This window comes from Hevea brasiliensis, unplaced genomic scaffold (genome assembly GCF_030052815.1).
Source record: "Hevea brasiliensis isolate MT/VB/25A 57/8 unplaced genomic scaffold, ASM3005281v1 Scaf1, whole genome shotgun sequence".
Taxonomy (NCBI): domain Eukaryota; kingdom Viridiplantae; phylum Streptophyta; class Magnoliopsida; order Malpighiales; family Euphorbiaceae; genus Hevea; species Hevea brasiliensis.
The window spans coordinates 5860383-5932471 of record NW_026614585.1 but is presented as its reverse complement, the minus strand read 5'-3'; the positions used below and the strand labels follow the sequence as shown (position 1 = coordinate 5932471).

At 32.0% G+C, this 72089-nt stretch overlaps 4 protein-coding genes across 7 annotated transcripts; 3 read left to right on the top strand and 1 right to left on the bottom strand.

Annotated features, from left to right (window-relative positions):
- Positions 1-12913: 12913 nt before the first annotated feature.
- LOC110673417 (uncharacterized) lies at positions 12914-33096 on the bottom strand. Of its 4 annotated transcripts, none has more exons than XM_058141413.1 (10): positions 32910-33096; positions 31743-31813; positions 19286-19622; positions 18627-18829; positions 18089-18527; positions 17785-17992; positions 16826-16933; positions 16599-16745; positions 14472-14541; positions 12914-13235 (listed from the first exon to the last, which is right to left on the bottom strand). In XM_058141413.1, the coding sequence occupies exons 3-10, from the start codon at positions 19516-19518 to the stop codon at positions 13156-13158; spliced, it is 1488 nt and encodes a 495-aa protein (XP_057997396.1). In that variant the 5' UTR covers positions 19519-19622; positions 31743-31813; positions 32910-33096; the 3' UTR covers positions 12914-13155. The 4 variants fall into 4 exon arrangements, with proteins under 4 accessions (XP_057997396.1, XP_057997395.1, XP_021692244.1 ...); XM_058141412.1 differs by having other exon boundaries at positions 19286-19755; positions 31743-31800; XM_021836552.2 differs by having other exon boundaries at positions 31743-31800.
- An 11519-nt stretch (positions 33097-44615) lies between these two features.
- On the top strand, positions 44616-45331 carry LOC110661434 (chaperone protein dnaJ 11, chloroplastic-like). The gene has a single exon (XM_021820066.2). It carries the CDS (start codon positions 44819-44821, stop codon positions 45146-45148), a length of 330 nt encoding a protein of 109 aa, XP_021675758.2. The 5' UTR covers positions 44616-44818; the 3' UTR covers positions 45149-45331.
- A 120-nt stretch (positions 45332-45451) lies between these two features.
- LOC110673404 (uncharacterized) lies at positions 45452-48261 on the top strand. The gene has a single exon (XM_021836539.2). The coding sequence runs from the start codon at positions 46077-46079 to the stop codon at positions 48042-48044; it is 1968 nt and encodes a 655-aa protein (XP_021692231.2). The 5' UTR covers positions 45452-46076; the 3' UTR covers positions 48045-48261.
- Positions 48262-62880: 14619 nt separating this feature from the next.
- On the top strand, positions 62881-64043 carry LOC110673433 (glycine-rich protein 2). The gene has a single exon (XM_021836578.2). It carries the CDS (start codon positions 63038-63040, stop codon positions 63623-63625), a length of 588 nt encoding a protein of 195 aa, XP_021692270.2. The 5' UTR covers positions 62881-63037; the 3' UTR covers positions 63626-64043.
- The last annotated feature ends 8046 nt before the right edge of the window (positions 64044-72089 follow it).

Genomic DNA, 72089 nt, shown 5'->3' with positions numbered 1-72089 from the left:
GCAAAACGAAGGGCATTTTGGTCATTTCGCCTTCAGAGACGATTTTTGACCAACTTGTCCAATTAGGTAAATAAATTATATGACATGAAATATAAATAAAAATTGATGAAAATTAAATTAAAAATGAGTAAAAAATAAAAGAAAAAGAAAATGAAAGAAAACTCAAATTTTGACATTATAATGATGTCATTAAAATGCCCTCCATCAATCACAACTCAACAAGTCATTATAAATCAAATAAAAAGGAAAAAATTGAGACAAAAATAAAGACACAAATCTGTCTTCTTCTCCCTCAAACCAGCCGAACTCCATGGGAGAATTGCTTCCACCATTTTCTTGCAATTTAGCTTCAATACCTCATGCTTCTTACCCTAAAAGCCTTAACCACCTTCACTAAAAATTACACCTACACCAAGGAGAAGTGTTTGGCAGCCAAGAAAGAGTAAGAAAGTGCAAAAAAATTGAAGTTTTGGTTAGCTTGGATTTGAGCTACAAGAGGTTAGTGCTTACTTTCCCTTCTTTCTTTTATTAGACCTTGAATTGAAGTTAGGGGGAGTTGATATTGCATGAAAAAGTAAGAAAAAAAGGGGTATGGGAATGACCTAGATTTCGGCAGCCATGGGGAAATGTTAGGATTTGATAAATTGTTTGAATTAAATTGCTTAGAAGTGGGTTATGATGAGTATATTTGAGTTGGATGTTAGTTAGCATGTATTACATGAGATCACCAAATTAATAAGCTAGGTTTTGATATAAAAATTAGGGATTTAATGATATGTTGATAAATTGTTTATGTTAAGACCAATTATGGACTAATTGAAGTGCATGGAATGTGAATTGTGGATGGTAGTAGTGTGGGAAGGTGGTATTGGTAGTATTGTTCTTGTGCAGGGAATTCTGGACCTATGAGTCCAGTGTGTTTAAATGAACATACGTAGAGCTAGACAGCTCAAATTGGTGTGACGCCAATTGGAGATGAAATTTAAGACCTTAAGCCACATTTTTCATGAGGAAACCATGCTCAAATTCTATTCAAATCTTGACCTAATTACTGTCCCAATCCGGCTTACCAAATCCTGAGTCCAGAAAATTGGCCAAATGAACAGTACATATTCATTTGGCCATAACTCTCTCTAGACAGGTTCAAATGACTTGAATTTTATACCATTGGAAAGGTTAGATATAGGACTACAACTTTTATTGAGAACACCAAGCCCAGAAATGCCTCTAACCAAATGAAATTACTAACCAAAATTAGGTCACCAAACTGATCAGAATTAATTATGCCCAGAATTTCCTGGACATAGACCACCCGACTAGTTTTGGCAAAAATAAAAATCCAAAAGTAATGAAACTAATGGTAAAATTTTTATAAGACATAGATCTACAATATTGGTATTTTGACCAAAACCCAAAACCCAAAGAAACTAGGTCAAATGGTTAGAAAAAGTTAGCACATCAAAACCTAGAGTTTGACCAAACTACACTTAACCCCAGAACAGACTTTAAGTCATATCTCCTCCTAGGAAACTCTAATTGGGAAGAGCCTAACTGTTCTAGAAACCTAAGGAACAGGACTCCAACTTTGATCAGAGACTTGCCTCAAATTTTGAATGTAAGAACTCTGAAATGAAAGTCAAAACTACTGACCTGAACATGGACCCTGAAGACACAGGGCACATGAGTCCAGGCTAGTGATTTGGCTATAATTAATTCTATAAACCTTGAAAAATTGTAATCAAAATTTCTGAGTGACTATAAGACATAGAGTAATAACTTCTATGAAGAACCTTAAGCCCAAAAATGACTGTAACAGGTCCAATTAATTATACCAAGACAGACTCCAGAATCTGCCTAATTCTGGACCCAGAAAAAGACAGTGAATCAGTTATGGTTATTTGACCATAACTTGAGTTATAAAACTTCAAATAATATGATTCAAAAGGGAAAACAAAGATAAGACATAAAGGAACAACTTCCATGAAGGAAGTGTAGCCAAACAAGGGCCACATCTAAGCCAACTTGCTAGGTGAATCTAAGATACTAAACCTGGACCTTGAGAAAGGTTTCTAATATGATTTGGCATATGATATGAAATAAATTACAATAACTTGCTAAGCATGAAAATGACATGAATCAATGAAACTATGAATATTAAATAACATTATTTTACCCAGAGTACACCTAGACTCATTTATATAGCTTGGATCGATTGGTATACCAATTAGGGACTACATATTGCAGTACTGCCCACATGGATAATCATTGACAGACAAAATATATCTAAGATTGTTTTACTGGCTTTATGCCTGCCCGATGGCCATAGTGCCAATTTTTATTATTGCACTGGCTTATTCCTACCCGTTGGCCTTGTGCCTGATATGACCATTGTATACTGGATGGACATACGGATGTCTAACTAGTGTACTCTCTTGTATCCAGTCTTTATAGTCTGTCATAGGTTACTTGGGCACAGTTATGAGAAATAAAATTTTAGATTCAAACAAGTACATGAAAAAACCATTAATATAAATTATATAAGACCAAATATAATCTACATGACTAAAAAGATCTTGATTACTTAATTGCTTTCAAAAGACTATAAATTCATATAATTGTATATTTCTTTATAATGTTATACGTATGATAATTATTTTAATTTATGCACCACTAAACAATATGCTTAGCGCGTTGGTTCTTACCACGCGTAGGTACTGGAGAGTAGTAGCAGCAGTAGTGCTTAGACCGGACTTGGACCAGATCTGCTATAGTGAGGATTGTCACCTTATCAGTTGTTTTGGTAGGACTCATGTACATATTAGATTTTGCATTTTGGTATTATATGTAATTAAATGATGTAAATAATTTTGAATTGTATATGAATTGTAAATATTGTACTTGACTTTATATGAATGAAATAAAGTATTTTATTTTCTTGAAAATTGATATGAGCATAAGGAATAATATGATGAATGAATGGATGTAAAGGATATGAATTGTTTTAGCAGGTAACATGAAACCCACCATACACTAATAGAACAAATGAGACTCTATCTGAGTCTCCATAGAAATGAAATAAAATAATAAAAAAAAATTTTCTACACGTAAGATAATGTAATTGAATTAATATTATACACGACAAGACAAGATGGGGTACTCCGACACTGAATGTAGCACACCTTGCTCGGTTACACTGTAGACGAGTGAGGAATGTTACAAAAACCAAAAAAAAGAGAGAGCTTAAACCTTAAAAGAGATAAGGTCCTAAGCATAGATAAAATTTGATTAGTATCTCCTTCTCTTTTGATTTTGAAGGTTCTTTTTTTTTTTTTTATCATCTTTTGCTCTTTTTGATGGTTATTGTAACACCCCAAAATTTTAAATTTTATTATTTTATGAGCATTTTTGGTATTTTAATTTTATTTAAATTTTAGGAAAATTTTTGAGATTTTTCAGATTTTAAAAATCAGGTTCGATTTTCTGAAAAATATAAACTTTGATGATGTTTAAAAATTAATTTAAAGATCACGTGGCAAAACTAAAAATATATTTGGAATCTATGAATTTTTCTGAATTTTCTGGAATTTTTGCGGAATTTTTGGACCTCGTTTTCGGTCCCGAGGCAGAGTAAAAATTCAAAATTTTGTATCCTGAATCGGACCGGCCTTTTCTTTTTCTTCCTTCTTCCTCCCGCGCGCGTCCGACCTCCTCCCCTTCTCTCTCTCTTTTCTCTCTCCTCCCTCCTCCCCTTGCCGCGCTGCCACCTCCTCATTGGCCCCACCGTCCCCACGGCCAGGAAAATTCGCGAACGCCTCCTCGCGCGACTTTTCGACTTTCCAGCCAAAATGCGGTAGATCCGGCCACCAATCGGACCGAGTCTTGTGTCTAAACTCATCGACTCATCGAGAGCTTTCCATAGACACCAAGAACACCGAAATCCATCGAGCGGTTTGTCCAATTTTTGCCCGGGAAATTTTAGCCCATTTTGACTTTCGGGCTAGATTTCTCGCAAACCGTGAACCCCACGAGAAACCGAGTACGGAGCGCTCCACGAGCTTTGCGGGATATAAATTTCAAAATTTTCCGACACCGTTTTTGGTGGGTCCGAACCGCGGTGTTTTTCCGAGCATTAAATGAGCTTAGAAAATTCTGAAAAATTTATGTACTAACCCCGTATTGTGGGCTTCGTAGGTATCCTCAATTCGGAAATTCGATAGTTGGTAAATTTCGTGAGATTATCGAAAAAGTCTCCGAATTGGACCGAGGTTTTGGCTACCCCCCCCATTGTCAGACGTCTCGAGCGCATCCCCGAAGTTGGAATCGGCAAAGGTAAACCCGAACCTTGCTTTTTCGTAATTTTCTAGTGCTTAAATAGGATTAAAAATTTATAAAATATTCGTGGTAGCTCAGAAAATTATGATTCTTTTTGCAATAGTCTAGTAATATTGCTAAGGACCTCGGGGCAAAAGTTTAGAATTTTTAGAGCTTGTTTGGGCAGTTTTTGCAAAAATGATCAATTATAAGGACTAAATTGAAATTTTACATATTGTGATAGATGACTGATTTGATGGGCCCAGGAGGGACTGTGTGATGTGATTGAGTTGTGGATATATGGATTGTGAATATAGAAGTGTGTTTTGAGCCATTTTGCAGGTTGGGTAGGTCCTAGGTATAGGGGAGACTCTGCCGGATTTTCGGCACGATTTTGGACGTATTTGGTATTTTCTTGATTGTATTGAGTCATTTGTATTAAATAATTGTAATGTAATTGTCGACCTTCTTCCTCCGCCACAAATGACCGTTGTCAAGTCTGTGAGTAAAATATTAATTTTAATTGTAATTTCACTATTATTATATGTTCAAGCATGCCCATGCATCACTTATATGCATATATCTATGTAGATAAACTTTAGGCACGATTTATGTTGCATTCATAACTGTGAAAGTGCCATGTATATTGCTGTGGTAATTTAGAGCAGTATGCGTGCGTTGGCGTACGTGTGATGTGGTGTGGACTATGGATAGGACGGGTAGTCACGGCTTGAGATCTTCGCTGGAACCCGATCCTTGGGCGCCACGCTTGAGTTCTTCACGAGACCCCGATTTGGTTTATTAAGCGAAAGTCGAGTTCTTGGCAGTTGGATTTAAGAGAGCTGTATAGGAGATCAGCTCTCATATATTATGATTGATATCACTGGGTGTGTGAGTGCTCCAAATTACCTTTTTCATGTTATGATGTGAAAATGTTGTTGATGTTGCATTTCACTCTACAGGGTGCATTAGTTTAGATAGTTATAGAGATTATGGTTAAAATTGATATTTTACTCTCTGAGTCGAACGCTCACTCCTGTTCAATATTTTTTTCAGGCTACAGGAGGATTTTTTTGTGTGGTTAACCTACTTTTCTCCTTCGCAGGTTGTTTATCAATATTTGTGTAATTTTATTTACTCCTAGGATTTCCACATGTGTTAGAAATGTTTAAATGATTCGGGTCTGTAATATAAATTGTTATGTGGACTTGTAAAATTAATATGCTATGCATGTTTGATGGATTGGATGAGGGAGCTGAGCTCCCATTTATTTTTATACTGATGAGCATGTGGAGGGTGAGTTGAGCTCCCCAATTTAGTATTTATTGTGTTTACAAGTCGGGTGAGTCAAATACTCCCCGTTGAAAGGTCCATTTTATGGCCGGACTCTGTCCGGTTGTTTTCTTGATATTGGGCCCAAATGGGCCTTAGAGTTGGGTTAAGTGAATAGTTAGGCTTACTACGAGCCTCGGGGGCTTTAGGCTGGCCCAGGTCCTAGTGCCGGTCCGGCCCATAGGTTGGGTTGTGATAAATGTGGTATCAGAGCTTAGGCTCCAGATTCATAGGAAAAAATTGTCTAAGTGTTGGGAAGAGTCTACTAGGAGTCACATGCGAAAAAAATAGGGTCCACATTCGTCTTGCATTGTCATCTTTGCTTCTAGTCTCTGCTTCATATTTTGTGTGTAAATATGAGTCTATAGAGCTGTGGAATGTGTAGTTTTGAATTTTGTGGGCTAATGCTGCTGAATTTCAAGAAAATGCGTAGAAGGGGAGGCGCCATCGCACGGATGTGCCGACGAGGTGTCAAGACAGATGAGGCGCTGCCAGGGAGGCGGGGTAGGAGGCCTAGAGCTGCTCAAGTAGAAGAGCAGCTGCCAACAGTTCAGGATCAGTCTTTCATGGCACAGGGTCCCATGGACCCCATGGCAGCTACTCTAGCTAGTTTGCAGAGGACCATCGATATGATGGCGCAGTATATGGTCCACCCTCCACAACAGCAACAGTCCACCGCACCAAGAGGGAAACCTTACAAACAGATAATCAATTTTAAGAAGTTGGTGCCTGGTACTTATAATGTGTCAGATGATGCATACCGGTTTTTGGATTCTGATAGAAGACTTATAGAGTGTATGCAGCATGTCATGGGGCCTATGCCTAGACAGTGGATGAATGACTACATATTACCTCGGATGGAGGGTTTGTCGTGGACTCAGTTTGTGGAACTGTTCATCAATTGGTTTGTGCCAGAAAGCTTCAGGGATCAAAAGAAGTGGGCCTTTGAGGCCTTAAGACAGAATGGCAGGTTTGTAGATGAATATGCGAATTGAGCATATGCCCCTAGCTACGAAACCATGAAGGTGAAGAGATTCCTAAAGGGGCTTGACAGGAGGTATGCGAACCTGGCCATGATGTCTGATCAGTCTTTTGATGTGGTGGTTGATCGAGCTAGACAGATTGAGATTAGCTATGCTGTGGATGACAACGGAAGAGCAAAGAAAAATAGAGTAGAGGGTTCTACCGGTGTTCCCCAAATGGGTACTCCGGATAGTGGTGGCCAGAGTAATTACAGAGGAAAAAGTAGGAATAAGAAGAGTGGTTTTAGACACAAACCTCGAGGGTTCAGACCATGATACGGATCGGTCAGTACAATTCAGATCCTCCTTGGCACCTTGTGCAGTGTGGAAGAGGACATTCAGACCTTGTTTGATGGGTTCAGAGTATGCTGTGTGGCCAACCAGTCACTTTGCTAGCAAATGCCCCGTTCATTTGCGAATCTTCCTCGTCGATTATATCCGGTGCTTCGGCATGGCGCAATCGCCAGGCGAGGACAAGGGGGACGTGGATGTGGAGGCCGATCAGGAGGTAGAAGTCGACGTGGTTACGCCACTGCTCGGATTTTCACGACCCACTAGGATGCTCAGGCTTCAAATGCAGTTGTGGCAAGTATTCTTCCTATGAGGCTCGTGTTTTGATAGATCCGGGTGCTACGCACTCATTTGTCTCCCCTGTGTTTGCCATGAGGTTGGGTAGAAACCCTACAACTTTAGAATGCCCTTTGTCTGTAGCTACCCCACTTAGTGACAACATAGATGTAGATATAGTTTTTCCGGGTAGCCTAGTGGTAATGGATGGAAAGATCCTCCCAGCAGACTTGGTTCCTCTACCAGTAATGGATTTTGATGTAATTTTGAGGATGGATTGGTTGGCAACTCACTATGCCACTTTATACTGCAGGAACAAAAAGGTGTATTTCCACATACCCGGTGTGGAAGAGTTTAGCTTTGATGGTGACAGGAGCGTGGCTCCATATAATTTGGTGTCAGCAATTAGTGCTAGAAAAATGTTGAGGCGTGGATGCCAAGGGTATTTGGCATTGGTGAGAGATACATCTGTAGAAGGTGTCAACATGGAAAATGTTCTTGTTGTCAGAGAATTCATGGATGTCTTCCCTGAAGAGCTTCCAGGGTTGCCACTAGAAAGGGGAATAGAGTTCTGCATTGATGTTGATCCGGGTACAAACCCCATATCCATGCCACCTTACAGGATGGCACCAGCAGAATTAAAAGAGTTAAAGGAGCAAGTTGGACAAAGGTTTCATACGTCCGAGCACTTCACCCTGGGGTGCTCCTGTTCTATTTGTGAGAAAGAAGGATGGGTCATTGAGGTTGTGCATTGACTATAGACAGCTGAACAAGGTGACTGTGAAGAACAAGTATCCACTTTCTCGGATCGACGATTTGTTTGATCAGCTCCAAGTGGCTAGATTCTTTTCCAAGATAGACCTGCGATCAGGCTACCATCAGTTGAGAATCAGGAATCAAGATGTGTCCAAAACGGCATTCAGGACAAGATACGGTCATTATGAGTTCTTGGTAATGTCTTTTGGACTCACTAATGCACCAGCAGCCTTCATGGACTTGATGAACCGGGTGTTCAAGCCATTTTTGTACCGTTTTATCATTGTATTCATAGATGACATTTTGGTATACTCTCGGACCGAGGAAGAACACATGTGGCACTTGAGGATGGTGTTGCAGACGTTGAGGGAGCACCAGTTATATGCCAAATTTTCAAAATGTGAATTTTGACTAGAAAGCATCTCATTCTTGGGACACGTGGTTTCTAGTGACGGCATTCAAGTGGATCCCAAGAAAATTGAAGCTGTAACTAATTGGCTTAGGCCTAGAGGTGCGAAGTTTGGTTTAGCTACTATAGGCGTTTTGTGCAAGATTTTTCCGGGATAGCGGCTCCCTAACTAAGTTAACTCGGAAGAATGTTCCATTCATTTTGAGGAGAGTTTCCAGAAGCTTAAGGAGTGTCTAACCACTGCCCCTGTGTTAACACTACCTAAGAGTGGTGAAGGATACACCGTGTATTGTGACGCCTCCAGAGTTGGCTTAGGGTGTGTTTTGATGCAGAATGGAAATGTAGTAGCTTATGCTTCAAGACAACTGAAGAGGCATGAGCAGAACTACCCCACCCATGATTTAGAAATGGCGGCTGTAGTCTTTGCACTAAAAATCTGGAGACACTACCTGTATGGTGAAGTGTGCGAGATATACACCGACCACAAGAGTTTGAAGTACATCTTCCAACAGAGGGATTTAAACTTGAGACAAAGGAGATGGATGGAGCTTCTGAAAAACTATGATTGCACCATCCAGTACCACCCTGGGAAGGCCAATGTAGTAGTAGATGCTTTGAGCAGAAAATCTTCTGGCAGTTTAGCGCACATTTCAGTAGAGAAGAGACCGTTGATTCAGGAAGTACATGAGTTGATGGATCAAGGTTTAATCCTAGATCTTTCAGATGAGGGGGTATTGTTGGCTCATTTTTGGTGAGGCGGACTTGGAGTTAGAGTTTCCCAGCACAAGGACCAACAATTGATGAAAATCATAGAAAGAGTACAGCAGGGTGAAGGTGGTGAGTTTGGATTTGCCAATGATGGCGCCCTTATGCAAGGTTCTAGGATATGTGTGCCCGATGTGGACAATCTCAGAAATGAAATCATGCAAGAGGCACACTATACACTAAACAATGTCCACCCAGGCTCCACCAAGATGTACCATGATGTGAAGGATAGCTATTGGTGGAATGGCATGAAGAGAGACATAGCAGACTTTGTGTCCAAGTGCTTGACTTGTCAGAAGGTGAAGTTTGAACATCAGAGACCGTCAGGGAAGCTGCAAGAGCTCCCTATCCCAGAATGGAAGTGGGAAATGATCACTATGGATTTTGTGACTGGGTTGCCTCGTACCACGCGAGGATATGATTCGATATGGGTAACTGTAGACCGTCTAACCAAATTAGCTCACTTTTTGCCTGTGAAGACTACTGACTCTACATAAAAGAAATAGTCGATTGCATGGAGTTAAACTTTCATAATATATTCACTTCTCGGTTTTGTAGATAGTTGCAGGAGACACTTGGCATTGAACTTCCTTCCACCGAAGGACAATTCAAACACTGGAAGACATACTTCGCATGAGTGTTTTGGATTTTGGAGGTCAATGGGATGATCAGCTAGCTTTGGTAGAGTTTGCCTACAACAACAGTTACCATTCTAGCACAGGGATGGCACCCTATGAGGCACTATAAGGAAGAAAGTGTAAATCTCCTCTGTGTTGGACGGAAATGGGAGAAGCGAAGGTGCATGATATAGACCTAGTGCAGTACACTTCAGAGGTAGGTCCTTTAATCAGGGAATGATTAAAAAGAGTTATGCACCCTAGACGGAGGGATGTGGAGTTTATGTATTCTGAAGGTTTCTCCGATGAAGGGAGTGATGAGATTTGGGAAGAATGGCAAGTTGGCACCTCGGTATATTGGACCTTTGAGCTGATAGAGTTGTTGGAGCTACCACCCAACCTTTCTCACGTTTATCCCGTGTTTCACATCTCCATGCTCAAGAAATACATTCCCGATCCTTCTCATGTACTACACCCGGATGTAATAGAACTAAAGGAGAACTTGACATTTGACGAGCAACCTGTAGCCATAGTGGACTACCAAGTGAGACAGCTAAGATTAAAACAGATCCCTATGGTTAAGGTTTTGTGGAGGAGCCAGTCAGTGGAAGAGTGCACCTGGGAGTCAGAACGGGACATGCGTAGCAAGTACCCTTATCTGTTCAATGTATAATCATGTGCTTTATTCTGCCTTGTGTAAAATTCGAGGACGAATTTTTTGTAAGGGGGAGAAGAATGTAACACCCAAAATTTTAAATTTTATTATTTTATGAGCATTTTTGATATTTTAATTTTATTTAAATTTTAGGAAAATTTTTGAGATTTTTCGGATTTTAAAAATTGGGTTCGATTTTTCGAAAAAATAAACTTTGATGATGTTTAAAAATTAATTTAAAGACCACGTGGCAAAACTAAAAATATATTTGGAATCTACGAATTTTTTTGAGTTTTCTGGAATTTTTTCGAAATTTTTGGACCTCGTTTTAAAATTTAAAATTTTGTATCTGAATCGGACCGGCCTTTTCTTTTTCTTCCTTCTTCCTCCCGCGCGCGTCCGACCTCCTCCCCTTCTCTCTCTCTTTTCTCTCTCATCCCTCCTCCCATTGCCGCGCCGCCACCTCCCCTACCTCCCCAACTGAAAAAATCACGCGAACACCCCTCCCTTGCTCGCGTGACTTTTCGACTTCCCGGCCAAAATCCGGCCGATCCGGCCACCAATCGGACCGAGTCTTGTGTCTAAACTCATCTACTCGTCGAGAGCTCTCCGTAGACACCAAGAACACCGAAATCTATTGAGCGGTTTGTCCAATTTTTGCCCGGGAAGTTTTAGCTCATTTGACTTTCGAGCTAGATTTCTCGCAAAACCGTGAACCCCATGAGAAAACCGAGAGTACCAGAGCGCTCCACTCGTCGAGAGCTTCGTGGGGATATAAATTTCAAAATTTTCCAACACCGTTTTTCGATGGGTCCCACGGAACTTCGCAGTGTTTTTTCGAGCATTAAATGAGTTTAGAAAATTCTGAAAAATTTATGTACTAACCCCCGTGTTGTGGGCTTCGTGTAGGTATCATCAATTCACGAAAATTGTTTGTGAATTTTATCGAAAAAGTCTCCGAATTGGACCTAGGTTTTGGCTACCCCCCATTGTCAGATGTCCTGAGCGCATCCCCGAAGTCAGAATCGGCAAAGGTAAACCCGAACCTTGCTTTTTCGTAATTTTCTAGTGCTTAAATAGGATTAAAAATTCATAAAATATTCGTGGTAGCTCAAAAAAGTATGATTCTTTTTGCAATAGTATAGTAATATTGCTAAGGACCGCGGGGCAAAAGTTTAAAATTTTTAGAGCTTGTTTGGGCAGTTTTTGCAAAAATGATCAATTATAAGAACTAAATTGAAATTTTACATATTGTAATGGATGACTGATTTGATGGGCGGGAGGGTGTGATGTGATTGAGTTGTGGATATATGAATTGTGAATATAGAAGTGTGTTTTGAGCCATTTTGGGTAGGTCCTAAGTATAAGGGAGACGGATTTGACTTAGACGATTTGATCTTTTCTTGATTGTATTGAGTCATTTGTATTAAATAATTGTAATGTAATTGTCGTGCCTTCTTCCTCCGCGTTAAGTTTGTGAGTAAAATATTAATTTTAATTGTAATTTCACTATTATTATATGTTCAAGCATGCCCATGCATCACTTATATGCATATATCTATGTAGATAAAATTTAGTCACGTTTTATATTTCATTCATACGTAAAAGTGCCATGTATGTTCTTGTGGTAATTTGGAGCGTTGGCGTGCGTGTGATGTGGTGTGGACTATGAATAGTAGTCACGGCTTGAGATCTTATTTGGGACCCGATCCTTGAGTTCTTCGGGACCCTCGATTTGGTTTATTGAGTTCTTGGCACGGTGTTGGATTTAAGAGAGAGATCTCATATATTATGATTGATATCACTGGGTGTGTGAGTGCTCCAAATTACCTTTTTGATGTTATGATGTGAAAATGTTGTTGATGTTGCATTTCACTCTATAGGGTGCATTATTTTAGATAGTTATAGAGATTATGGTTAAAATTGATATTTTTCTCCTGCTCAATATTTTTGGAGGATTTTTGTGTGGTTAACCTGCTTTTCTCCTTCGCAGGTTGTTTATTAATATTTGTGTAATTTTATTTACTCCTAGGATTTCCGCATGTGTTAGAAATGTTTAAATGATTCAGGTCTGTACTATAAATTGTTGTGGACCTGTAAAATTAATATGCTATGCATGTTTGATGGATTGGATGAGGGAGTTGAGCTTCTATTTATTTTTATGCTGATGAGTATGTGGAGGGTGCGCTTAGCTCCCCAATTTAATATTTATTGTGTTTACAGGTCTGGTGAGTCAAATACTCCCCGTTGAAAGGTCAATTTTATGATCACACTCTGTCCGATTGTTTTTTTGATATTGGGCCCAAATGGGCCTTAGAGTTGAGTTAAGTGAATAGTTAGGCTTACTACGGGCCTCGAGGGCTTTAGGCTGACCCAGGTCCTAGTGCCGGTCCGACTCATAGGTTGGGTCGTGACAGTTATGAAGGGCTTCTTTGGGTAGATTGTTTCAGTCATTAGATATTTTCATTAAGAAAGACAATTTAGCCCAAAAAAAAATTATTAAATATTGAATACTAAAAATTGGACAACTAAGTCCATATAAGTAGTGCCTGTGACTACACAAAGTGGGTTTGCCTAAAGTGTACAATTCAGTCCACAAAACCTACATATAAATAGCCTTCACAAATTTACAATTCCATGGTGATAAGTTCACAAAAATGTGTATGCGTGCACAAGTTCATCCAATCCCTAAATTATGGTATATGGCAGAAATCAGTCGATTTACTTGACCGTAGGCTTTGCTCTACAAAACTTGTATTTCAACATTTCCTCCAAATGTTTGATAATTGATGAGAATACTCCTGCAAAAGGGCAGCATGTGAAATCAGCTCTCCACACTTCAATTCAGTGACAGTAACTTAATGATTAATGAAGTACAATATGCCGATTAATTTCAGAAGAGATTGAGTTTATTCTGTTGAAATGAAACTATTAAAATAGCAGTTATGGCCTATGAACAATTCAAGAAGTTGCAATTTTATAAGCAGCTGCATCCTTCAACAATTACGCTAAGCCCTTTTCATTTGCAATTGGTAACAGCTGAATTTGAATGCCATAAGTAAAGCTGCTAGGTTACATCAACAAAGTAACCATTCAACCTAAAATAAATAATTAGTTAAAATAATAATTCCAAGCACAAGAGTAAAGACGGTTCAATAACATTCTGAAAACGACTCCTGACAAGGAAACAGTATTTTGAGTTTTTATTTTGGTTATCATGGACGAAGAGGTTAAATGCAGTCCTTGCCTTTTGCATAAATTCAACCAACATGGCCAAACCTTACTGGAATAATCCTCGGACTTTACTGCTGCACCAGAAAATGGCCCCTTGAATATATTGGGGCATATTATAATTTCAGAAATTCATTACTACTTGTGAGTACAGTCATCACTCGTGAGAGCCTCAGACTGGCTTTAGCCACTTAGGTGAAGCAACTGTCCATAATTTGAAAATTGAAAGATGATAAACCATAAGTTTAAAAGTTTGGTCTACTCATTTCTACTGCTGTTGTCTTGAGAAAAATGTGATCACATGGGCTAAGACTCAAAACTTAAGCAGCATACCAAGAACTAAGATGATGTGTTCAGTGACAAAGAAACGGTACAAGACAAGAATGTGATTAGAGATGGAAGGTTTTGCAAGAAGCTTGTGGCAATACAAAGGAATGACGTTAGATATGTGCCAGCTGCCAAGAAGTATTAGGATATTCACAACCATAAACTGTTAAGTCCAAGAAATGAAACTTCAGTATGATTGTACGAAGGCACAAAAAGATCAGGTAATGAAAGGAAAAGAAGTAGTCGACATAAAATTGAAATAACAGATTGTTATATGAAAACAAGCATGGTCCTACATGGTATATACAGACAAATGGCATAAATGATCTATCCAATATTTGCTAGCACATAGACTTGCTGTCTTACTTTTAAAATCTTGAAACGCATACTTCTAAAAATCTAGTCACAGTTAAGGAGCAGTAGCAGAAAACAACAATAACATAATTTTCTAAAAATTAACAAGAGTGTTGGCCTAAAACCTGAAACTGAGCTGTCTTTCTGTTGCAATGATCCTTTCACCAAAAGGGTGCCAGGGATTTGCTGAAATACCTGTAAGAACAAATAGTGCAATCATATATTGAAGCAGATGAAATTCAAAAAGAATGAAGTCTAAAGACTCAAGAAACTTAGAATAATGTTACAGATGCCATATTGGGTTTATTTGGGATGTAATAAAAAAATTTCTAGTCCTAGCTCTAGAGTCTTATTTATATTTGGTGGATTCTATAGTTATTTTACTTGAAATAAAATAACATTATTTTATTTTACAAAAAGAAATTCTAACATTACAAAATTTTTGTATTTTATCTTTCACATTTAAAGTGATATCTATTTTTTGTAAAATAATCATTGGGCATAATTATAATATTTTTTTACAAAAATAATATAACAAAATATTATTTTAAATTAATAACAATAAGTGGAATTATTTAAATTTAATTATAAAAGCATAGCTAACATCATTCTTCATTATTAATATAATGCAATGTTTATTATATTAATTTCATAAAAAAAAATCAGTTTATACATGTTCATTTTTGTTAAGTATCTCCCTTTCTACAACAACAACATCTAAGCCTTAATCCCAAACTATTTGTGTCGGCTATACTTTTATGTTAATCTAAAATATTCTCTCTGAAATAATTGCTTTATGAAAAATAAAAAATCTCTTTACATAAAATTCATGAGATCAAATGTTATAAATTTTGTAAAATCTGAAATTTTTTCAGGTAGCAAAGCAATCTTACTTTGTTTTAAACAAAGTAATTAGGGAAGCCACCTGTCTATTTAAGTAAAGTAGCTACAAGCTTATTAATTTAAGTATTTCCAGCTTTGCTGGAAAAAACAGTCCAGATGTCTTTAGGAGTCTTTATTTTTTAATTTTATGTCTTACTTTGCGGATTAGGATTAGTTTTAGAGTCCATTATCTTTAAGGAGGATTAATACGAGTCATTAAATACCATCATAATTCACTTTTTTTATTGAATAAGATACAAGTAGTTATGTGTCTATGGATTGTGTGATGCAATTCTAACCTAAGTGTGAAGTAGGGGTGTTTGGTTCCGGTATGGTTCTAGCTAAGAACCAGAATCAAACCTTTGGTTTTTTGACTTTTAGGAAGCAAACTTGGAACCAAACTTTGATTCCAGTTCCGGCCCAGTTCTAAACAATTTCAGTACGATTTTAACTCTATTTTTGGTTCTGTTTTAGTTTCAATTTTGATTCTAATTTCATCTCAAATTATTATTTTTACACCTAAAACTACAACATTCTTGTGTTCATTTTAAAATAAAAAATACAATCTTAAATTTCTAATATAAAAACAACAATAAAAATAATAATATTAACATTAAAATAATAATATTAATATAAAAAAATATATTTCTTAATAAGAATATTATATTATCTTTTACATATTCTTAATTATGTCGTCTTTAACTAAAAGATAATATTAAATTATATGTACCTATAACTAAAGATAAATTAAGTTGTGTATATAAATTGTGTGTGTGTGTGTGTGTGTGTGTGTATATATATATATATATATATATATATATATATATATATATAATCAGTTCTTCGGTTCGATTTTAGTACGGTTCCAATTTGGTTCTTGACGAAAAACTAGAACTGAAACAAAATAGTAAATATGAGTTTGATTCAATTCTTACAGTAACTTTTTTTTTTTTCTGATTCCAGTACAGTTCTTTGCTTCAGTTCAGAACTCCCAAGATGCGTGCACTACCCTAGTGTGAAGCCTAGGGAAGTTCGGGTGCGAAGCCTAAAACCTCATTTTACTTTTTACATGTTACTGTTCACAAAGACTAGTTTGAATACTAACAGCCCACAGATCTTTTCTTGTTTAATTTCACCTCTCAATCCCACCCTTTTACAAACCTTAAATCCAGCCCTAATATTTCTACTCAATCCAGCTTTTGAATGACCTAAAATCCAGCCCCAATATTCAGTTCTGCAAGCTGGTGTACCTCATTTATAGATTCCAACAGGATTAAGTATAAAAGGAGTGTGTATGCCAATATTATACAAGTATAACATATATAAGAACAACAGTATAAGATGCAGGTTAGACAAGGAGGTAAGCATACCGAAATGCGAAAACACAAGTTATTTTGAGGAGTGTGCAAATTTGAACTGTTGGATTCCTCATCAATAGGACTGCAATTGGCAGTTTCACCACAAAGTTTTCCTTCATCCTTTAGTATTACATAGCATTGTTCATTTGATGCAGTGATCTATTAAAATGTAAGGACGCAGAAATATTACAATAACATAAAACAGGAAATAAGAAAATCAAAAAAGTTATAGTTCTTACATCAACATCAAATGATGAGGCATTCAATTTACAGGATGCGCCACTGGTGTGGAAAAAGGACTCAACTGATTGTAATACATCCATAGCACTGAATTGGCGTTGAATTCCCTGAAAGGTATACAGGTAGTATAGTCTACACGAAATACATTCATACATATTTAAAAGCACCACATGATGTGCTTGTGCATGCCATGCATGTGTATGCAGTTTAAGTATAATGAATCCAAGTCTAGCAGCAAAACATTTAGCTAGTAAAAACTTGACTAAGCAAGTTGCTAATCTTTCATAAAAGTTGTATATAGAATCTTCTCTTTTTTCCCTTTCAGAGAAAAAAAATAACAGAAAATGAAAATATGAAACACCGTCATTTTACTTAACAAAAGAAGAGATAAATTGTTTGCATAAATTTTATGGAAAGCCAACAAGCCCTACGCATAAGGGTAATGTTCACCCCCTTAACTAAATATCTGTGAATGTATGAACCAGCAGATATGCAACTGTAGTAATCCATCTCTTAGGCGACTGATCAACATAAGAGCCAAACCCCAGAGAAAAAAGTGTAAACAATTTACAACATATGCCAGAATAAACAATGTTAACTCGACAAACTAACAGTTGCATGAAATAAAATTTACAATTAATAATAATAAATTTGAAATTGGAATCTAGATGCATTGCTTGTGTGGAAACAATTAAAAATTAACAGATGTTGTGATTAAAACTCTTATGACACATCTAATTAGATCCCAAAGCTTTTTCAAATTCCAGTGGGAGCACTTGACCTCACTGGTTTGCACATTAGATATTCCCCTGAACCCATTGGCCATGGTCTGAATCCTCCAAGTAGAAACATCATGTTCAGGTCCAGCATGTTAGTTTTTTTTACATAGGGTGGAAAAACACTAAAGTTTATCAAGATAAACTTATGCATGAGAGAGAAAGAGGAACAATATCCAAACCTCAAGCATGAAAGACAGTATACTCTTCCCAGCCACAAAAGGTGATATTATCTTCCTGGCAGGAGGCACAAAAGACCAAGCAAGCCCCCACCTACATGTTTGCCCCTGGACAAATTCAGTTGTCTTTACTATGGTGACTCCAACATCCCTTAGCTTTGAGATTAGAAATTTGAGGTTTGCTTTCCTTCCAACCATTGAAGTGTACCACCTATGAGAAAGGTGAGACAATACGGACAAATACTTCACAACCAAACACATTAATAAGCGGAAGCATGAAAAAGGGACACATGGATGAGAGTAAAACCTAAAGGACTCCTTCAATACAACACTATCTTCAATTATACGAATGATAAAAGCCTTTTCTCCTCCAGGACAAACCATCTCCTCAGGAGTCCCACCACAAGAAGTCTTTGGGTTCAATCCTGCTTCCTCCATGGTCTCAAAAAATGGAGGATTGCACATGCAGAAGTCGAACTTCTCATCATTCCTCACTACACCAAGAAGTATAGGCGGTCCATGATAATTCTTGTTAGCATCCACAGGCAAAGTAAATGAACCTGATTCAACCACACTTCCATTCACATCCATTTTGTTTTCACCATTTACAGATTCTGCATTGTTCGAATCTTCAATAGAATGGATCTCTTGACAGTTTGTAACCTTTCTAACTTCAATTAGTTCTGAAATATGTGGATTATCTTTAACATTTCTCTCTGCCCACTCTATTGCTACATCAGTCACATCTGCAAGCAAGTTAGGAACCATAAAGATCCATATTTATTTTGTATCATATGACTAAAATGTGAATTGACTGCTTCTTAATCAGTTAAGCAAAAGGCTACCTGACCCAACAAAACTCCATCCTAGAAGAGATGCACCAAGGAGTGGGTAAATGCAGTTAGCTCCGGTGCCTATATCAAAACCTCTCACAATATCTCCATTTATGTTATTTTTCGGGATGATGTCAGAGAGAAGATCGTCAATCCAATGGATGTAGTTGGATCTGTTTGGAACTGTAGGGCAGAGTTGCCCATCAGGAATCCACCTAGAAGATTGAGTTCCCATGAAAATTATAACCAAATATGATACCCAACAACAGTCAACCTTAAAAACCAAAATCTATAAATAAAAACTCAGTATTCATGAAAAGGCTCAGTCTCTTAGCACAATTCAAGACTAAGACGTGAAAACAGGAAACCAAAACACGAAAATTCAAAGCTATATTCTTTAAAATCCAAAGTCACAACAAAATTTTGCAGGTTCCCCACAACGAACAATTGCATCCGCTTAAGGTAAAACAGTTCATTGGAGCAAAACATAAACACACATTGTTCAATTCAACTATGAAGCAGAAAGCAATCCTTTTTTTTCCCATAATTGATTTAAAGGTACAGTTGAAGTAATTTTTGCTACATAAACAAGCAAAATATCATCCAATCCCAAACTAAACAAACATAAACAATTTTTCTTATATATTAAGAATAACAGAGTGAAAGCTTACCAATTGAGGCCATGATCATGGAGAAGCAAAACCCGAGTGAGCTCCCGGGTGGAGTTAAAGTCGGTCCAGTCAATTCTGGGTCTACCATCAGGAGAATAGAATACATAGGGCTTAAAAGAAGGGTAGAGAGAAGCAAGGAGAGAAAAATCAGGTGGGTTATCTGCATATTTGTTCTTGGGGTGGATGGTTGGTCGATCGGGTCTCTTCCTCTTGCTCTTTTTCTTGCTCGGCATTTTCTTTTTTCTGCTTTGGACAGGGATGACAACAGGAAGGTACCCGTAAAATTTGAAGTATCCAAATCTGAACCCGTGTGATATATAAGTTACCCGAAAAGGTCCTGAATCCGAATAAAGTATATCTTTTATTACTCGAACTTGTCTCGAATCTGATTAATAATACTCGCATACTACCCAAACCCAACCGAACCCATTACTTTTATTATGCATTTTTCTGAAAAATAGAAAACATATCTAAACAGAATTGGTTACCAACTCAAACCTAAACCCGAATATTTTAAATTCAGTATTTAATAAACAACTAATATAATACTAAATATTATGCAAAGTTTCCATAATTCAAACAAACTTAACACATAAAACATGACTAAATTATTATAGTATATGCCAAATCAAACAAATTAAATTGCTATTAAAAAAAATAATAAATCACTAATTATAAAAACAAGTTCAGAAATACAACACTTCTAAAACAACTCATATATTAAATATTTGTTATTTAATGTTTAAGATAATCCACATATTTCAGAAATAACTGAAGTTAGAAAGATTACAAACTGACAAGAGATCCATTCTATTGAAGATTCGAACAATGCAGAATCTGTAAATGGTGAAAACAAAATGGATGTGAATGGAAGTGTGGTTGAATCAGGACATAATCTCATGGGTTATGTTCTTGGCACCATTATACCTCTTTCTGCCACCATTGAAAAGGAGGGTCAACAAGTTTCAAATCCTAATTATGAATTTTGGGATTGTCAAGATCAATTAATCTTGGCGGTCATAATTGCTTCGGTAACATTTTTTGTGATGAATACAATTGCAGATGCCAAGACCTCAGCGGAGGCATGGACCAAACTTCAAGTAGCCTTTGCAAATAAGTCAACCACTAGAATTTTATCATTGCAAGAAAAATTATCCAGAACAAAGTGAGATACACCCCCTGTTGCTGAGTATCTACAAACTGTCAAGTCGATTGCGAAGGAACTCTCTCTATGTGGTAGTCCTGTAACGCTCTCATTTTAGGTAGTCCGTATACTATTGTTCCAATGACTAACGTCTGTTCGGACAGCCAGGATGTCTGGAATTACACTCGAACTAGAGTGAGGAGTCAAGAGATGACTAAATAAAGATAAAGAAAAAATAAAAGAAATGAATTGTAAATGAGTTAAACGAGCCGGAGTTACTGCGATGGGTCACCGTACTGGGAAGCGACTGTGAAGACAGTTGCTGACCCTAGACCCGCGAGGAACCCTAGGAAATAATTTTTGGGACTAAATTAGAGGATTTATGAAGATTAAATGACATAAAAAATGACAAAGAAAATTCAAGAAATTAGCCAATCAGTAAAGAGAATTTATAACCTAACAAGTCTAACGAAAGGCATTTTGGTCATTTCAACTCTAGAGTTGAATTTTGACCTAAATGTCAATTAAAATGAGAGAGATTAAAACACATAAAATAAATTAAAATCATGAAAAATGTAATGGAAAAGGGAAAAGAAAAGGAAAAGAAAGAAATAAAAAATTAAATTGAATTATGATGTAAGCATGATGTAAGGATGATGACAAAATGACCTCATAAAAACTTAATGAAATTTTCATAGGATAAAGATGCAAACATAAGACAAATTCAATAATTAAAAAGCTATCTTCTTCCTCCCAAAAATCTTATTGGCCTAACTCCATGGGAAGAACCCTTCTTCCATTTTCAAGCTTTTGAGCTTGAAATCCTCCCCCTTTCTCACCATAGAAACCCTATATCCTTTCATTAAAAATCACTCCCATACCATAAGAAAGATAGTGGTTGCTAAGGAAGTGAAGGAAATTGGAGTTTTAGCAAAGTGAAGAAGTGGTCCATAAGGTTAGTGCACTATTATGCTCCCCTCCTTCATTAAACTTTGAATTTTAGTTAAAATGAGTTGAAATTTTATGAAATGAAAGGAAAATCATGAATGAAAGGGTAACCCTAATTTTCGGCAGCCATTAAAAGAGTTAGGATTTGATGATTTTGACTGAATCAATTGTCTAATAGAGTTGTTTATGAGCACATGTGGTAGACAATTGATTGGATATTAGTTTGGTATATACTTGCATGAATTGAGTAATGTTGAGTTAGGGTTTTGACCTAACTTTGAGAACCTAGTGTATGGCTGAAATTTGACCTTGTTAAGATGATTTGTTGATCATTGAAGTTTGGGAGTTAGGAGAAATTGAATTAGGAGTGTTAATTTTTCATGCAGGAATTCTGGATCTATGGGTTCAGCACGTTTGAACTGCCATAACTTGAATTGTGTTGCTCCAATTGGTGTGAGGCCAATTGGAGATGAAACTATGGTCAAAATGCCCCATTTTTCATAAAGAAACCATGCCTAAAATCTGTTTACAACTGGACTTAAAGACTGCTTGAATCCGACTGACCATACACTGAACCCAAAAAAATGACCAAATGAACAGTGGCCATAACTTCCTCTATAAAGGTCAGAATGACCTGATTTTCATACTATTGAAAAGGTTAGCCATAGGAGCACATTTTTCATAAAGGTCACAGAACCCAGATCTGCCTCTAACAAAGTCAAATTGTTAGCACAAGTTAGGACAACAAAACTGTCCAGAACCAATCTGCCCAGAATTTGTTGGACATAGGCTTACCTGACCAGTTTTGGCAAAAAAGCCATAATTTGATTTACAAAATTGCAAAAGCAATGAAACTAGTACCAAAATTTTTATAAAACATAGATCTACAATATTGATGTTTTGACCAGAACCCAGACCCAAGGGAACTAAGTCAAATTGTTAGAACAAGTTAGTACACTAAATCCTGAAATTTGCCTCAACTACCACCTGACCCCAGAACAGATATCCCAAATGGGATTAACCAAATTGTTCTGGAAACCTAAGAGATAAGGCTTTAATTTTGATTTAGAAACTTTTCTCAAAATTTGAATGTAAGAACCCTAAAATGGGAATCAAAACCACTGACCTGAATCTAGAATCCTATAGACACAGGGTACCTGAGTCCAGGCCAGTTAATTAGTCATAACTAATTCTACAAAACTTGAAAAAATATAATTCAAAATTCTGAGTGATCATAAGACATAAGGTAACAACTTCTATGAAGAATATTAGGTCTAAAGGTGACTATGACATGTCCAAATAATTAGGGAAAGATGGACTCCAGAATCTGCCTGAATCTAGACTCAGAAAGAGATCATGAACCAGTTGTGGTTATTTGATCATAACTTGAGTTCTAAAACTCCAAATGACATGATTCAAAAAGGAAAACAAAGATAAGACATAGAAGAGCAACTTCCATGAGGGAAATATAGCCAAACAGTAGTCACATCTTGGCGAATTTGATAGATAAAGTTAAGGCACCAATTCTGAATCTAAAAAAAGGTTCATGAAATTATTTGATACATAAAACGTAAATTACCTAAATGGTTTGCTAAACATATAAGTCATATGAAAATATACTTGGAACCTATGCTTTCATCATATGTAAAAAAATAACAATACTATAAATATGCATAGTACATGACATAAAATAATGAGAGTGATAAATACATAAGTTATATGAATATGTACTTGGGACCTATGTTTCCATTATAATGATATGAAAATGGTATAAAGCATAGATAGTACATGAAGTGAAATAATATTTTATGAACCCTTAATAGTACATAGCATGAAATAACAAAACTATAAGTGCTTAATAATACTAAATTGCCCAAAGTATACCTAGACTTATCGATTGGTATACCAATTAGAGACTACAGATTGCAGTACTGCTCACAGGAATAATCATTGATAGACAATATATATCTGATATGATTGTTCTACTGGCTTTATGCCTGGCCGTTGGCCATTGTGCCTAATATGATTTCTGCCTTTATTCCTGCCCGCTGGCCTTGTGCCTGACATGACAGATGTATACATGAATGTCTAACTAGTATACTCCCATGTATCCAGTCTTTATAGTCTATTATAGGTTACTTGGGCACATATATGAGTAATGGGTCTTAAATTTAATTAAGTACCGAAAAGATCACAGATATGAGTAATAGACTGTAAAAATTAATTGATTATATGAAGAGATCCTAGTAAATTAATATGCTCCTATGGAGTAGCTAAAGTTATGAAACGACTCATAAGTAATAAGCTTTAAAAATTAAATAATTATATGAAGAGACCACTGATATGAAATTAAGAAGACTGAAAATGAATAAATTATTAGAAAAGATCCTGACAAGTTTAATTTCTTCCAAAGTTCAGTAAACATGTAATTGACTCAGAGTCCATGAAATATGTATCTCTATATGAAATTATACATGAAATAATTATCCTTGATTATTCAGTTATTTTTATTTTAAATTATGCACCACTAAGCAATATGTTTAGCGCGATAGATTTTTTCCTCACGTAGATATTGGAGAGATTGACCAGTAGAGTCTAGACAGAGATTCTAAGCAGATCTGCACTAGTGTGAGAGTCACCTCAGTAGAGTATTTTTGGTAGGGCCCATGTGTATTTAGATTTTATACTTTTGATTTCTGTACATAAATCAAAGATGTACTTCATTTTGAGACTGTAATATAAATTGTAAATTATTGTATATGAATTCTATTAATAAAAGTAAACGTGTTTTACATGAATTGATTATATGACATATGATATGAATTGATGATATGATGTAATACATGGAAACTAATAAGATGGATATGACAAGAGGTAAATTGATATAGATTGAACTTATGATATGAAAATTTTAACAGGTAAATAGTGAAACCCGCCATGCACTAATAAAACAGAGGAGACTCTGTCTGAGTCTTCATAAAAATGAAATGTGATGAAAAGAAAAAATTATACGTGGGATAATAAAAATAAATGGACATTAAATTAATAATGTACATGACAAGATAAGATAGGGTGCTCCGGCACCGAATGTGGCACACCGCACACCTTGCTCAGCAACACTATAGACGGGTGAAGGGTGTTATAAGTCCTATTACTGATGTCGATCTTGTGGTGCATGTTCTCAGAGGAGTTGGGTCTGAATTTCATAACATTGCTGCAGGTATTCATGCTCTGAATATAGTAATCACATTTAATGAACTTCAAGACAAATTATTGGCTCATGAGCTGTATCTTAAGCAAATCGATCCTAGTTTTGATTCCACTCCAATCACAACCAATTACACTCGCAAAGGCAATAACATCAAGCATTTTTCCTTGCAAAAATAAGGTAATTTCGGTAAGTCTGTCAACAATTTTTAGTAAAATAACAATTCTAGTTTTCACGAGACTTCCTCTAGCTTTTAAGTCTCAGACTCCTTCATCACGGCAACACTCTTCCATGCTCTTTTCTCACATTCGAGGCTTAGCTACCCAAGCAAAAGTCCAATGTTAGTTTTGTGACAAATTTGGCCACAATGTCAAACAATGCTTTAGAGCTCAAGATTATTTCTGAGACTTATTCTCTCAGAATCCACAAGCACATTATTCTAATACAAATTCAGGTTCTAATCAACAATGGTTGCTAGACACTGAAGCATCTCATCACATCACAAATGATCTGAGAAATCTCTCTCTCCACTCACCATACGATGGAAGTGATGAGCTGCATCTCACAAATGGGTCAGGTTTGTCAATCTCTCATGTTGGAATTAGTACTATCTCCTTTCCCACCAAATTGTGCCACCTTTTTAATGTTCTTTGTGTACCTTCTGCCAAAACTATTCTCATTTCAGTGTCTCAGTTCTATGATTCTAATCAGGTGTCAATTGAATTTTTCTCTGATTATTTTCTTATGAAGGATCAATTCATGGGGGAGATTTTGTCCAAAGGCCAAGCTCAATTCCTCCAGCGTCTCAAAGTATCCTGTTTGCCTCAATGTTCGTCTTTCATTAACTTCCTGGTCATCCCAATTCTAGAATTTTTAATTTTATCTTGTTTAAGTTTGCTCTTCCTGTGTCTTCAGTAAAAGAGGCTGTTTGTAATCCTTGCAAATGTAATAAAAGTCATAGGTTATCTATCCATTGGTATTTCATCCTTAACAAGCACTTGTCCTCTTGAACTTGTATATTCAGATTTATAGGGCCCTGCTCCTGTGCAATCTCAAGATGGTTTTCGTTATTACATTATATTTGTGGATCATTATACAAAATATATCTGGTTATTTCCATTAAAAGCAAAATCTGATGTCTATAATCTTTTTCCTACATTTCAAAATCTTGTTAAAAACACCTTTAATGTCAAAATTAAATCCATTTACATAAATGGGGGTGGAGAATATATTGCTCTCAAAAAATACTTTCAGTCTTGTGGTATAAATCACCTTCAAACACCTCCTCGCACATCGAAGCACAATGGGGCTGCTGAACATCGTCGTCGACACCTAATTGAAACTGTTCTAACGTTGCTGCAAATTGCCTCTCTTCCTCCCTCTTTTTGGTCTTTTACCTTTCAAACAATAGCTTACCTTATTAATCATCTTCCCACACCAATTCTCTAGCTCTCTTCCCCCTATCAAAAGCTCTTTAATCGATCTCCCAATTATCAATCCCTACGGGTATTTGGATGCCTCTGCTACCCTTGTCTATGTCCTTACATGAAATCTAACTTTGATGTTAAATCTGTAACTTGCATCTTTCTTGGTTACTCCCTTCATCAAAGTGCCTATATTTGTTATGACTTCAAATCCCACAAATATACAGTGTCACGTTATGTCCTTTTTCTAGAAAATACTTTTCCTTATCAAACCCAAACACCTCCAGCGTCCCAATTTATTTCAAGATGGTATGATCTTCCATCTACTGATCCTCCTCATACTCTCATTCCGTTTTAGTCTACTTCATCTCCCTCCTCTCAACCAATCACCCCTCCTTTCAACCAATCACCCCTCCTTCCACTGAACCTTCCGTACCCGAACTAACCACTACTCCTCTCCTTAACCCTCCTTCTTCATCTTCTATTCCTTCTTGCACACCTCACAATACTCATCCCATGGTCACACGTTCTAAGAATAACATTCATAAACCCAAGATCATTCATCAAGTTACCAAACACCCATTACACAAAGTACCAAAACCAACATCAATAAAACAAGCTCTATCCCATCCTAAGTGGCACTATGCTATGTCATATGAGTTTAATGCCCTAATTGCAAATCGAACTTGGATTCTTGTTCCTCTTGTCTCTCACCAAAATTTAGTTGGTTGTAAGTGGATTTTCAGGATCAAATGAAATGCTGATGGCTCTATTCAATGTTACAAGGCACGTTTAATAGCAAAAGGCTACAATCAAAGTCCAGGAATTGACTTTGGAGACACTTTCAGCCCAGTGGTAAAACCAGTCACTATTCGTGTTGTTCTTACTTTGGCTGTGATGAATTCTTGGCCTTTGCTGCAATTAGATGTGAACTCATTCTTACATGGTCCTTTGCAAGAAGATGTATTTATGCAACAACACCAGGCTTTACTGATCCAAAAAAACCTCATCATGTGTGCAAATTAATTAAGGCGCTTTATGGTCTCAAGCAAGTACCTAGAGCTTGATATTAAGCTCTGCGTTCTTTCACGTTATAATTTAGTTTTTAGCCATCTAAAAGTGATCATTCTCTATTTATCTTTCATCAGAACTCTATTTGCGGCTATTTCTTGGTGTATGTCAATGATCTAATTGTGATAGGTAACAACCCATCCTTCATCTCTCGCTTTATTCATGCACTTGGAGAAAATTTTTTCCTTAAAGGATCCCCATCAGCTGTCTCTTTTTCTCGGTGTTGATGTTCATAAAACATCCAAGGGTATCTTTCTTTCTCAACATCATTATGTGCGGAAGCTTATTCAACATGCTCAAATGGGTGGTGCTAAAGAAGTATCCACACCTATTGCCACGACCTCTCATGTAGTCAAATCAAATCCTCATGAACAAGCTATTGATTCTACTTCTTATCATCGATTGGTTGGCGGTCTCTAGTATTTAAGCCTTACGCGACCTGATATAGCTTTCACCATGAACAAACTTTCACAGTTATGCATTGCTCGAATCAATCTCATTGGCTAGCCTTAAAACATTTACTCAAATATCTCAAGTCCACAATTGATTTTGGCATTCATATTAAACCTCAATCTCATCTTGTATTTCATGCCTTCTCGGATGCAGATTGGGTAGGTGATCCATCAGATAGAACTTCAACTTCTAGATTTATCTTATTTTTTGGTCAAGTTCTAATCAGTTGGAGTTCTAAAAAGCAACGAATCGTCACTTGATTGTCCATCGAAGCAGAATATAGAGTTGTAGCTACAACTGCTGCCAAAGTATAATGGGCTAAGTCACTTCTTCAAGAGCTTGGCTACTTAATTCCACCTCCTACAATCTATTTTGACAATATCTCCACTATGTATACATGTCAAAATCCAGTACTACATTCTAAAATGAAGCATTTGGAAATTGATATTCATTTTGTCAGAGATTTAATTCAAAGAGGTGATCTTCGAGTCTCCCACATCTCCTCTAAAGATCAGCTTGCTGATTTTCTAACTAAACCCTTGTTCAAGCAGTAATTCCAACTCAACAGGTCCAAGATTAGTCTCCAGAATGGTTCCTCAATCTTGTAGGGGAGATGTTAAGGATATCCCTGTCTTAGATTCAAGTTCAGGAAAAGATCGGATGAAGGATAAATCTTAATCACCTTGACTAGTTCAAATAATTTATGATGTAATAAATTAGATACATTCATTCAAATTTAAGTTACTTATTTATAAGATTTTGTTGTAACTAAAAGCTCATCTTGTACCTATTAATACCTCAGCAGTTCAAGTAAAGAAATAAAGTTCTGATCATTCTATTTTTACAAGTAATTTTACAGTGGGGTTCGAGAGAATACACTCCTTTACTTATGGTTCTTCTGCGTTTTGAGCGTTAGCTTCTACCATTCTAATTGGCTTTTTAGTGCTCTTTTTGAGGAGGGGAAGCTTTTACTCTTTATCTGGGTGTGGATTTAACTCTTTCTTCACTAGGGTAGGGATTGTATATAGATCTTAAAATCTAAAATTGAATCGAACTAAATTAGGACGATTTGGTTTGATTCAGTTTTATACATTTCGGTTCGGTTTAGTTTCTAAAATATTATAATTTAGTTAATTTAGTTTTAATGGTTGGGTTCGGTTTCAACTGAATACTGAGCTCTACTTAGTGGCAAGGTTGTTAAACTCGCTTTTTCAACCTAGAATTGATGGAGTTATAAAATCATAAGATTTTACAACCTATTTAAAACCTTTAAAATATATATATATATATATATATATATATATATATATATATATATATATATATAAGCATATAAAGTTATAAAAAAAATGAAATATTTTCTTCAGTAAGTGATTAATATGATAATTTATAAAAATTATACACGTATATATAAACATCATATTTGAAAGTATATTCCTAAATTTCAACTTTGAAAAGATGTAATATAAATAATAGAAATATTTGAATAATACAAAGAGATTATATCATATTTATCATAATTGAAATATAATAAAAGTTGTTGAAAAAATAATATAAAAAAAATTACAATATATACATGATAATTATAGTAGCAAAAATAATAATTATTACTATATTTAAAAACTTAAAAAATCTAGAAATGATGCTAAGATAAACAAATGACAATGATTTTGATAAATGAAAAAGAAATATTTAAAATTGTAAAATTTTAAATATATAAAATCATAAAATCATAAACTCACTTTTTTTTAATTTAATTTCACTATTTAAAATAGTCATTTTACTTCAATTTTACTTGATTTTGATTTTACATACATTTTGACTTGTTTTAATGATTTTAACTCATGAAATTGTGCAAGTCCCGATTTTAACAACTATGCTTAGCGATTTCTTTATCCAACAGAGTATCTTGTTGTTCCTACTCTCCTTTAAGTGCTGCGTTTTGCTATTACCTCCGTTATCTATAGGCTTTGCTAGGCCGCCTTCTTCCAAGGAGGTTGCTTTTGAGGGTTCTGTCGTGTTTAGGCTTTAGCCGTTGTTTTAGTTCCCTATTTTTCCTCAATTTCTCTACTTCCTAGGAATGCCTTGGCTAGGTTGGTGGAGAGGGACGACTGTGCTATTGTTGCATCCATCCAAATCCTTCCTTTTGGGTCAAAGCTAGAAACCCTAGGGTTTGAGAATGGGTCCTTGGCCTATTTTTTATTTATGGCTTGGGGCAGCATTTTAGAGCCTTTTTTTTTCCCTTGCTTACTTAGTTGACTTAAACTAAGCAAGGAAGGAAAAAAAAAAGGCTCTAAAATGCTGCCCCAAGCCATAAATTGACTTGGAGGAGAGTAGTACAACAAGACCTAGAAGCATTACACATTTCTGAGGATTTAACCCAAAATCGTTTAGAGTGGAGAAAGCAAATCCATATAGCCGACCCCAAATTTTTGGGATAAAGGTTGAGTTGAGTTGAGCTTACTTAGTTTATGAATTTGGGCTCTGTGAGTAAACTGTGGCTTGGATTGGCTAGCTATTATGTAACTTTGAGCCCTTTTATGTTTCTCTTCATCATAGCAAGATGTTGTTGTTGTAATGGCCCAAAAATTTTTAATTTATATACTATATAGATGTGGGAAGGGAGGGGGACATTTGGATTTCTCAAAAAATCCCTCATTAATTTTATTATTTATAATTATATTATTTTTTATTATTTAAATTAAGTTTAGTGTTTATATAAATTAAAAATGTTTAATCCTATTTGTATTTAAATTTTACTTAATTAAATTTTTTTTATAATTCAAAATATTCATTTATAATTATAAAATTAAATATAAATATATATAAAATAAAAAAGCTATACGTTAATGTTATAGCATTTTGTTAGGATTAGAATAGAAATAGTAATTTTTCTTTATTAGATTAAGAATATGTGAAGTGTTAAAAGATGTACATGTTAGTGGATTCTAATTGAATTGTTTTTTTTTTTTTTCAATACATTCCTAACAAAATATATATATTATATATTTTCTTATTATCAATGAAAAAACAAATATATAATGACATTTACCTGCCTTTTTGTATTATAAGTTAAGAGCCCCAAAAGGTTCTTGACTAACTTCATTAGAATTGAAAAATGAAAAGAAAACCGATATCAAATTTGGATAAGGTCATAATTCCAATAGAATGATTCCATGGTGAGGAAAATAGTTTTGAGTAAATGACTCAATAGAAAGACCTGTATATGAAAAATCTCTCGCGAAATAAATAATTATTTGAGCTCATTTTATTGGAAGAAACATAATAGTTATTATGTGACTTGCGAAATCTGTATAAAAGGAATCAAGCAGCATATAAACATTGTACATACAACCACATTGCACAATTATATAACATTGCAATTCTCATCTAACTGAAGCATAAAGAAGAAAGATCAAACAAAATGAAACCAAATTACAATACCAAAGAAGAAGAAAAATATTCACAACAAACACAAACATTTAATAAGAAGTATAGAGGAAAATCAGAACATATTAGCATGGCATAAAAAACAATACTAGATTATCAAATCCCGAGATAAATCAAATTGCAAGAGGTAAAGAGAAAAGGTGAAACTATAGTGACAATAATGATAAATACCTATTAAACTCTAGAAATTAATATTAAGTCCATATATCAATAATAATTTTTGCTAAATTATATATTTTATTAGTTTTAAATAAAACATGACAAAAAAAAAGCTTCATACTGTACCTAGTTTAGCATAATCCAATATAAGATTTAAAATGTTAAGTAAAACAATTTAATATAAAGACATTATTTTCTCAAAAAAAAGCTTCATACTGTACCTAGGTTAGCATAATCCAATATAAATTTGTTTTTTGTCATCCATATGGTCCTAATGTAAAAGTAGAATATCAAATGGCGCATGAAGATAAAATGGTAAACATCAAACCAAAGAAAGAGCTGAAGATCAACTTTCGTGTTACATGGACTGGGTATGAGTATCTGAACATGTTCAGGGTTCAGACTCTTGTTTTCCAAAATTTTATAGTTTTTCTTTTAACTTGAAGGGTCAAGGTTTCATACCAAAGTTCAAGTAACTTTATCTGATTGGTTAAGCGAAGAGTCGAAGTAACTATAAATAACTAGTTAATTAAGGAAGTGGATAGTTTCAGCAGCAGAAATTCAGTTCACGGTCTTTCAAAATTTACTATATGAAAATACCTGGTTGACTGTCTTTGACCCAACAAAAGCTTCAATCTTTTTCCAGTCACGATCAAATCTGTAACAAGCCACTAAAGCAAAATGAAACTTCATAATTATCATATGTGCTATATTCAGAAACAGAGTAAACAGAAACCAGAGAGCATGCTTTAACACACAATGACACAAGTAACCTCATATTGTATCACACTAGAGCAAATAAAAAGCAGCTTCTTTAATGCATCCACCATACAATTCTTTTAAGAGATGCTATTACTAACTGAATTTCACACTTGGTGCTTGGTGGCGTATACAAGAACGCCTTAATTGGTTGGAAGCAATCCCAAACCCGCTCTATGGCTTAGGAATATAGAATCCAAGCACAAAGAAGTTCAAGAATCAATAGCCAATTGCCCCTTAATTGGGACATAAGAACACAAAGAAATTGAATTAACCAAGCCTAATGCATTTCCTGAGACCAAACTGAACATGTATTACTGTTATTTGAGAGAGAGAGAGAGAGAGAGAGAGAGTAATGGAACACCAAATTTAGAAGTTTGAACGTAAAGCTTCACAGACGCCTGGAATAGCAATCAACTCAACTTACAGGAGCTTGATGCAATTTAAAGTGATCAAATTGAGTTACTTTATTTGTCCGTATCTAGAATAACATTCAAATCATTTTGTACTTATGTAGCAAAACTGAAGCCCCATTTCAAAACTCAAAATAAAAATAATTATTAATAAAATGGAAATTTGAAATTAACAATAGTTTATGAATCACAAACACAACGATCCAATTATGAGTTACCAATTATAAACCCTAATTACTTATTTGGATGCTTTGCTAATAGAGAATATACAAGTACAAAACAAAATCTCAAATTTTCTCAATCGTATAAAACAAGTTCAAAATGTCTGCACTTTCCCCGTCACCTCATCCAACAGTTTTATCCGAAACAAACCATAACACAAACTCAAACTACACAATATCATCATACTATTGATAGTTACATTATTATCATATTGAAATGTTTTTATAAAACAAAGAATCAAATAATTTGAATATAAATATCAATCTTCCCTTGTTTTACCGCTAAATTAAATGCTAATACCCAAAACTAAACCCTAAATCAGCCATAGCCATACCCATACCCATACCCTAAAAAAATTCAAATATAAACAAACCTGATGAAATTGGGTAGAGAATGTAAGTGAGAGAGCGAGCCACGGATAGATAGAGTATGAACGACGGAGCGAGAGCTAGAGAGTGAGAGAGAGAGAGAGAGTGAGAGAGAGAGAGAGAGACGGAGAGAGGGAGAACGACGAGAGAGAGAGAGAGCTGAATCTTGGAGGTTTCTTTTTTTTTTTTCAAATTTGGAACTAAATCTGCTTTCTTTAGTAACAAATTTTATTTCTTTTTTTTTTTCTTTCATAAAAATTTTCAATCATGACAAAGGGTAAATTTGTTAATTTAAATATTTTAGCCAGTAAATTTTTTTTATAAATTTATATTTTTATATTTTATAATTAAAAAAAAATAAATTTTATTAATGCCATATAACAAAAAGTGTTGATTGAAATTTATAATTTTATAATTTTATAATTAATTAATAATGTTTTAATAAATAATAATTTTGAAATTGAATCCTTAGAGGTTTAGCTAATGAAGGAATTGAATATATATATATATATAAATTAATTATAGGTTAATGGTTCAATCAATTATTAAAAATTAATTAATATATATATAAATTAATTAAATAAAATATCTAAAATATATAAATAAAAAATAATTAATTAATTAAATTTTTATTATTTAAAATAAAACTTTAACATTCATTAAGTTTCATTTAATAAATTTTAATAGTATTTTTAAAATTTATATAAAAGTATTAAGTAATATAATGTGTAATTTTCTTTTTAATATTTATAAAATATTAAATATATATTAAAAAAATAAATATATTAAAATAAAAAATAATTATCAAGTTAGCTTAATTAATTTTCATTTTAAAAATTTTTTTATGAGATTTTGAGCTCAATTTTCTATATCAATGCTAAAAATGATGTATTTTTTTAATTGATAAATTACCTACTACGAATAAAACTAGTAGCTAATTATTTTAATTAATTTATATTTTTTTTACTAAAATACAATAATATTTCTTAAACTAGCTACTAAATCTCTTTTAGTCGATAAATTATCTACTATGACTAAAATAGTAGCTAATTATTAGGTTCAATTTATATTTTTTTTAATTAAAATAAAATAATATTTCTTAAACTAGCTACTAAATTTCTTTTAATCATTATATTACCCACTATGACAAAGAGTAATAGCTAATTACTTGGTTTAATTAATTTATTTTTTCTTTTACTAAAATATAATATTTCTTAAACTAGCTATTAAATTTCTTTTAGTGAGAAAATTACCTACTACAACAAAAATAGAAGGTAATTATTTTGATCAATTTATATTTTCTTATGCTAAAATTTAATAATATTTAATAAAATAGCTATTAGCTTCTATTTAGTCGGTAAATTACCTACTCCCCCTTTCAATAGTAGCTAATTATTTAGATCAATTTATATTTTCTTTTGCTAATAGATAGTAATATTTATTACAATATCTACTAATTTTATAATAGTCGATAAATTACCTACTACGTTTTGCAATATTAGCTAATTATTTTGATCAATTTATATTTTCTTTTGTAAAATATAGTAATATTTATTACAATAGCTACTAATTCTATATTAGTCGGTAAATTACCCACTACGCCTTCCCATAGTAGCTAATTATTTTAATTAATTTATATTTTCTTTTAGTAAAATACTTAATTCATCAATATCTTACCTACTAAAACCATTTAGTCGGTCAAATAGCTACTAATAAAGAAAATAGTCACTAAACTTTTTCGTGAAATTATATTTATATTTATTAAAATACAAAGTTCTTTGTCAATTTGCCTACTAACCAGTGATTAATCGGTAAATTACCTACTAAGCATGGAAATAATCACAAATACTTATTTTATTTATATTTACTTTTACTAAAACTCAATTTTTTTTAAAATTACCTATTACAACTTTTATAGTGAGTAAATTACCCACTATGCATATAAATACTCAGTAAAGTACTATTTACATTGTAAATTACTAACTAAATTTTTTCCGTATTACCAACTAAGCATTTTATAGTCGCTAACAAATTTATTTATATAATATTTATTTTCTTCCCAATAATGTACCAACTATAAGTTAGTCGGTAAAGTACTAATATTAGTGGCTATACTTTGCGTGCCATAAGTAGCGACTAAATATTGTAGTCGATAAAATATTGTAGGTAAATAGTCAGTAATGTAGTCGGTATAAATAATTTATATTTGATCATTTGATTTAACTTGTTTTTAGTCGGTGAATAGTCGGTATATACCTATAAATTTTGTTTTGTCGGTAATATTAGTAGCTATTTTTTTATTTTTTATTGTGATCAATAAAAAAATCTATTAGGTATTTATTATTACCAATTAAATTTACTATTAATATATATACATATTTACGACGCTTAGTTAATATATTTAAGGTAATTTTTAGTTAATATATTTAAGGTAATTTTTAATAAAAATTTAAATAATAATACCAAAAAAATCAATAAATTTTACTTCAATGGTATTGGAATTATTTTCCGACTTATAAAGTCTTAAGTTTGATTCCTAATTAAAGCTAATTATACCTAAAAAAAATGTCAAAATCAAGAGATACATTGTTCCAACAAATTATTTTAAAAAATATTTGTTATTGTCGTGGAATAATAAGTCAAAAAGTCAGGAATAAGCCCTTTTAGCATTGAAATATGAAAGCCGTAAAAATAAAATTAGTCAAATAATTTATATACCTATCACGACTTTACGTTGTGCAATGAGATCATGTACAAAGAATAATGCTAATAGAGTTTTTCAGAAAATGTTGATAAAAAAAGATACAAGATGATTATTATACAATAAATCCCTAAAACATTATGAATTAAACAAGTATGGTTTATTATGATTTTAACAAAAAACAAGGCAAGTAATACGCTGTGTAAAAGCAAAGAATCTGATAGAAGGTAAAAGGTATTATTTAAGACTGCTCTTAAGCCATATAAAAAGCTCAAAATCATTTGATGACCTACTAATAATAAAAGTGTCCAACGCTCAATATTCAAGGAAATTTTGGGAGGAATGTAATACATGTGAAAATAATGATAAAGACAATATGTTAAGAAATAAGTATTTTTATTTAGGATAATTCACATAGAAAATGAACGATACACATTTCAATTCAAAAGAAAGCAATTCCAAGTTTGTTTACACTTTACAATGATAATAAATAAAGTTTAAAGACAAATAGTATCAAATTTCAGTATATATTTATTAAAAAATATTTTCTTCCATCGACAACATGTGTGTAATAGTAGCACTATCAAAAGAAATATCGATGCCAACTATGAAAGTTCTTATCGAGTCACATAAGATGAAATATATATATATATATATATATATATATATATATATATATATATATATATATATATATATATATATATATATATAACATTATAAAATGATATAATGTCATGTTCAATTTTATAGCGTTTTTCAGTTTCTTTTATAATATTGTTGTGGCTTTAAAATATAGATTTAAAAGTAGTGTTCAAATATTATTTTAATATAAGAATTGAATATTGTGAATATATTTAAATATAAATTTTGTTCTTTATATATATATATAACGAGAATGTACAACTAATACAAATAAAGTACAACGTTAAATAAAAAACTAGTGAAAATAAAATTATTATCTTCAATAAAAAAAAAGAGTAATCAATTTTAATTTAATCATGTGAAAATTATTTTTAAAATTACCTTTGTCATAATTAAATTAATAAAAAATGTATTAATAAGCTATTTAGCTAACAAAAAATTGTTTTCTGCTTTGTTTTAAGAATTTCCATTAATTCTTTATTCAATGATTTCATTTGAAAAAAAAAATCATTTAAAACAAATTTAATTCAATTTTCATACAATTATATTATTTTTAGTATTATTTTTATTTTTTTAAGTAAATTTTTAATTAAAAAAATTAAATTCTTTATTTCCAAGAACTGAAAACAAAAATCAATTCAATCGAATAAGAACGAATTTTTGACATTTCTCCATTTCCACAAATTGCAAAATCCCACAATCGAAAGAGAGCACTACAAAAAAATAGGGCATCTGCAACGGGAAAAATCTGTCGCAGATTGGCTATTTTTGTCGCAAAATGAGTTATTGACGGATTTATGACAGATAAATTTTTGTCGCTAAAACACTCATCAGAAAATTTTGCGACAAAAATTGAAGTCGTCGCTAACATTTAGCGACGGAATTAGCGACGGAATATGCTGTCACTAATATAAATGACATCGAACAAATCTTTCGTCTCTAGTGTCGTTGGAAAAATGTCATCGCTAATTCATTACAAATCCGTGTCTAATTTTGTCACTAATAAATCTATTGCTAAAGTCATATGGTCCGTCGATAATTTATAAATAGTTTTTAAAATTTTAAATAGTTTTTGAAATTCCGTCGCTAATTCGTCACAAATCTGTAAAAAAGTAACATTATTTATTATTAAATTAATTATTTTTTAATTTATTCTATTACCCCTGTAAAATAAATTAATTAAACAAAATCATAAATAAATACTATATATTAATTATAATTTTCCTAGTCAACATAATTAAAATACATATATTAATAAAATTGTAAAATAATCCATACAAAGTACCTAATATTAACAAAATGTAAGTTAAAATACGATCATATTTAAGAAAAGTACTATTAATATTCTATACATAATAATATCTTTAAATAGAAACATAAATAGCATAGTCAATTATCTATATTATTCTATGAATTTGTGGAGTCTGAAGTGGTTGGATGTGAAGATGATGCAAACTGAGTACCACCTGTGGTCTTTAACTCATTTCGCACCTGATCAAGTATTTCTGCCATCATCTCTGCCCTTATTCTTGAGGCTTTTTCATCTATAAGTTGCTGAATTTCCTCTTGTGTCATCGCAGGCTAAGAAAATGACCCAAGATAAGCAGATGTGCATAATTGGGAGGTAAATGATCCACTTGTTTGAGAATTTGTAGAAGACCCAAAACAATACACCTTCCTTTATTAAAGCCTCCAGATATTTCTATACATTTATCCATATCAAATATTAGTGGGGATTCAGGATTAGAACCATATTTCTCCATAATTGCATTCTGATATTAATTTTAAAACTTAATAGTATTTATAAATAGTTCTGAACTAAACTTATTAATAATCAAAATCAATATTTTATTTAAAATGTAAATTAGAATGCAATTTATATATATATATATATATATATATATAAAATTGCTGCCACCATTCTTAAATGATTGACATTTATTGGGATAGAAAAATCGAAGCTATAAATAATAATTTCCTTTGAAAAAAAACATCATAACATATTGCCTTTTGTTTTGTAGTCAAACAACTTAGTTTTATCAATATTCATAATCAACTATATTAAAAAAAAAAATCAAACTATTGTTGAATCACATAACTAACAACACAAACAATGGAGATAATACCCACATGTTCTCAGTACCATTCAAACTCAAGTCATTAAAAATTAAAACAATAAAACTAGAATCTGTCTTTTAGGTTACTCAGTATAAACATTTACTTTCATCCAAAGAACAATATAATTCTAAAGTAGTAGAATAGCCATTCAGCCAGTAGCCCAATCAAATCAAATAAATTTGCAAACAGAGTTTTAATGGAACGCTAGTTGTTATCGATGAGAACTAAGAATTGCTGGAAATTCTTGAAGCTGAGGGAAGTAATATGTATATACACAGAACTAGAAAACAAGAAAACGCAGAAATAAGGAGCACAGAGCAAGTATATATATATATATATATATATATGGACCAATTCCATAAAACAACAAAACATAGCAAGTAATATATATATATACATAGAAACCAGAAAACAAGAATACACAGAACAAGGAGCAAGTATATATATATATACACAGAAACAAGCATTCAAGATACATATATATATACACACATAACCAGAAAACAAGAAAACACAGAAACAAGGAGCAAGTATAATTCAAATATATATATGTGGACCAATTCCAGAAAACAACAAAACAGAGCAAGTAATACGTATGTACATAGAAACCAGAAAACAAGAATACACAGAAACAAGGAGCAATTATAAATATATATACACAAAAACAAGCATTCAAGATATATATATATATATATACCCGGCACTGGATTTGATCCTAAGAACACGAGGTGGAGTTACCACAATGTCGGGTCTTGGCCAGGTGAGTGTCACAGTCACCCCTAGCATACAATATCATGACAGTTTTTTTACTGGCACCTATTTTATATTCCAAAAAATAAGAAAACACAGCAAGTACATATATACACAGAAACAAACACTGATTTATGTAGGTGTATGATATATTACGTACCATTTTTTTCATTATATTTTATTATTTAAATAGCTGAAAGACCAAAATAGGGTGCTCCCCTTCGACGCGAGGCCAACCAAAAGAATGAAAACAAGCTCACCCAGGTGGAAAATGCATTCAATTTCATCCTCTATTTGAGTAAGGCTGGAAAGGGTGGGTTAATTTTCAAGTATATATATACACAAAAATAGGCTATACACATAAATGAGCATTCAAGGAGCAAGTATACACAGAAACAAGCATTCAAGGAGCATTCAAACCCAACAACAACAACCCTTTAAACGCAAGCAGTAACAATCCTTTATAGAACCCAACATCAAAAGAAGTTAGAATAATATCAAAACAAGGAACTCAAACAACTTACTTACCTGTTGAAAGGATCTCAAAATCAAAAATCTGGAACTTGAGCGGCGCTTTGTGCACAATCGAAAATGGTGACTTGCTACTACAATGACGGTGGTGGAACAACTCCTGACTGCAATGATGGTGGTGACCTACTACTGCAATGACGGTGGTGGTGGAACAACTCGTTACTGCCAACAAAGAGAGAGGAAGATGTGTTTTGAGAGAGAAGATAAAATGTGGCTGCCGAATTAGGGATTTCAATTTTAAAATCCCAATTTTCTGATGACTTTGTGACGAAAATAATGTCCTTAGCAAATTTCGTCCCTAATCCGTCGCTAATTACTTTAATATCTGTCACTAGTTCCTTCAACCCATTACTAATCCATTGAAAGTCCGTCGCCAAATGAAATTTTTCTGATGGATTAATTTCTGTTACAAATTCTGTCTCTTAAACTACTATTTTTTTGTAGTGAGAAGCGTATGAGTTATCTCTGCATCTTCTCTATGTTTTAAGTTAAAAGATTTCGATTAACTAAATTAATTTTGGAAATTATTATAAAAGAACTTTGCGATTATTAATTTATTAAATGACAATTTTTGTAAAATCGGACCCATTTGAATTTTAGTGATTAAATGTTATTAATGGAGAATCAGCAATTAAAGTGTTTAAAAGCTGAGAAATAAAAATTCCATTTTTGCGCATTTTTAATTAATAAATAAATCAAAATATAAAGAATATACCTTTCAACTTATTCAAAATAAATGAATTAATCGAGATTAATGTGAAAAATTGGACATAAACATTAAAATGAATGCGCAAAAAAATATAATTTAATAAATTTTATATATGATCCAAAAAAGCAAAAACTTAAACAAAAAATTTTGCATAAGCCAGTCCATTATGAATTTGAGACGTAAATATATGGGACTCATGTATTTAATGAATAAATTTTATCATATATCTTATGTCACGACCCAACCTATGGGCCGAACCGGCACTAGGACCTGGGCCAGCCTAATGCCCCCGAGGTCCGTAGTAAGCCTAACTATTCCTTAACCCAATTCTAAGGCCCATTTGGGCCTAATTTCAAGAATTTAACCGGACAGAGTCCGGCCATAAAGTGGACTTTTCAACGGGGAGTTTTTAACTCATCCGACCTGTAAACACAATATATAATTAATTGGGGAGCTCAGCTCACCCTCTACATACTCAAATGTCATAATAATAAATGGGAGCTCAGCTCCCTCATCCAGTCCATCAAACATGCATATAATAATAAGTTTATAGGTCCAACATGATAATTATATTACAGTCCCCAAAATTAATAAATATTTCTAACACATACGAAAATTCTAGGAGTTAACAGAATTTCACAAATATTAATAATACCTGCGAAGGAGAAAAGCAGGTTAACCACAACAAAAACCCTCCTGTAGCCTGAAAAATAATGAACAGGAGTGAGCGTTCGACTCAGAGTGTAAAATATCAATTTTAACCATAATCTCTATAACTATCTAAAACTAATGCACCATGTAGAGTGAAATGCAACATCAACAATATTTTCACATCATAACAGCAAAAAGGTAATTTGGAGCACTCACACACCCAGTAATGTCAAATCATAAATATATGGGAGCTGATCCCTATACAGCTCTCTTTAATCCAACCTGTGCCAGCGAAGAACTCAAGTCGGACTTTCGCTTAATAAACCAAATCGGGGTCCCAGCGAAGAACTCAAGCCGTGTCTACCCGTCCTGTCCATATCCAACACTATATCACACGCACGCCAATGCACACACACTGCTCCAAATTATCACAAACACATCCATGGCACTTTAACAATTGTGAATCAACATAAATCGTGTCTAGAGTTTAACTACATAGACATATACATATAAGTGATGCATAGGCATGCTTGAACATATAATAATATCGAAATTACAATTAAAATTAAAATTTTACTCACAGACTTGATAGTAGTCACTATAGCGGTTGGGCGGAGGAAGAAGGCTGTCCCGGCTCACCTAATAATTTTATTACAATTATTTAATACAATTAACTCAATACAAACTAAGAAAAGACCAAATATGTCCTAAGTCGTGCCGAAAATCCGGCAGAGTCTCCCATATACCTAGGACCTATCCAACCTGCAAATGGGTTTAAAATGCACTTCTAGTACCACAAACCATATATCCACAACTCAATCACATCACACAGCCCCTCTTAGGCCCATCCAAACAGTTATCAATCACACGATGTAAAATTATAGTTTAGTCCTTATAATTGACCATTTTTGCAAAAACTATCCAAATAAGCTCTAAAAACTCTAAAACTTTGCCCCACGGTCCTTAGCAATATTACTAAGCTAATGCAAAAAGAATCATAATTTTCTAAGCTATCACGAATATTCTATGAATTTTTAATCCCATTCAAGTACTAGAAAATTACGAAAAAGCAAGGTTCAGGTTTATCTATGCCGATTCTGATCTTGGGAACGCGCTCGGGACGTCTGACAATTGTGGGGTAGCCAAAATCTTGACCCAATTCTGAGACTTTTTCGGTAGCTGATCTGTCTGGCCAGAAATTTTCAGACCCGGACAACTGTCGAATTTCCGTGAATTGAAGGTACCTACATGAAACCCACAACACGGGGGTTAGTATAAAATTTTTACGGAATTTTCTAAGCTCATTTAATGCTCGGAAAAAACACTGCGAAATTTCGTTGGATCCACTGAAAAACGGTGTCGGAAAATTTTGAAATTTATATTGCCGCGAAGCTCTAGACGAGTGGAGCGCTCTGGTACTCTCGGTTTTCTCATGGGATTCACGGTTTGCGAGAAATCTAGCTCAAAAGTCAAAATGGGCTAAAACTTCCCGGACAAAAATTAGACAAACCGCTCAATGGATTTTGGTGTTCTTGGTGTCTATGGAAAGCTCTCGAGGTGTAGATGGTGTTTGACACAAGACTAGGCCCAATCGGTGGCCAGATCGGACGGATTTCGGTCGGGAAGCCGAAACGGCGTGCACGCATTTTCCGGCAGCCTAGAGCGTCGTTTGGCAGTGGTGAGGTGGTGAGGTGGTGCGCCGGCGAGGTGGGGAAGGCTGGGTGGCGACGGCGCGGCCTGGGGTTGAGGGAGGAAAGAGAAAACGGGAAGGGAAGGAGGAGAGGTCGGGCGCGCGAGGGAAAAGAAGGAAGAAAAAGAAAAGGGCCGGTCCGATCCGGTCCTATTCGATTTGGCCGGTCCGATTCAAGATATAAAATTTTAAATTTTTACTCTGCCTTGGGACAGAAAACGAGACTCAAAAATTCTGAAAAAATTCTAGAAAACTCAGAAAAATTCATAGACTCCAAATATATTTTTAGTTTTGTCACTGGTCTTTAAATTAATTTTTAAAAATATCAAAGTTTTATATTTTTGGGAAATCAAACCCGATTTCGAAAATCCGAAAAATTTCAAATAATTTTCTAAAATTTAAATAAAAATAAAAATATTAATATTACTCACAAAATAATAAATTTAAAAATTTAAGGTGTTACATCTTATATTTTGATTATATGATAAATTAGATTTAGTTAAGAAAAATCTTTAAAAGAATTATAATTATTAATAACTATTTATCCTAGTATCAAATGCATTCATTCATGTTGTACTCACAAGACTCTTAGTAACAAACAACTCTATACCCATTTAAATAACAATTACAAAATTAAAAATTTATTTTGTATAATTAATTAAATAGGTGTATAGATGGACTAATCTTACACCTGACAAGAATATTACACCTACAAACATTTAGAAGCACTTTCACCGTATTTATGTTAGAGCTAAAAGGTGTTTGGCCTGATTTATAATTAGTTGGTCAAATCAATATGTAAGCTTATAATTTCATTATATATATATCCTTGTTGTATTTCTTCTTATATTCACAATTAATTTTTTTTTCTTTCAATAATTTAAGTAAATTATTTACATTAATTTCAATAAATTTAAAAATTATTTTTATTAATATTAATGAAATATTTTTTATTTAATTTAAGATTAAATGATATTGTAATATGATTGAAATATATTTTGACAATATTATAATAAAATGCTAAGTAAATATAATTTATTATTTGAGAAAATAATTAAATATTTTTAATCATTTTAATAATAAATATATTTATAAGCTACATTTCACTAAATTTATTAAAATTTAACTAAACATATAATTTATTAAAATTTTAAATGCTTTTAACGTCACATTAGCTTATAAGCTAATTTCCATTTGCTACCCTAAATATTAATACTATCGTGAATAGATTAATTGGATATAAATATTTCACAGTGGAAGAGTTAAGTTTGAGATGTCTTACTACTTGTTTGTATCCGATTTGCTATGATTTCATAATGTGTGTTGTGATTTCTCTCTCTTTTTTTTTTTTAAATCGTTCTTGAAAAATGGTATTTTTTATTGTAAATAATATTTTTTTAATTATCATTTATGAAATCACCAATTTTGTGAATTGAAATAGTTTTAAAATTTTATATTTTTATTTTATCTTTGCACAATTTATAAAAGTTCAATTATATTATATTTTTTTATCTTAGTAAACTTTTCTTTAACCCTATTCTTCAATAAATAATATTTTAATAAATTTTATATTTATTTTATCATACTATACCATCTAATCAAAATAAGACCATCTAACTAAATAAGAAAATACTATTAAATCATTTTATACATAATATTTTTTTAAAATATATTAACAATAAGGATAATTTTATACATTATAATATGGTACATTAATATACTATGTTGCAATCAATCTTACAGGTGTTGAGTGACTCAAATTGGATGAATCCTGCTTATCACACGAATCAATCCGAAAAATTTTTGACGTGATAAACAAATTGAGAAGGCCTAAGCCTATCCATATAAACAGTAAACTGAGTCAGCATGGGACAGTGTTATATGGATAAGGATTTCTAAAAGACAAGGATAATCAAGAGCAAAACAAATTCCCCTCATCATTATCTACTTATCCTCGTAACATTTCTCAACTCTCCCCATCAGCAAACTCCGCAAGGCAGAAGCTACACGTTATTTATTAATCCCTTCAATACCCAAAACTGTTGCATCTTTTACCACCAAAGAAAGAAAAAAAAACACCAAATCAAGAACAAGTTTTTGCCATTTTAATAATAATTTAATGGCTTCAAATTCATCGTTGTACGAAGTGTTGGGGATCCCAGTGAGTGCAAGTTGCCATGAGATAAAAGCAGCGTACAGGAAACTAGCAAGAACTTGCCATCCTGATGTTGTGTCTGTAAATCAGAAAGATATGTCAGCCAACGAGTTCATGAAAATCCATGCAGCTTATTCTACCTTGTCTGACCCTAATAAGCGTGCAAATTATGACAGAGATCTTTATAGGCATCGCCAGCCTTTTGGTTCCTCTTCTTTCAACTCTGCAACAATGGCATCTGCTTCTGGTTATGCTTGTTCTGGTAGAAACTGGGAGACTGACCAGTGTTGGTAGTGTTTAATTTTTTTTAGACTTCTATTAAATCTTTTTCTTGTTCTAATGTAAGTTAGCTGAAAAGGGCTTGCCCAATTTGATCCTCTGTTTTAAATATATCAAAAACAGAGTAGAAGACAGGGAAGAAAAGATATATGCGTACATAGATCCTGTATAATGGAATAGATCTTTCTATTTCTTTTTTTTTTTTATGTCAATTCCTAATTATCCCAAAAAAATAAAAGGAAAAGCCAATTTGACAAGATTTTTTTTTTTGGTTCGAATTTGACAAGAAAATTGGTACTGTAAAAATTGGAAAGCAATATCGTAGTATGGCCTATTAACAAGTGAAAATAGATGGTAAGTTCTGATTTGGGAATAAATTTTCTTGAGGCTAATTTAAAATAGAAAAAGGGTTTTGATTTGGGAATTTTAATAGACAAAGTTGGCAAATTTTGGAGTTCTAATGAACGAAACATTATCAATAATTAAACGAATAATATAGTATCACAACAGTTATCTATATATGTGTTTTGATATTGTCAAAGCATGCATTCTTTATTTGCAAGCCATACTTTATTAAGTCTTTTATACGGCTTGAAAAACCATCCAGCCAATTTGCTTCCTAATAATATAACGTAGCGTTCTAACATAAATGTGGGAGAAAAATCCGTTTAACCATTACAAACGCCTTCTTTCTTTCTCTGCCTCCCTAGCAAAATTTATCGGCGGCACCAACTCCAACACTACCACCACCATTAGCGCCTCGCCACCTTCCTCACTCCTAGGTGATAAGATTTTCGCTTGAAAAAGAAAACAAACATACACTTCAATATTTATAGTGCTAATTTTTTCTTTCTTTCTTTCTTTCCTTCTCTGTTCTTCCCTACATTTTTTGTATTGAAATTGTTTTAAACTTATATTATATGTATTCTGGTCTGCTCTGGCCATGGCGGACATCGTGAAAGAGATCCTGGCAAGGCCAATACAATTAGCAGACCAGCTGGTAAAATCTACTGATGAGGTAGATCAATCTTTCAAGCAGGATTGTCAAGAACTTAAAACCAAAACAGAGAAGCTCGCGATACTTTTACGTCAAGCAGCCCGTGCAAGCAACGACCTCTATGAACGACCAACAAGACGCATCATCGATGACACAGAGCAAGTCCTTGATAAAGCACTTACTCTGGTAATCAAATGCCGAGCCACTGGGCTCATGAAACGTATGTTTACCATAATCCCCTCTGGCGCCTTTCGAAAAACATCAATGCAGTTGGAGAATTCAATAGGAGATGTTTCTTGGCTTCTGCGTGTTTCTGCTTCCGCGGATGATCGCGACGATGAATATTTAGGTCTGCCTCCTATTGCTGCAAATGAACCAATTCTTTGTCTTATATGGGAACAAGTTGCTATACTTTTTACAGGTTCTTTAGAGGAGAGGTCAGATGCTGCAGCTTCATTGGTTTCCTTGGCTCGAGATAATGATCGTTATGGGAAGTTGATAATAGAGGAAGGTGGAGTTCCTCCATTGCTCAAGTTGGCTAAAGAAGGGAAAATGGAGGGTCAAGAAAATGCTGCCAGGGCCGTTGGATTATTGGGACGAGACCCAGAAAGTGTCGAACAGATTGTGAATGCTGGGGTTTGCACTGTGTTTGCGAAAATTCTTAAAGAAGGTCATATGAAAGTTCAAGCTGTTGTGGCTTGGGCTGTATCTGAATTGGCTGCAAATCATCCCAAATGCCAAGACCATTTTTTACAAAACAATGTAATTCGGTTTCTTGTTAGTCATCTTGCTTTTGAGACGATTCAAGAACATAGCAAGTATGCAATTGCAAGCAAGCAAAACATGTCAATTCATTCCGTTGTGATGGCTAGTAATAACCCAAGTCCTAATGAGAAAAAGGAGAATGAAGAAGAAACTCCAAAAATTGCTCATCCAATGAACCATAACACTCCTAGCCAAATGCAAAATGTGGTGACCAGCACTTTGGCAATGAAGAACCAAACTCCTAACACTATTATAAAGCAAAATCAAACACCAAGTCCCCCCATGAGTCAACCCCATCATGCAAACCCTGTAAGGGGAAGCCAAAATAACGCAAAACAACACCACCACCATGTTTTAACTGGGACTAGCATCAAGGGTAGGGAATTTGAAGACCCAGCTACAAAAGCACAAATGAAGGCCATGGCAGCAAGAGCACTTTGGCAACTGTGCAAGGGAAATGTCACCATATGCCAAAATATAACAGAGTCACGAGCACTTTTATGCTTTGCAGTTTTGTTAGAAAAAGGTCCTGATGATGTTCAATCCAATTCGGCTATGGCATTGATGGAAATCACAGCAGTAGCTGAGCAAAATTCTGATTTGAGACGCTCCGCTTTTAAGCCTACTTCCCCTGCTGCCAAAGCAGTTGTTGATCAACTACTGAAAGTAACTGAAAAGGCAAACTCAGACCTCCTCATCCCCTGTGTCAGAGCAATCGGTAACTTGGCGAGGACCTTTCGAGCAACGGAAACTAGGATCATTGGGCCAGTAGTGAAGCTTTTAGATGAAAGGGAACCTGAAATTACAGTGGAAGCAGTAATTGCTCTTAACAAGTTCGCATGCACAGAAAATTACCTGTGTGTTAATCATTCAAAGGCCATTATCAGTGCAGGAGGTGCCAAGCACCTAGTTCAACTAGTTTACTTTGGAGAGCAAATGGTTCAAATTCCTTCATTAATCCTGGTATGCTACATTGCATTGAATTGCCCTGACAGCGATGTTCTTGCAAATGAAGAGGTGCTTAATGTACTAGAGTGGTCATCAAAGTATGCACATTTGGTGCAAGAACCCACAATTCAATCTCTATTACCAGATGCAAAGAGTAGATTGGAACTCTATCAGTCCAGAGGTTCAAGAGGATTCCATTAATTCTTTAACATCGTACAACAAGATAACTTAAAAAAAAAAAATCTGGTTTTTTGTTTTCTTATTGAGTGTACATAATGTAGCTCTTTTTTTGTTTTGGTTATGATCATCAAATGTTCAGGAGATTCCCCAAGTGCCTTGTAGAGTGCAAATTAACTTTATTCTTCTTGATCTCCTCCATTTTCTAAATTAATTGTTAGCCAAACTTCTAATATTTTCTATTACTACGAGCGATATGAGGCTTTCTTTTGTATGGTAGCATTAATTATATCTAGCAGCAGTATTCCATCCGCAAAACCCACGTGAAGATGATTAACATATATATAAAACTTGATGGTACCTTTATTTTTTCTATTCACAGAACATAAATTGAAGATTATTATTTTAAGCATTAACTTCTCATCAATAAATGAAAATGGAGAAAAAATGCAAAGTAATTAGAAAAGTGCATGTATATATAACTACATATTACCTTATCATTTCTTTTCCTTTTCTTCTTTGTATCTCTTCCTTGGGCGGCTATAGCTAGTTTCTCACCAGTAGCTACCTCGAATTATTTTTCTTTATTTGTTTTGTTTTTTTTTTTTATTGGTTCCTTTCTAATAATTTGATAGTGTTTTTTTTTATGGTTTGAATTTTTGATATGTTTTCATGGACCCGAATTGTGATCCCACCCGAAAGTTTTGCGCTGCAACCCGATTGAGATAAAAAATGAGAACAGTTGTGGGTTTCAGGCCCGGGTTGCTCCCGTGGCATGCACCAGTATAAATATTATAATATTCTGCCATTTGCAGTAGAGTTGTGAGATATTCGGGAAATATACTGAGGTTAGAGTTTAAGAGTTTTAAATGATTGTATCTTACTCTTTTTATTTATCATAGTAGGATATTTTTATCTTGTTTTGCCCATAAACGTAGACCTTACAGTTAAATCACGTTAAATCATGTGTTATCCTTCTTCTTTTTTCTATACTGTGTGATTGTGCGATTTATATGTGTGTCTCAGATTTGTTTGCCTGTTATAACAGATAGGCTCTTTGACAGTTCGAAATATAACATGAACCGTTGATTTCTTTTGATCAAAGATTTTGAATCTTCAAATACAAATAATGATATTTTATCTATAGAGTCTAGTAGTATGGTTTATCCTTTCATTGACATTTGGTAGTTTAATATTTATACGGACTATATAGGTAGCAAATTCCTAAAATGATAATATTATTTTTTTAGTCATCCAAAAGAAAAAAAAAATCAGCTACTGCTCGGAATATTTTTCTTCTATACCAAAATCATATCTGAATAGTAAATTTTAATTGTCAATATTTATATATTTTTGACAAATTTTCTATAAAAAAATTATCTTATTATAATAGTTCAAATACAAACGAAATTCATTTATTCAATATTGTTTCAGTACATGAGGCTTTAAGATTGAATTTCTAGATAAGTTTTAACTTATAGATAATCAGCTCTTGTATGAAGCTCACTCGACCTTCTTCTTATCTTTCAATCTGCTTTTGTTTATTTAAATAGATTAAAAAAATTCTAATAATTAACTAATAGATATTTCAATCTTCTTTTTTTTTTTTTAAAACCATTCGGTATCTAAAGTTCATTAGTCCGACTAATCTAGATTCACACCGGGTAGGCTCACAAAGGGAGGCAAAGCGCTTCTTCCCAAGCTTTAAAGATATTTTATACTCAGACTCGAACTCGAGACCACTGGTTAAGGAGGAAAGAACCCTTACTATCTCATTTCACTTCTTAGGTTCAATCTTCTTATTTAAATGCCCATCAATAGCAACTCTTACATTTTCAAAGGTTCGGTGAAAAGTAGTGACTTGCAATTTATCGTAGGCACATTGAAGTCACTCTGAGAGGGCCAATTGGCCAAGGGGAACTTTGGCATTTTGCCATTCAACCCAAGGCCCTTTTTTTTACCTTTGGAGCTCAATCTAACACAGTTCTTTCTTCTTACCTACGAAAATTAGCCCAGGATCTTCTTGGATTTTGACGCTCAATCTAACAATAAATATTTGCGTTACTGATCTAAAAAATTCTATTGCTTAATTCATTTTGAATTAACAACGAAAAAAAAAATTAGATTTTTATTTTACTCATGGCTAAACAGAATAATAACAAAATTTTAATTTCTTTGCTAATTAGCGGCGGATTAATAATAGAATATTCTGCTGCTAATTTAGTAACATTACTGTAAATATATTATAATAAAATACTAAACATAAATTACTAATAAATAAATATATTAATGAAGAATTACTATTTTTTACTAATAAAAAACCATTATAAATATCTTATTAATAATAATAAATTAAAAATGAAAATTATACTTTATTAATAAATTAGAAAAATTATGAATGAAAGAAAATGGATGGAACGAAAGATAAAAGGAAAAAAATAGGATAAAATAAAAGAAAGAGTGAAATACGAGAAAATTTAAGTGAAAAAGAAAATTTATTAATGAAAAAAAAAAAGATAAGAGAAAGATGAAGTGAAGGATAAAAGAAAGAAAAGGAAGAAAATGAAGAAAATAATAGTTTATAAAAGGAAGAAGAAGGCGTTGCTACTTTAAATACACAATTTACTATGAGTAAAGAATTTAAGTTTCATTGCTAAATTGAAAAAAGAAGATATTTTTTTCCCTTGATAAAGTAGCAATGCATTTTTCAATTAGTTGCTAAATTAGAAATGGATTGCAAAATTCATTGCTAAATTCATTGTTTATTTAGCAATAAATTTTGCAATCTTTTACTAATCTAAAGAAGGCTTTACAATTTAGTAATAAAATCTAAATTCGTTGCTAAATTTAGTAATAGATTCTAGTTTCTTTGCTAAAATGTAGATGAAAAAGACCTACTTTTTTAATTTTAAAGAAAGGTTTTTAGTTCCACTGCCAATATTTGAAAAAAATAAAAACTCCGATTTAGATTTTATTACAAAATTAGCAATGGAATGCAGCACTGAATTTTGAGTTCATTCTAAATTTTGAAGCCTTTTTTTAAGATTAAAAATTGATTTTTCAATCTGTTGCTACGTTGTGCACTTTTTTTTTTATGTTGAAATTAGCAATGGAATTATGTTCGCTCCATTACTAATCCATTGTTAAATTGTGCACCAACTTTTTGACACTAAAATTAGCAAACAAAATATTTTTCATTGGTAAATATTTCATAATTTTAATATACAAATGTCATTTATATTCTATTTCAAATCTATTAGTAATTAGCAACGGATTAAATCCGTTGCTAATTTGCGTTGCTAAGCTGTATATTTATTGTAGTGAATGGAATCGATCTAGAGGTCCTTCCTTGCCTTAAAGGTCAACCAAGGGTATCTTTAATGAGACTTGAAGTAGCGTTGCAATCGTTCTAAGGCACCTCCTGGCGTCCAGAGGCTCAGAACTTTGTAAAACCAACCTTTTCGCATTGCAAACCTTAACTTTGTAGCAAGACAATATCCAAAGGCTTCATTTCCTACAGGAATCGTCCAAGGGATCATTCCTTTGAAACAAAAGCTACTGAGAGTGAAATGTTATTCTCATTAACCACTGAAGAAAAAATTGTCTTACTTATATATAATTGTATTGAAGAAGAAACAAATATGATGGAAAATTACAGTTACATGCCATCTGCACTAGTAGACAAAGTTATAAGTTTATTGCTACATTCTACGGCCCGGCCGCCAACATCCCCCAACCCCCACAACCCCCAACCCCACCACCACCCCCGCCCCCCGCCTCCCCCCCCCCCCCCCTCTTCCTCCTCTTTCCAAAAGCTGGTGATTGGTGAAAGTCCATGGCTTGGACATAAGAGAATGAAAAATAAAAATGGAAAGGGGCTTTTGTGAAGACATCTGCGATCTATTCCTTAGAAGCAACTTTAACTGTGGAGGTAAAACCTTCAGAAACTTCATCACAAACCACATGACAGTCTATCTCTAAATGTTTTATTCTTTCATAGAACTCGGGGTTGGCTTCTATGTGGATTCTGCTTGGTTATAATAATGAAGTTCAACAAGAAGTTGCAAAGGAATGTTGAAATTAGCAAGCAAGCACGAAATCCATTTCAATTCACAAACAATGGTGGCCATGCTCCTATACTCAGCCTTGGCGGAAGATCTACTGATTGTTACTTGTTTCTTTGTTTTCCAAGTAACCAAAGATAAGCCAAGGAAAATATAATACCCACTAATGGACTTTTGCGTGTCTGAACATGCTACCCAATCAACATCACAAAAAGCACCGAGTTTGAAATTGAAATTTGCAGAAAAAAAATACACCTTTAGAAGCACATCTTTTCAAATATTTGAGGACATGTAATGCAACATGCCAATGTGGTTTCCTTGGTTCTTGAAGAAATGGACTTAGCTGTTGACCAGAGAATATGATATCTAGTCTAGTTAAGCTGAGATAAAGCAATATGCCTACAAGTCTTCTGTACTTGTCTGGTTCTTCAATCAAGTCACCATCATCTCGGGACAGAGCACCTTTGAGTATTAGGAAAGAAATAAACTTAACATCTTGTAGGCCAATATCATGGATTATGTCCATGATATATTTTCTTTGATATAAATAGAGACCAGATGTAGATCTTGCCAATTCATTACCCAAGATGTATTTTACATAGCTCATGTCTTTGATGGTAAATTGTCAATGCAAATAATTCTTTTGCTGCACGTATAAGTGATTCATCTATACCTGTAATCATAATGTCATCCACAAACAAAAAAAGCTTGAAAATTATGATCTATGGACTTAGTAAACAAGCAATGACCTGATTTAGATTATCGAAAACCAAATGCAAGCAACTTTGTAGTAAATTCCTTATTCCATTGCCTCCCTACTTGCTTGAGACCATATAAGGATTTAACTAACTTGCAAACTTGACGTAGTTGAGCCTTATCATAGCCCTTTAATGGCAACTTGTACAAGTCCTCATCAATAAAGCCATGAAGATAAACATTATTGATGTCTAATTGGTGAATGGGCTAATTCTTAGCCGTAGTAATGGCTAAAAAAATTCTAATTGTAACTAACTTTGCAACAGGTTAAAAACTCTCAATTTAATCAATTCCAGCAAGTTGTTTATACCCTTTGGCAACCAATCTTGCCTTGTAGTTATCCATAATACCATCTAGTTTGTATTTGATTCTTTAGACCCATTTTGAAGCAATAGGTTTCTTATTTTGAGGTAAGGAAGTAAGCTGCCAAGTATGATTGTCCTCTAATGCCTTTAACTCATTCTACATAGCATCCATCCATTTTTTATTTTTACGAATATGGTAATAAGTAATAGGTTCCATGGATCCTGATATATTTGCTATGAAAGCAATATAATCTTCATGAAATTGAGGGTTATGAAGTGAAAAATTAAAAGGTGGAAGGTTACCTGACAGTTCCTGTTGACTTGAAAGTGCAAAATTGTGTAGGGCAGAAGAATGAAGAAGATCAATAGAAGCTAGAATATCTTCTAACCATGCAGGTTTATTTTTGACTCTATCACTTCTTCTAACAAGAGGTAAAGAAGAATTTAAAGACTGAAATTGAATGGCATGTGTAGAAGAACCAAAATTAGAAAAAAAAAAAAGAAAAAAAACATTATTAGGAACAGAAGAAATACTATCACGTTGTAAAGGAGAAGAAGACTGAGATGGAGAAATAGTAGTGACAGTTGGTAATATAGATTGATCTTGTAAGATTGAAATAGGTAAAGGAATATTTGAATCATGAGTGGGGGGTGACCAGCATAGGGAAAAATAGTTTCAAGAAACACAACTTCTTTTGAAATATGTACTTTGTGGGACTCTAAATCATATAGCTTATAGGCTTTCTAACCAAGAACAAGTTCAATGGGCACACATCTAATAGCTCTAGGTTTAAATTTTGTTTTGTGAGGATTTGTATTGGTTGCATAATATAAGCATCCAAACACACGATTAAACAATTCTCAATCACGGTCCTTAGGAATCGGATCATCCATATAATATATAAAAAGAAACTCCAGATATTTGATATCTTTTTTTTTTTTTTAATGAGATCTCAATTTTAGGACAGTTTCATTAGAGATCTTACAACTAGAATCCCTCTTTTTTCCAATCTAGTTCCTCCACCACCACAAATCCTTGTTAGATTTAGACACGATACACTTTTTAGCTATTGGGTTCAGAGTTTGGTAGTCTGGTTTTTGTTGTGGAGAACTTCATAAGGAGATTTCCATTGCAAGGTAGTTGTGGGTAATATATTTGTTATATACATAGCAATATGTATAGAGTCACTCCAAATTTTCTTTGGCATATTGGCTTGAAACATGAGGGATCTAGCTACTCGGAGAAGATATTAGTGTTTTCTCTCAACAAGACCATTTTGTTGTGGTGTATGTTGGCAAGATTTTTGGTGAATGATTCCTTTGTCATTGAAAATTTTTTGGCAAGTTTGATTAACAAATTTTGAACCGTTGTTTGATCTAACAATTTGACATACTTTTGGTACTGATTTGTAACTAGGTTCAAGAAATTCATAAGTAAAGATGGTGTTTGGGTTTTATTATGCATTAGGTAGGTCCAAGTAGCTCTACTAAAATCCTCTACAATTGTAAGAAAATTTTAGCTCATGTGTCAATAATCCAAGTCCTACTTGATTATTATTCATGCTAGAAAGACACAAATTTGGATAGTTGCCTATAGAACTTGAGTAATTAACACCGTTTACCTCTGATACAGTGCATTTTGTAGCTGCATAGGTCTATGGACTAGCTTGCTTATAGTTTAGGAGGTGTTTGGTTTATCTTTTGAGTACAAACTGATAATTTATAGACACTCAAATAGGTGAACTAAAATATTTGATAACTTTAAAAAAATTGAGCTGATAACTGATAGGTAGCTGATATGATACCCGTCAGTTACAGATTGTATCAGTTCTATTGTTAGAGTTTTTTCTCATCAGTTGATAGCTGATTTGATTTTATTTTTTATTTAGACTATATTATCCTTTTTAATGTAACTCAAAAATCAATATTATTAATATTGTTTGCTTTGATCTTTTATTTTGCAATGTTAACACTATAATTACCATATTGCAAATTTATTAAAATATTTTTTTATTAATAACATAAGATATAGAATATTTATTTATTAAAATATTTATTTATTAATAACATAAGTGTCAACAGTCTTATAATGTCATTTCAATTAGCCATATTACTTGACTCTTCCTACATTATCAGATCAGAATAAAACATATACCTTGTTTCGCAATCTATTAATATTTATTTAAATTATAAAAAGTCAATCAAATTCAATGGAAAAATCAACCAAATTTAATTAAATGGAGAAAAATTGTCGCTATTTTTATCCCTACATTTGTTGCTACTTCATCTCAATAAGTAATAACATGTTTATCTTTTCATCCTATCAAAAAAGGATTTAATAAAGTACAAATAGATAGTAGCATTTGATTTGAATCAATTTATTTAACAAATTTTTTTTAAAAATTATTATTTAATTTTTATTTAAAATAAAAATTAAATAATAAATTTTATTAAAATAAAAAGATTATTTATTTATATAATCTTCCTGTGAGGAAGAGTCGCAGTACTCTGAAAAAACAGTGTAGGAAACATGAAAGAAGATGCAGGCTTTTGCACTAAAAAAGCAAAGTTGCTGAGAAAGAGTGCGGAGAGCACTCTTACCAAAAGGACAATAATATTGGGAAGGGAAACTCTCTTTATTTTCTCGTTCAAGGAAAAAGTTTGACTTGTTTGTTTTCACTTCCTTGTACTCTCTCTGCTTTCTGCCTCCATTGTCTCTTCAGTCTTCTTCTCAGCAACCTTTGACCATTCTTTTCATTCTTATCTTATAGTTTTTCTTTTTAAATAATTATATTTTATAAATTTTGCAAATCCTAAATTTAAACTGAAAATATTCCAATCATATCAAGCTAAAATTCATCAACTTAAAATAATGTTTAAATTTAATTATATGCTCAGTATGATGATGTAATATAATTAACTCTTTTATTATTAAAAATAAGAAATTCATGCAAAAATATGATGTTGATTAGTGGTCTAATCAAAATAAAATATATATTAGAATTTAGCATACAATTCACTTTTGGTAATAAAATATATTTAAATCAATTTATGCACGTTAAAATTAATTTTTTAAATAATTTTAAAATAAATTTTATTACATCAGTTTGATGCTCTCCATTAAAATTAAACTTTATATAATAAAAAAATAATTTTTATTAATTTAAATAATTATAGTGGAAAGGTATTTTAAAATCTAATAAGCATACACATGAAAAAGATTATGTAACAACACATCATTAAATTCTGCAATATAGCCAATGGTTTCAAACATTTAAAAATTGAATATTTATTTTGTAGTATATTAATATAATAAAAATATTATAGAGATAATTAATTTCTAAATAATTAAAAAACATAAAATTTATTTTGTGTAATTTACATAAATTCTGAAAAAAAAATGAATTGTCCATTATAATCAGGAAAATAATAACTTATGAGGTAAAATTCTAAAATTCAAACTTTTTGATTTTTAATGGGTATATATATATATATATATATGAATTATTGATCATTAATTGCTATTTCCACTCGCCAGTAATTTTGTGAAATTCTATTTATTTTATTATTATTTTAATAATATATAATAAATTACATTTTTAAATTTATAATATTTTTATATACAAAAAAATAAAATATAAATCTTGACATAAATTGTTAATAAAATAAAATTTTATGAACTAAATAAATTATTTTTTATGAAAAATAGAGTTAAAAACAATTTTTATAATTTTTTTTTACCTTTTTTTTTTTCAATAACATGAGCTTTGTCATTCTGTGAGGAGATTTAACAGTATAGCAATAGGCAACCAATGCCTATTTAAAAAAAAAAAAATTATTAAACAAAAAAGATTTGAAATGAATAAAATTTTTTAATGCCTTCTTCCCTTAAGAATATACAATCTTGTACTGAAATTTTGTCTAGATTCCTTACTTACCAAAATTGCATGCTACATTATTAAGAATTTTCTTCAATTCATAAAAACAAAAAATACACAGCTATTGCTCTTAATTAAAATAAAAATAATTATTTAATTCTTCTACTTTAATTAATCTAATTATTTAACACTTTTATTTTAAAAAATTTATTAATCATATTCATTATTCTAACATTTCATTTTATATCAGAATAAATTACTATTTAGTCATATATTTTAATAAAATTAATTATGTAATTTTTATATTTTCAAAAATATATTATTTAGTCTCAATATTTTACTTTCGTTAAACTATTTACTCATTCCGTCAATTTTTTTCATGAGTCAATACTGATAAAATTATTATTTAATTCTTTTATTTTAAAAAAATTAATTAGTTAATTTTTATATTTTAGAAAAACACATTAGTTAGCCTCTGTAATTTAACTTTATTAATTATTTACTCTCATAATTATTTTTTGCATCTAAAATATCCTAATTTTCACTCTCTTATTTTTCCGTAATCTTTCCTTATTTCTCTTTTCATGTTTCTTATCTTTTAAATGCACACCCTTTCACTCTCTTATTCTTTCTTTATTTTTATCCATTGATAAAAATAAATAAACTGTTTACACAAAAGAGTTCATTAATTTCTTTAAAATTTTAAGTTAAAATTATTTTTTAATAGAAAAAACTATAAAAATAATGTTTAAGAAATTGTAAATTTAAAAAAAATATATATATATATATTCAAAATTTAGTCTTTATGTATCAAAATTTTTACTTTTATTTAAGAATATTTTTTTTCAAAATATCATATTTTTTTATAATATATAAATTAATTAATTAATTTTATTAAAATAAAAAAATTAAATAATAATATTTTTTAAAATATAAAAATAAATTAATTAATTTTCTTAAAATAAAAGGATTAATTAATATTTTAAATAACATAAAAATTTGATAATCGAATTAAATAATTTAATAAAAATTAAATAATAATTTTTTAAAATATAAAAAAATAATTAATTTTATTAAAATATAAAAATTAAATAATAATTTTACATTTATATTAAAAAAATCCAGCTGATTGTATGGGGTTCTCGTCGTGTTTCTGCAACAATTAACCTCCAACCACATCAAAAGGACCGTCAACAAGGAAGTTTAGCACTACCTTCAACAGATATTAAATGCTTTTATTTTTCAACTTCTGCTAAACGACAACAGTATTGAGTGTATTTTCCAAAAAAAAAACAATGTTGAGTGTCGTTTCTTTTTCCTTTTTTTATTTTAAAAAAAAAATTATATAGAGTCTATCGCTGGCCTGGCAATTTTAGTTTGGGATCAGTTCAAAATTAGTGGTTTCGATTTATTGGAAATATAAATTTAATCCGTCTTTAGGTTTTTAATTCGATTTAATTTAATTTTGATAAAATTAAATGATTCAAATTTATTTATTCTTTTTAAGGGAAAAAAATCTTAATTTAGTTTAAAATTAAACTAATTAATTACGAATCGATTTCAATTTGACAAAAAATATGATATAAATTAAATATAATTTTAATTCATTTTAATCTGATTGCAATCTCATTTAAAATCAATTTCAGTTTCTGATTTTGATTGAACCTAGTTCATAGATAAATTTAGTATGCCTAATCTCTATTGTTAAAAGGAGACAATTTTGCTAGGACTGAGGAATGTTGCTCCTTTGACCATAGGCATCTTTTTTCCCTTCAATTGAGGTTATAATTTTATTCATTAAAAAATAAAATAATTATTTATATAATAATATATTGTTAAAAGTTTCTTAATATTTATATACCATTTCGGTTGATGGCTTTTTTTAATTAAATTCTTGAAATAAATTATTAGTTCTTTTTAAGAATTATGCTATTTATCATATTTATTTAATTGATTAATTAAATATGTGACGATTTGATTTCTCAATTTAATAGTAATTATTGAAAAATCTCAATCAATAAAGTTTAGCTTTATAAATACTTAAATTGTTTTTATAATTATAAAATTTTATTTTTAACTTTTTTGGTAGTGTCAATTTAGAGTCTAGCAAACTAAAAAATATTATTGATCTTTATAAAAAATAATTAAAGTAACACTAATATATTTTAATATACACATTATTAGCAAATTTTAATTAATTTTTTTTCAGTTAAATTATCTGTTTTAGTCTTTATCCAAATAATATTCTCTCTATCTCATAAAAATATGCTTACTTTTTATTTTTATTTTCATTTGCCTCAAATTATAAGCCACTTTCTATTTTAAAATAGCAGTTGATTTATTAATTTACTAATATACTCCTATTAAATACACATTGAAAAAATAAAATTGAATAGTTTCAAGAATAATTAAGTAATATAAGTTATTTAAATTTTAATAGAGTAATATGGGTAGAGGGTATATTAGGAAAAAATTAAATAAATTTATTATTTTAACTTTATTAATTATATTTTTCTTGATTTGTGTGAAAATATAAGTACGACTTTCGTTATCTTAATTTATTAAAATTATCGTATGAAATCCTTAATATGCCCTCCTGACGTCCTTGAGGGGCTATGGTGTATATAAATATGTTGGTTTTGCTGTAGATCTGGAGAGAATGGTGAGAGATTAAGGGATTAATTGATCTACAGTTTTGTATAAATAAGTATGTTGTCTCTAGTTGGCTTTATGCTTAGTCATCTGCAACACTTGGGATTTGGGAAAGTCTGGTTGTGGGGTGGCAACTCGTAGGATTTGAGGGATTCAACCAATCTGGAAGGCATGAGAGAGATGCCAAAGACTCAATCACCTTTCACCCTAGCTACTAGTGTTAATTTGAAAGGCTCTATTCTTTCCATGGTGCTGTGCTTTTTTTCATTGTTCTTGGGTCTTACAAGTTGCGTGACACGTAGGGAATACCTTGGTGGGGAACTTCTTCTTTGTAGCCAATTGTAACAAGCTAAAGTTTTTTAATAAATATTTTCATTCATTAAGTAAATAATTTATTGATATTTTATTTATTATATTAAAATTAATATTTTCACAATAATATTTTTTTAAAATAAATATTATTTTTTAATAATATTTTTTGTTAAATAAATATTATAATAATAATAATTATTGTTGTTTATTGTACATTATTTTTATTGTTAGTAAAAAAATAAAAAAAAAGAAAGAAATAAAAGAATTAAAAATTTTTTTCAGAGATGAATATAGACAACATGGCTATTCAAATTCATTCACAAAATTAAAAAAAAAAAAAAGAAAGAACCCAAAAGGCAGCAGGTTCTCCTCCCCTCGCTGACTCTTGCATTTAAATTATAAGAGAAAGTCCGACTCGAGTTAATCTCGCTAACATGCCTTGGATTAAGAAAGTTGTATAGGGAATTAGCTCCCATATTGTATTTATATTGATTTGACACATGGGTATGTGAGTGCTTTAAATTATTCTTTATGTGAGTATTGTCTGAAATTATTTGAAATTGCTTATCTATGTTGCATTTCATCCTTGCAGATGCATTAGTACTTGATAGTTATAGAAATTGTATATAAAATCGATATCTTACTCACTCCTGTTTATCCCATTTTTTTTCCAGGTTATGGGAGAGTTTTTCTGGTGATTGACCTGTTTCCTTCCTCGTAGGTCCATTCATGCTTTACCCATATAATTTATGATGTCAGATGAAATCTATAACTCCGCATATGTTAGAAAATATTACATTTGATTTGGGACTATAGTAGAATATATATTTTGAATTTGTAAACTTATTGATCACGTGTGTGTGGATTTATGGATTGAATTGGTTATGTGGATGAGGAAGCTGAGCTTCCAGTGATCATATTGATTGGTTGATGATTGTGAGGGTGAGCTGAACTCCCCATATCTATATATATTGTGATCATAGGTCGGGTGAGTTAAAAATTCCCCGTTTATTAGTCCAGTTTATAGTCAGACTCTGTTCGGTTGGTTTCTTGAAAATGGGCTAAAAATATGAGCTTAAAAGTTGGGTTAGGGAATAGTTATATTTACTACCCGCTTTGGGAGCCTATACTGATTCAAGTATTAGTGCTGGTTTGGCTCATAATTTGAGCTGTGACAACAATGGCTGGTTTGGTTCTTTTGAGCTTCATTGCCTGATTCTTTCTCAGTTGGATCTATTTGCTGAGTTTGAATGGTGGCATTCTCCTTTGCTCTGGGTCTGTATCTATGGGTTGATGCAGGGCTAGGATTTTTTTTTTTCCTTAAGCTTGCCTTTGCTTTTTTTTTTTTTTGAATTATAAAAAAAGGGACCTCTTCAGATATGACAGTTATAGCTCATTTAGGCCCGAAATTCGAGGTTACCAGTTAATCGTCCTCGATTTAACACAATCCTATAAAAAAATATCTACTACCGAATCTAAGGTGTCACTCAATAAGATAACTATTGGACAAATCACTGCTTCTTTTCATTGCACTTCTAAGGAGATATAATATTTAATCATCATAACTAGAGTTAGATAAAGTCATCCCACCAAATTAATTACCAGACTATCACGTTCGGTGATTTAGGCTTGCCATTGTTTATGATTAAGGTAACATGTAAGGCTTTTTTCCCCCCTCAAGCTATAGACTATTACATGGGGCTTATGAGGTTTATTGCAATATTTTAAGCTAGGCTATTCTCCTTTTGTGATGTAATCTTGAATCATAATCGGATTCTTTTTACGTATTGAGCCCTATTTTAGTTCTGCCATGAAATTTTATTTATTGATAAAAAAAAATATTTTGAATTAACTAGGTGATATCATATGTAAATGAGATTAATCCATATTCAGATTAAAAGTGATATTCAAGTAACATTTTTCTAATAAGGATGCCTCTAAAATTTAAATTTCTAAAATCAACTTACGCTGCTGGTTTAATTACTTATGATTCAGGTTAATGTTAACATATTTTAAATAAAAAAATTAAAATATATTATGACAATAAAAAAGAGTAAAATAAAATATTTTACTCTTCATTTAAATTTTAAATATAATAATATTCTATTTGGTGTGAGACAAAAGTGGTGAATGGCGAATTTTAAAATTTGAATTGATGACTCAGACAGAAGTTTAGAAATTTGAAATTAACATAATAAGATATTTCAGTTCGATTTTAATTAAATTTGATGTTAAAATATTTTAATTAATTAATTTTTTTTTTAAGTTGATTTGTCTTGAAAGAAAATTAATTTAATCTAAAATTAACTTTAATTTATTTAATTTTAATTGATTGAGATTGGATTTGGAACTGATAGGGAGAAAAGGACAACACACTGACAAGTCCCAACCATACTGCTTTGACCGACTATTGACCGTTTGACCAGTCTTTCAACATTTATTTTTTTCTCCAGCATAATAATTATATTTAATTTTCATTTAAAATAATTAAAATTTTTTATTCTAAATATAAAATTAATTAAATTATATTTTTATAATTTTTTAATTTCCAGATGGAGAATACTGCAACTTCAAATTTTCAAAATTTAAAATATACCCCTAGGCAGGTAGAATAGTCTTTTTCTCATCAGATCTGCTTAGGCCCCGCCCATGTTGTCCAAAGCCTCTTTAGAATTTCCTACTTCTTTTCCCAAATTACCCCTGCAACGGAAAAGATATTTTGGTCTAACCCACATGAAAAAAAAACCCTCTGATCCAACGGTGAAAAGCCATTGTAGTAGAATCCCCAACCGTTGGATCAACTAAATGAAGATCAAAACTCAGCTCAGCCGAGCCGTCTCTTGATGTTCCCAAAACGCTGACGTGGCACTCGCACCTTTTCCAAGATAAGTACCCCACGCTTATAACGCCACAACCACTCCACACACAGCAAGAGCCGAGAGAGAGAGATTTGTTTAGATTGGTAGAGTCTCTCTCTTGCATTTCCCCTTTTAAATTTCTAGGGTTTGGGGGTCTTTTGCTTTGTGGGTCTCTAGGCAGTGGTGAAGAAGATGAGTAGCGAGAGAATGACAGGGAAGGTCAAGTGGTTCAGCGACCAGAAGGGTTTTGGCTTCATAACCCCTGACGATGGTAGTGAAGATCTCTTTGTTCATCAGTCTTCAATACGTACCGATGGCTTTCGCAGCCTTGCAGAAGGTGAGGATGTCGAGTTCCAGATCGAGCAATCTGATGATGGACGTACCAAAGCGGTAGAAGTCACTGGCCCCAATGGTAACCCTGTTCAGGGATCTCGCGGCGGAGGTAGTGGTGGTGGTGGTGGTGGTGGTGGAAGAGGTAGCCGCAGCGGAGGATATGGCGGAGGTGGGTATGGTGGTGGTGGGGGATATGGTGGAGGTAGAGGTGGAAGGTCTGGAGGAGGTTATGGGTCTGGTGGCGGCGGTGGTGGTTATGGGTCTGGTGGCGGCGGTGGTGGCGGCTGCTTTTCTTGTGGAGAGATAGGGCACATGGCGAGGGATTGTCCGCAGGGTGGAGGCGGTGGAGGGAGGTATGGTGGTGGCAGTGGTGGAGGGGGAGGGAACTGTTATAACTGTGGAGGATCTGGTCATTTTGCCAGGGAATGCCCAAATAGTGGCCGCTGATCGGAGCTTAAAAGGTTGAATATGTAGAATGTGTTTGATCACATTTTGTTTGCTCTCCTTCTTTCTTTGGCTGTTGGGTACTCTTTTTAGGTTGTTTGTTGTTGATGATCCATATTGTTTGGCAAATGGGTTGTCTTGTTTATCCAGTATGCATTATGTTTGGCTTTCATAGGCTTTTGGTGTTTTAGGTTTTCAGTCCTTTCAAGGATATGATGATCTTCTCTTTGTTTTCTTTTTCTTTTTTGGCTGGCTTATTATTAGATTTTCAAATCGGTATGATGCTGATAGTTCTATGTAGAGGGGCAGTAGAGAGGATGATGATATAGTGCAGAAAAATTCAAGAAGTTCAAATCGTAAGCTCTCACTGTTATGAAAGATGTTTATACACAATATATGAATATACATGCTGGTTTGGTCACATCTTAATTTTTGTTGGGTTGGTTTTAATGTTTAATTCGAAGCACATGCTGGATGTTTGTTCAATTATTGCAATTTAACCCTGAGGATGTGATGACCCCATCAAAGCAAAAATGATGGTTTCTGTTCTTTTTCCTGTGTTTTTATTGGCAATTAGAAGGAAGAAGGGAAAAAAGAGAAAGAACCAAGCAAATTTTGAATTGTATCATTTGACAATGACACAATTACTTGATACCTTTTCTTTTACCTGATTAGGTTTCAGTTGGTTTCATGGTTTGAATAAGTGGGGCTTGGGGGGCTTGGTTCACATTTTAAGGGGCTATACTTTCTCTTTTTAAGATTTTCTAAACACATTGGTTCTCAAAGGTAATGAATGATGCAACCTAATGCCATACAATTACAAAATCCTACTGTTAGTCTCTTGGTTTCTATCACATCTAAACCCATTTTGGACCCTTTATGGAGTTTTTTGGTTGGGAAAATTAATTCCAAATAGTCTTATGTTGTGTTGATAACGTTGGCTTGATTACTGTTTAGGCGTTCACCATAGGAGATGATAGAAAAAAGACTAACTGGTTTTTACGTGTCCTCCCCTCTTCCATCTCTGAACATAATATCCAGAAAGGAACTGTCTACGTTATTGCTTTCTCACTCCTTGATTAATTTATAGTGGGTTGTGTTCTATTTCCTTGTTTCATGCAAAACACATGTTTGATGCTTGTTCAATTACCCTGAGGATGTGATTCTCCCATGAAATGCTAAGATGATGGTTTCAGTTCATTTTCCATGCGTTTTTATTGGCAATTATAAGAAATTATTTTTGTGTTTATTGCATTTTAATGCTAAATACAATGGTCAAATTCGACTTTTGTCCATTTGAAAAATTATTCATCCCATAAGTTGCATTTGAATATGGAGATTGCTGAGTTGCCCAATTATCATTTTCCCCATTGCAACTAAAGATGGTAGGGAAAACCCAAAGTAATTGAAAACTTTCACAAGCGAAGTTGATAATTGAGAATAATTACTTGATGACTCTGGCCTTTCACTCGAGTTATAGTAGTTGATCATGTGGATTTCTCTTAGGATAATCGTATAATGGTTGTCTGAATCTGAATTTTTATTTATTTTTTTCAATCTTGTTATTTTATTGTTCAAATTTTTATTTGTTAATTTTCTTAAATGTGAAGTTATTCAAAATACAGGGAGGAAAGATGTATGTAAAGTTTATCATAAAAACAATCAAGGATTAACGTGACGGTAAAGCTCAAATATTTGTCATCAATTTTTTCTTCTTAGACGATAAAGATTGGTGTGAGCCAACTGCTAGCCCTGTCTGCTCATTCCTGGTGATGTTTTTCACTTCGCCAGTCCCATCAGTAGTAGATTTCCTTTTGAATTAATGGGAACAAACACTAATTGGAAACTCTCAAACCCTAAAGCATGCTTTGCTAAAGGTTGCCTACAATGGGTGCTTGGGAGTCGTCACTTTCTACCCTTAAACTTTAAATAAACCAAAGAAATATTGGGCTCTATAAATGTCGGTCCATTTGATCTCTTGCCTCCCGGGCTGAACTAGAAATTTTCTCAAGGAGAAGCTAATTAAAGTAAATAATTCATATTGTAAAATTTAAAATATATATGTTATAAGCTCATAATTTAATTTTATTGAATATAACACAATAATTAATTAATTATTTAAATATTTAATTGTGTATGTGATGGGTAATTAACGTAGTATCATTGAAAACATAATTTTATATTTAAAATTAAAATTTTATAAAAATTCAATTTAATTGATTCTTTTAAAAAATTTTCTATTTGGAACCTTAATAAATAAAAGAATACAAATATTTAGTTGTATATGTAATATCGAGGTCAGAGAAATCGTTGGACTAATAAGAGAAATTTTCTTTTTAATATGGGAAAAATAAAAAGAATTAATTGGTGGGTGACCGCATGGTTTTTAAGAATCCATTTATTATTCAACCAAAATTAAGAAAGAAGCATCAGTTAATTAATATAACTATTATAGGTATGAATTACAAATATAAATATATAAAATTTATATATTTAATAAGTGAATTTTATTATATATTTTATATTTTAAATTCATAATAAATTTAGTCTAAGAAAAAAAAATTACATACTAAATAGCAATTTTGGACTTTTTTTATTGCACAGAAGCATCTATTTTAGCAAAAAAATGTTTACAGTAATTACCTCTGGAATGTATCGTTCTTCTAATGGGTGCAAATATTTATTTATTAAAATTAATTTAATGCATTGTATTTGCATGGGGAATTACTATCTCCGTCTGCTTTTATTTATCGATTAAAGTTTTTGCAGGTAATTAAGAAAATAATTAAAATATTTAACCTATAACAAAAATCTTCATAATTTCACTAAGGAAAAAGCTTGAGGGATCAAGTGGATCCATGTTTAACGTGGATCAATTGGGTCATTTGTATAATTTTATTCATTAAAAATTTATATTTTTACACTGTTACCTTTATAGAGATTTTCTTAAAATAACAATGTGCAAAATTCAAAATATGAATTCTCTCTCATCCATTAAGCATTATAAGTTTCAACAGATAAATTACTGCTTTTCATGCATATGCTAATTAATTTATGTCTGTCACTTTATTATTATTATTATTATTATTTTTTACTTCTACATCATTTCTTCTTCTTCTTTATTTCATCTCCTTCTTCTTCCATCCGCCCCTTTCTTCTATATGCTCCATTCTCTATTTTTTATTTGAAAAACATTTTCATTTGTTTTTCAAGAACATCTCCATCATCATTCCTTTTGTATGCCGCCCTTCTTTATGTCTCCCTGTCTCCATGAAGAGCATCTTCATCTTCAACTTCTTACCCAACATTTACATGAAATACGCCTCCTCTCTATCTTCATCTTTAATTTTTCACTTTCTTTCATCTTCTTTTTCACTCTATACATTTTCATTAGAGTCATTTTTGGCGTTGTTGTCATCTTCAAACAAGATAATATCATTTCTTTGAATCCGATTCTTTTTATTATTTTCCATTTTTGAACTTACTATAGGTAAAGGAAGGAGAATACAAAAGTATTACATTGTGTTTTAAGGTACTAATCTTGGAATATATACTTCATAGCATGAATGTGCACCTAATGTTATTGAAATTAGCAAGAATTTATACAAATCTTTTGATACAGAGGCAGAGGCTTTTGAAACTTGTAATTATTATTTTGAGTCAAAGAGAAATGCAAGTTCCTTTTCAGGTGGAGAAGCATCATCATCTAATATCACTGCATCAACATCAAATGCAAATGTTACAAGGGAAGAGAATGTTTATGATAATTCAAATGTCAATCAATTGATGGTTGCTCTATTTGTTGGGATGTATAATGGTTTGTGTTCATCAAAAAAAGATTAAATATTAAATAGTATTTTTTTTGGCTTACATTTTTTCTGTATCAATTATTTAATAATTGAATTACAATGTCAAAAAATTAAACTAAGTATTAAAAAAAGTGTTATTTGAAGAAAAAAAAAATAACATGACAATCTAAAGAAATTGAAAACAAAAGGGAATTATGATTATGTTGGGCTAAGAATTCTAACATGGATTAACACAAGATTTGTTTAATTGTTATGACTTTTATAATGGCACAAGTTCTGGATTGTCTTGTATTATAATTGAGCAAGAAATCACTTATACTAGATATTGTTTGTATTTTTTTTTATAGTATTGAATGCTGGATTGTCTCCTTTTGTTTCGTTAATATTCTAAGATACATTTTATAAGTTTTTAACATGCATGGATGTTGTTATGTTATAATCTTGTAACTTTATCTAATTCTTGCTTTATTATTATACTTAATACTATATATTGCACTTGACTAAAATACTGACTCAATGGAATGTCAGTACTGACATAATACATGTCAACACTTGGAGCTCATTCACGGCCTGCTAACTCAATTTGCTAATTCTCATCACTAGCTTCACCTACCTGAGATTCCTCTGCTGCTTCATTTTCCTTAGAATTTTCTTCCATTATCTCGGTTTGATCTCCATTTGCACCTTTATTTATGCTTTGGTTTTTGCTCCATCCAAAAATATCAACAAGAACATGTCTAACTACATTACTATTGCTTGGCCATTTCATCTTCAAGACTACTGTGATTCATCTGGCCAATTTCATCCTCATGCCTACTCTTGTTTTTATGGCCGGATTGATCAACAAATACGCTGATTGATTCTTCCATTTGTCGAAGATAGAGAAAATGTGTAGAAGGAGAGAATAGGGTTTGCAAAGATGTATTTTCTTCAATGTGTGTAGAGAAAGTAAGTGTAGAGAAAAAAAAATTTTTTTTTCTTGAAAATGAAAACATAATTTATTATTCTTTGCTCAAAAAAAGAGAATGTAGTTAGAGGGAAATTATTGAAGTAGGGAATTGTGTAAGATGGAGAGAAATTGTTGCCTCCAAAACCATCAAGGGTAAATAGGACATTTTATATTACTAAAACCCTTTGATCTGCATTAAATATGGATCTACTTGATCCCTCAATCATGATCATTTAACTAAATTACCCTTTATCTCACCTAATTAAGAGAGAGAGAGAGAGAGAGAGGAGTTGATAAGATCAGTTATAGAAAATTATAAAAATAATTATTGTACTTAGTGGAAATAAAGATAAAATTAAAAAAAAATTTAATTAATACACCTTAACATTTTTAAAGTGACCTATAATTTTGGACAAAACAATTTTTGAGAAGTGATGACAAATAAAAGTAGACAAAGGTCAGTACAATTTTCAATTAATTAAATATGATTTGTGCCAATTTAGCATAGTTTTCCATACAACTTTTCATTAAAATTGTAATTTTTCATGAAAATAGAGTATATAAATGAATCTTAATAGATGTATATTTGCATCCATTAAACAACCGATATATGTATGCATCTTAATTATGACAAATATTAGCATTTAGCATCATAATTAAGTAATTAATTTTCAATGATATACACACCACATTTATGCATATAAAAATGTGAAACACATTGTGAATTTGAAGATAAAGTAGCAGTAGTAATAATAGAGGAAGTATTGTCCCTATGTCAATGTCATTGTCTCTCTTGTTGTGTTGCGAATAAAGCATAGCTAGGCCTAGAAACCATATATATATGCAAGAACTTAACTGGGTTTTCATGAAAAGATACAAAGCTTTGTTTTGTTTAGGGTTCGCATGCTCATGGAAAGGGGCTTTGGTCTCTCATAAAAGTGAACTTGTGGCAACTGTTTGACTGTCTACTATAACCTTTTTAAGTGTAGATGATTATTAGATTCCGATCACTACATTTTGAAGCAGCAGCCTGCATTCCCGACGTCATTACCTTTTTTTTTGTCTTCTTCTTTAATTATTAGTTTTTTTTTTTTTTGTCTGGTTGTCTTTTTATCATCGAGTCACCTATTATTATGATGGAAAATTGCATAGGAAGCAAATATATGCTTTGAATTTGTTTTCTTGCTTATGGCTTTTTGGTTCATGACCTATCATTTTCAAAAACCCAAACAAGCTCTATGCATGTTTTGAAGAAGCCACTGTGAATGCCGACTAAACTTGAAGCTTGAATAAGTACAGGTTAACTTTATTTTGTGTTCAAAAATTTAATTAATAAATAGAGTTATAAGAATTTGAATATTGAACATTTTAATATGAAAAGTTCTGATACTATGTCAAAAAAGTTTGTAAGTGAAAGTTTAAAAAATTTTGAAACAAGAGTTAAAAAAAAAAAAAAATTGTAATGTCAATTTGATTTAATGGAAATTTGTGTGGACTATCAATAAAGGATATAGATTTTGGGAGTCTCCCTTATTAGAACCCTAAAATTAAATATCTATAATATCCACTGATTTAGTTATCATGCTCATTAGACACACTCGTAATTTACTTTTTTATATAATTGTGTATATATGATATAATGTTATCATAATGTTGTAAATATTATATTTAATTTTTTAAATTAAAATATTAATTTTACTATATTTAATTAATTATATAAATAAAAATATTTATTAAAACTTATTTTGATATTTGATCATATTTTTATGAAAGTTATGTATTATATTATTAATATATAAACTTAAATGTAATATAATAAAAAATATAATAATAAGTCTTAAAAATATAAATGAAAAATGTTTAAAAATTAAAATAAATTAATAATAAATGCAAGTTAACTCATTGAATTAATTCGTTCAAACTCTATTATTTTATCTTTTTTTAAAAAATAAGTTTAATTTGCATATATTTTTTTTCATAATTTAAAATAATGTTAACTTACAAAATAAGATTGCATTGCTAAATTAATATAAAAGAAAATTATTTATAAAATTAAAAAATAGAACAATTTTTAAAATATATTTTGTAGTTTAGTGTATTATCGATCATTATAAAATTTTCATTTACATTATATTATTTCTTCACATTTTATATTTTTATATTTTTTAATACATATAATTTTAAAACCTATTTAATATATTAATTATTTAATGTATTTAATAAGTATTTTTATTTTTTAAATCATAAAGCATATTAAATATGCTATAAATACATTATAAATTAAAATATAAATATAAATATAAATTTAATCTTGCATTTTTAATTATTTCATAATAATTATATAATTAATACTCACAGTAATCATTTTTTTTTTCTTCTTTTCCTTTTTTATCTTCATCTTGTTTTTATTATTTTAAAAATCTAAAACATAGATTAATATTGAGAGAAACATAACTTCTTACATAAATATATGTAAAAATATATATTGGGCTTTCTTATAATCATATGGTCCAAGTCAACAGGCTAGCTAAGATTGAATAATAAATTAAAAAATAAAAAATATGTTTATGCTCATAAAGATATTAACAAATTATAATTAATCTATATTTAAACTAAATAGATCTAAGAAAATTAAAATCTCATACAATCATATTTAAAATGTAATTTTTTTATGTAAAAATAATATTAATCATTCTAAATATTATTGGATGTATCAATATTAATATATAAAAAGAGGAAACCAATTTATCTTAACTTATATAAATATCATTGAATTTGTAAGGATATTGACTTTATTTAGAAATGGCAATAGATTAGGTATTTGTGGGTATCTGATCCAATCAAATCCTAATAGGATGAGTTTGGTAGTATTTAATTAGGTTTGGAATGGTTCGGTTTAAGTAGAGGTGGCCACGGTCTGGTTCAAAATCTAAACCGAACTGAAACTGGACCAGTCAAACTTGAATCGAAGTCGATCAAAATCGAAATCATCATTAAATCGAACCTAAAATGTTTCTTCATAGTTTGATTCAGGTTCAAGATATTATAAAACTATTAAGCCGTCAGTTTGATTCGGTTTGAAACTATCGATTTAGAATCGAATCGAACCATTGGTTCGCTTTAAACCTGCACACTGCAGGGCTACATGCTGGACCTAGTCCTACCTCCTGTGCCAGGTCCTACCTTTTGCATTGGGCCCAACAGTCCCATACCCCTCCCCTCCTGCACTCTGCAATTGGCATTCATAAATCATAGGTCATTTCCTCATTTTAAAAAAAACATTCCAATCATTTATTTATTTTTCAATTTTCAACAATTTACATTTTTTTTAATTTCAAATGGTAAAAATCGTTAAAATTATTTTTTTTATTTTTATTGTAAAATTACTCTTTAATCCCTAATAACAGTAAAAAAATAGTTAATTTTTAGGAATAATATGGAAATAAAAAATTTATAAAAACTCTATAAATACCCCAACTCACCCCTTAATTCATTCGCATAACTCTTAAATTCTCTCAAATTCTCTGCATAATTATTCTCAAATCTCTCTTTAATTCTCAATATTCTCTAAATTTCTGCACTTTATTTTTTATACACTCGTAAAAATTTCTAATACCCCATTATTTTACTCAATAATTCTATTATTATTTTTTTATACTATCATTAAAATTTAATATTTTCTCTGTTACTCTATTTTTTTATATCCTCA

Bases quoted from the DNA above. Each gene is read 5' to 3' on its own strand.
- LOC110673417 (XM_058141413.1), bottom strand. From the start codon at position 19,518: ATGCCGAGCAAGAAAAAGAGCAAGAGGAAGAGACCCGATCGACCAACC. The intron at 16,934-17,784 runs GTTTGGATATTG...TATACCTTTCAG, and splicing joins TACTGTCTTTCATGCTTGAG to GGAATTCAACGCCAATTCAG. The intron at 16,746-16,825 runs GTAAGAACTATA...ACATTTTAATAG, and splicing joins CCTCATCATTTGATGTTGAT to ATCACTGCATCAAATGAACA.
- LOC110673404 (XM_021836539.2), top strand. From the start codon at position 46,077: ATGGCGGACATCGTGAAAGAGATCCTGGCAAGGCCAATACAATTAGCA.
- LOC110661434 (XM_021820066.2), top strand. From the start codon at position 44,819: ATGGCTTCAAATTCATCGTTGTACGAAGTGTTGGGGATCCCAGTGAGT.
- LOC110673433 (XM_021836578.2), top strand. From the start codon at position 63,038: ATGAGTAGCGAGAGAATGACAGGGAAGGTCAAGTGGTTCAGCGACCAG.